The 72,089-nt window shown below is 39.6% G+C and overlaps 2 protein-coding genes across 2 annotated transcripts in view; both read left to right on the forward strand.

The window, feature by feature from the left end:
* The window catches only part of Tagap (T-cell activation RhoGTPase activating protein), a 9,363-nt gene extending 1,386 nt beyond the window's left edge, over positions 1-7,977 (forward strand). The window contains exons 5-10 of the mRNA XM_005390512.2: positions 1,145-1,311; positions 2,182-2,343; positions 2,830-2,939; positions 4,514-4,709; positions 5,226-5,346; positions 5,879-7,977. Of these exons, the coding sequence (XP_005390569.1) occupies positions 1,145-1,311; positions 2,182-2,343; positions 2,830-2,939; positions 4,514-4,709; positions 5,226-5,346; positions 5,879-7,155 (2,033 nt within the window). The 3' untranslated portion in view covers positions 7,156-7,977. The remainder of the gene's footprint in view (positions 1-1,144; positions 1,312-2,181; positions 2,344-2,829; positions 2,940-4,513; positions 4,710-5,225; positions 5,347-5,878) is intronic.
* Positions 7,978-29,649: 21,672 nt separating this feature from the next.
* Positions 29,650-53,498, forward strand: Rsph3 (radial spoke 3 homolog (Chlamydomonas)). The gene is given in 10 exon segments (XM_005415341.2): positions 29,650-30,124; positions 30,126-30,207; positions 30,210-30,318; positions 33,574-33,661; positions 43,575-43,716; positions 46,595-46,740; positions 48,265-48,468; positions 50,230-50,392; positions 52,551-52,637; positions 53,016-53,498. Coding segments are annotated over 10 exon segments (1,716 nt in total). The 5' UTR covers positions 29,650-29,755; the 3' UTR covers positions 53,342-53,498.
* Positions 53,499-72,089: the final 18,591 nt, after the last annotated feature.

Here is a 72,089-nt window from a genome sequence, read left to right on the forward strand (position 1 = left end):
CCAGCGAGCTAGCGCGGGGAGCGCCCTCAGAGGAAGGACCCTGTTACAGCCGCTCCCCGCACTGGGCAGGAGGTTTCCAGGGGGCTGGAAAATCTCCTGGACATCTATGCTTTGCTAACGAAAGCACGGGTGCATTTGAAAAACACGGTGCCTTCTCCACTTACTTTCTTTTCTAATGGAGAATGCATCTAAGAACCCACAAAGCAACTGTTGCTGATCTCAAAGAACCTATCATCTGCTCTCACATTTTTCATAATATATTCCACTGTAACATAACCGGGACGCAGGACTCCAGAAGTACCAGTTCAGGCCGTTTCACTCTCATTCTTCTTCCACTTGCTAGTATAAAATGTGTAGGAGCGTGTGCCAATCATTTAGAAAACATAGCTTTTATAACTGGGAAAAAAGAGGAAGGAGGGAGGGAGGCAGAGGAACTGTCGACATGCAGTGCGCATTACAGACATGCCTCCTGGATCTTAGAAGAGCAGACTACTAGGTAACAAGTTACTTATAATTTCAAACTGTCAAGCCCGGGGTGCAGCCTTCCCGCAACCACCTGACCCCTGTCTTGTGACAGCTGCAGGGGAAAGCCCGGGGACCGCAGGTGCATGAGTGATTTAGCTCCCTCTAGTGGCCGCCTACAGCTAGCGTGAGGAGAAGGGCTGCGGGCCGGCTTTGCTGAGAGCCTGCAAAGGGATCTTGAGCAAGTCACTTCCTCTCTGTAACCTTTCGTTTTTGTCACCAAAGGAAGAAATTGAAATAATCTATTCAATCAGAGAAACGCCCCCAGTAGTCGCTAAGGCTAGTGTGTTAAGCTGGCTGGTTTTTCACCTGTACAGTTGGGTTTTTTTATTTTCTGTAGTAAATTGCTAGAAAAGATAAAAACAGGAAAGGTGGGGCCTTTGAGGAACCCCAGTGTTGATGCTTAGGGGCCGGTTGCCCTGATAACAGTGTGGTTGCTGGGAGTTGGTTTTTCTAGATCAAGAGTCACGCCTTTGCTCTCCGGGTTTTTCAAAATTACTTCTCCCCACATGGCATACTACAGGTGACAGGCTGTAACCGGTGTGAGCATTTTCTTACGTGGGTTTTTACGTTGTGCCATGATGGTCTGACTTTTCTCCTTCTCTCATTTTCTTGGCTGTAGAAATTAGGAAGAGAAAGACAGGGCGGCCCTGGCCCTTTCTCACGAGAAAGCTCTCCCCTTCGTCCGATTTCTCTGGGGTATTGGAGCCGGAGTTGAAAGTGCCTCTGTTTGATCAGCCTTTGTCAACGATCTGCAGCGAGAGTGGCACACTCCCCAGACCCATTCAAGTAAGTGTGTGTTTGCTTGTGAGCCTACTTCACTTTCCTATTGGAAGTGAAAGAAAAAAATCCTTGGGAAATCTGAGTGTAATTCTCATACTAAACTCACTGGGGATGATCTTGCTAGTCTTCGAAATGATGCTCCCACATCCAAGTGCAGTCAGGAGAATATCTGCCTGCTGAAGTACTAGACATTAGGTCTATTAGTCAGTCAGCTCAGAGTGATGGTCTCACCCTCATCCCTCTGACTCCACAGAGATAAGATAGCTGAAAATGTGTAGCTTCTAAAGGTCAACACGTAGAGGTAGAGTATAGCAAACATCAGAAAGCCAGTGTTTACATGGAAGTATTTGAAAGGCGGGAGGCCTCATAGTAATTTTAGAATGTACAGAATTAGAACTTCAAGTCCTAGAGAGATGGCAGTGAAGGGAGACAGTTGATAACAATTGAATCGGAGACCAATACAGTCTCAATACTCTTCTTAAGACCTTTTTAATATGCTGGGCCTGGTGATGCACACCTGTAATCCCACCATTGTGGGAAGCTGTGGCAGAAGGGTTGCAAGGTTGAGCCCAGCCTGGGCAATTTAAACAACTTAGCAGGACTCTGTCTCAAAATTTTAAAAACATTTTCAAGGCTGAGGATGTAGCTCAGTGTGCCAGGAGCAAAAGAAAGAAGACTTTCAATAAAAGAAGGAGAACCAGATTTTATGGGGAAGATATTTGATGGTAGATGAAATTAGGGACTGTTCATGTACATTATTTTAATTCTCTTTCTCCACCCTACAGAAAGATTTTCATGTTTTTGTTTCCAAAAAGGATATGTGTGTGTCTCCAAGCCATGGAGTGATCATTCCTGTTCCTATACCTGTTCCCACAGGACATCCTCACTATCCTCTGCCTTAAAGGCCCGTCTACAGAAGGAATATTCAGGAAAGCAGCCAGCGAGAAAGCCCGCAAGGAGCTGAAGGAGGAGCTGAACTGCGGGGGCGCAGTGGACCTGGAAGGGCTCCCCGTGCACCTGCTGGCTGTGGTCCTGAAGGTGAGTCTGCCATGTGTGAAAAGAAGCTGCCAGGAGGTTCTCACACACGCCTCCTCGGGAACAAGGAGTGGGATCCCCTCCCTGCAGGCAACATCAGCTCATCTTGGAGTTTAATTTTTTTAGTTAAACCTTTTAGTTATTTATAGAGACGCCTCTGTTTTCAGTGATCCCAGATTTCAACAAAGTTCTTAAAATTTGATGAGAAAATGCAATTTGATAGTCTTGAGATCAGGTCTATACCCTAAATCTGGTTCCTCCAGACTTCACCCACCTGGAAATGGTGCTTCTTACTCTGCCCATTGCCAGGAAGGTCCTGAGGCACACTGGGAGTCTGAAAGAGGCTCCCTGAGTCTGACCACAGGAGGCCTGGTGGGGCAGTCTGGGACAGGGGAGGTGTGAGGACACAGAGGGAGCGAAAGCAAGGGGAAGCCCTGCACTGGCACCCGAGGAGATGAAGCAGCTGACACTCCCTCTTCTCTCCCTCAGGACTTCCTCCGGAGCATCCCCCTCAAGCTGCTCTCCTGTGACCTCTTTGAAGAGTGGATGGGTGCCCTGGAGAAGCAAGATGAAGAGGACAGAATTGAAGCCCTGAAGCAGTAAGTCCTCAAAGTCATGCTGAGGCCAGGCCTGCGTCTCCATCTTTTCCTCCTTTGCAGAGCTGTCAAAGTGATTCTTGATTCATGTGTCATAGAAATGATGACACTGAGAGCATCTATGTGGAATTGCTCATCCACTCCCAGAATAAACACTAGGAGATGCCCGGATGATTAAAAGTAGTTTTAGGTGCCCCATTAGCACAGTAGGTAGTGTGTCAGTCTCATAAAAGTAGTTTTAGCCATGAGAAAGGTACTTCGTCAAGAACTAGAAAGTGACTTTTAACACTGGCAAATCCCAAGAGGTGGTGGGAGGTTCTAGGGAAAGATAAAAATACAAGGAATTCTAAAAGGCTTGAGAAAAGCAATCACACCTGAGCACTTTAACGCAGGCTAACCAGCAGAGTGTAGAAATTTTGATTATCCTTAACTTTTACTGATTAGGGCCATGCAAGGTAATAATTCTCCCATAAAACATTTCCTAGTGCAATTTGGAAGGAATTATGTTGTTCATAAAATTCCATAACATATCTTGTATTCTTATATTTAAACAAATGAAAACTATGTAAGAACAAATTCCAGTGAATAACAGTAATTATATGTGTAAATGAAAGCGTGACCCATCAGGGATTAGCAAATCCTAAATTCATAACCTTAAAATGGCAGTGCTTTTGCCACATACTAAGAAAATCTGTCCATATAATTATCCCCTGTGGCTAAATATTTTAAGTGAAACATGTGTGGAAGTGAAAACAACAGTATCCTCTCCAAAAAAATTCCTAAAATTATTACAAGTTTCCACCTGCATTCTTCTATAGCAATAATTCTGAGAAATTAAAAATGATCCATTACTACATTGGAGTACCATTAAAGTTTTTGAGAAAGTGGGACTTTTAAAAACTCAAATTAGTCACGTGTGGTGGCCCACACCTGTAATCCCAGCACTCAGGAGGCAGAGGCGGGAGGATCACTGAGGCCAGCCTGGACTACTTTGCTAGATTCTGTTTCAAATAAATAAATAAATATATACATACATAAGCTCAAATTTATTATTGTTAGTAACAATATTGGTATTTACATACTACCTTGACCGTACTTGTGAACATGCCTTTATACACTGATTTATTCTCTGTAGAAATTGCTCAGAGTGGCAGAAAAAAAATGGTTCATGATTATTTGGTGATCACAGTTCAAAAAAAAGGCGAGAAAACCAGTCTTGTAGTCTTCAAAGCCGAATTTCTGCATAGTTAAATGACTATCCAATGAAATGATTTTCAAACTGTAAAGGCAAACTCTGTTGTTTGATGCAAGCTCTGATTTATAATTTAAGATTCACATAAAAAATAAAAGGTGGTGCTCCTGGTGTCCCAGGCACAAAGACCTGGTGGCTACCCAGTCTTCTTCTGTGTCAGTGGCTGCTGGAAGTGTCTGAACCATATTTCACACTGTTGGTTGTGAAAATGCTCCTTCCTCATTTTAAAGGAAGTCTGGTTTTGGCAGAAACTTCCAACAGGCTATGTGCAAGCTAGATAAGCTATTGGCCACTTTGAAACTGAAACCCCTTCCCTCTATTCCAGGGTTGTAGGTCAGCTCCCCCAGCCCAACCTCCTGCTGCTGAAACACTTGGTGCCCGTGCTGCATCTGATCAGCAAGAACTCCGAGGTCAACAAGATGGACTCCAGCAACCTCGCCATCTGCATTGGACCCAACATGCTCACCCTAGAGAATGACCAGAACTTGTCATTTGAGGCACAGAAAGACTTGAATAATAAGGTAGGTTCTGTTTTTTTTTTTTAATGCGAAACTCAATTTATGATCTCAACTTCTCTTTGCAAAAGCCCAAGCAATGAAATACTTCTGAATTTCTCAAAATGACTCAGAGTAGCAGTGAAAATCTAAAAGGCAGACTGTTTTTGTCATAGTTCCACTTTCTTAGAGAATGCATGTGATGAAGCAGAATAAATCTGCCTCTTCTGTCATCCTAGAAAGCATTACTTCCTGCCAATCCAGCAATCAGTGTGGGAAACAGCTTGCATAAATGAAAAATTCAGTTACTTTAAAGTACAATTTTTTAACTCTCTAATTTAAAATGCCTGTCTCAAAATAAGCAAATAATATCTAACTTTAATATATTTGTGTATCAAATTTCTATCTGCTGTTTTCAGACACATAAAAATATCCAGTTCTCTTGGAACTTCCCTAAGAGTTGACCACCAATATGGCCTCATCCCTTGCCCTTCCCTAAAAAAAATGTCCTTAAGCTGACAACCTGCTTATTTTTCCTCATAGGTGAAGACATTGGTGGAATTTCTCATTGACAACTGCTTTGAAATATTTGGGGAGAATATTTCAGCTCATTCCAGCACCCGTATTGCTTCTGATGACTCTCTCGAGCACACTGACAGTTCAGGTACATAATGTGCTGTCATTTGATTACATGATTCTGGACAGAAGTTCCTGCCAATCAGCTAGTTCATGCTAGTAATGTAACGTATCCCTGGTATTTGAAATAGAAACCACCTTCACCATCACCAAGCCAGACTAGACTTTAGTAAGGAATTTGCTGAACATGAAAACTTGGCCCTTCATTTTCCCAAAACACCTCCTCAGACTGTGGATACTCTTTCAATGTCAGTCTAGAACTTTCTCCTTCTTATTCTAAACCTCTTTCTCTTCCTTCTTCTCTTCCTTCTTCTTTCTCTATCTCTCCCTCCCCTTTTTACCTCCTCCATCCCTCATTCATTTCCTTTTCCTACTTTCTTCTCATCTCAAGATAAATTTGCAAAGAAACAAAATTTAATATGGAAAATTTCTCATTGTATCAAGCCCCACGCCATCCTGCTAAAACACCTGGTGTCATACGTGGTACCAATAGGATGGCCTGTAATGTTGTCTCTAAAGAAACTGAACAAAGAATTCAACTGTTTCTTACTTTTTCTCAGATGTGTCAACCCTGCTGAATGACTCAGCCTATGACAGCAATGATCCAGATGTTGAACCCACCAGTGCCCACAGCCCCTCCAGCATGCAGCCTCAGGTACCCACTGCCATGGCTGCTGGTTTGGACAACAAGGGGGGACAAGTCACCTGTAAGTTAAGCCAGGAACCCATTGTTAGCACAGTAGCCAGGCTGAAAAGCTCCCTCAGCCAGCGGGCAGACAGGAGATTCTCAGAACCCAGCAGGCCACCCTCACAGGAGTGCCTTGAGGGCTGGATGACAAACCAAAAACTGACCAAAAGTGAGGACAACTTCACCCTGGCCAGGGCAGGCTCTTGTTTTGAAAGTGAGGAAGCTGAAGATCCATTTCCAGAGGAGGTGTTCTCTGCAGTAGAAGGCAAAACCAAGAGATCTGTAGACCTGAGGATCAAGAACCTGACCCAAGGTTTGGCATCACCTCAGGGAGTGGTACCCAAAGCCCTTTCCAGTGGCTCCCTTGATGGGTCCTCTGACTGCTCACCTGTGGGTTCTCCTTCCTGTCCCAAAAGAAGTATCTTCACCAGACATCAGTCTTTCACCTCAAAGAATGACAAAAGCAAGCCCAACAGAGAAATTAAAAAGCATTCCATGTCATTCTCTTTTGCCTCTCACAAAAATGTACTGCCCAAAGCACCCACCTTTGGATCTAGGAAATCAAAGGACCTTACCAGAGACCAGGTCAAGAAGAGTCTGAGGAAAGAAAGCCAGCTAGCTGGTCGAATTGTCCAGGAAAATGGGTCTGACCTTCACAGCCAAACAGCTCTAGGCTTTGGCTTTCCATTCTGGGCCCTCGCAGGTGACGATGTGTTCCAGAGAGTTGATGGCACAAGTCTTGGTAGCCCACCACCTTATGAGGAGGCCATTCAGTGCCAGGCATTGGAACTCGGGACCTACGGTGGCCAGACCGTTGGAAGTATGAGGGCAAGAATGCTCAGCCAGGACTCCACACAGTCATCTCTTCTGCCTTCTTACCATGGAAGGGACTCAAGGAGCAGCTGCAGTATGGAGACACATAGTGGACACAGAAGGTCAGCCACGGCTGAGTACTGCAGACAGAGCAGGACTGTCAGTGCATCTGTGGAAACTCAAGGACATGTGACTACACCAGGGAAACCTGAACATCGGCTGAGGACCATGTCCGAGTCTGTTCAGAAGGATAAATGGGACTATCTCAGACAACGATGTAGTCAGCCAATCTTTGAGGCTGACCAACTCCAATATATTAAAGAATCCTACATTTAGGAGGGGATACCACATACCATGATCAGTTGTGGTGTCATGGTGTGTCTCTGTATATACATGACTGTATAAAGATGTGTGTAGGTTATTATTTTCAAAAAAAGTCATGAATAAGCTCATTTAAATCATCATGCAGAATTCTATTCTGTAAGGCTAGCTACGTGGTGTGCATCAGATAGTGTCTGTGCATACCCGGGTTTGTGCAATACCTAACAAATGTAAAAAGTGTATTATACACAAGATGTTACATGCAAAAGGGTCTACATGAATTCCCACAAACCTTTGTTTGTGTAATTGTGCACTTGTAGTACATTGCTGTTCTTTGGTCCCTGGGGCGTTTGTCCCATTGGTTAGTGTTTAAAATATCTTTGATCTTTTTAATGTTGCTTCAAATGTCATGTCAATTCTCACATTTTCTACAAATTCCACTGAAGGGAAACTGTTTAAATTTCTGGTAGAAGTTTATCCTTGGGGTGTCCTTGGAGTAACTATATAATGTAGAAGAAGAAAGACTGCAAGCATTTAGCATTTGGGGTCATCAATGGTATTAGGAGAAGAAAAAATGTTAATAAAATTATGAAAAATATATGTGTCCTTTCAAACATCTGATTAAATTGGGAAATGCATTACATCGATATGATTTAATCAATGATAAATGATAATTCATGTGATAAATGAATTTAGTGTATTTTGAGTTTCTGTGTAGTTCAATGGTGTCTTATGCTATAGCATGGAGGTAAATGATTTTATGTACATTGGGGGTAATATATAAAACTTCAATGTAATTTCACTACAATAAATTGCCTTCCTTATTTAAAAGTAAAAGTGTTCATTCATTATTGGCATGCTACCATCTTTTCCTCAGTGAATAGAAATCCAGCAAGAAAATTAATCACACATGGGTTCATTAAACAAACATTCAATGACTATATATTCATCATTCTAGACTAATAGGCAAGCCTAGAAATCTGTGTTTAGGAAAACACAGTCCCTGTTCTCTGAAAGTTTGCAAAATCATAAAAATGTGCCCACTTTAAGTCACCTTTTCAGCAAGCAGTCACTTGGAGGCCAGAAAAATTTAGTACGCCAAAATAGGATAATATAGTAAATGTAGTATTTCCCATTTCTAGTGAATCAGGCTTTTCAGTACTGTTGTGCATACATATCTTTCTTCATTTTATGATTTTCAATTTGCTTAAGTATGCTGATCATAATAATAAACTGTTAATGATATATTAGAATTTTACTGACCACTGATTAATGTACTTTGCCAGTATCTTAGAACTGAAGGACTTAAGTTTTCTTTATTTTTAAATTTTTTCATAAAACACTCTGTATGCTTTGGATCTGTTACAGAAACATTTTTATATTAGCTAGATACTAGATAATGAAGACCTACTGTTTTCCAAGGTGATTTATTAATAATATTGTACAAACTTAGCCATGCTGTGAGCCAGATTACTCATGGAAGCATGCATAGACCTCATATTAAAAATATTCTGTTAAGCATCAATAACACATAAATTTTAAGGAGTAAACCCTCTCCTTCTGGCTGCTAAGTGAAGAAAAACAACTCCTTTTCAGGTTGAGCACTACTAGAGATACAATTTTAGCATCTACTATGTACCAGGCACTATACTAAGTTCTCACTGGACATTGTCTGCCCTCTATGTGTATGTGTTCCCAAAGTCCCCCTTCTTATAAGGACACTGACCACACTGAATTAGGGCTCACTGTAATGACTTCATTTTACCTCCTTAAAGACCCTATTTCCAAATATAGTAGCATCCTGAGGCACTGGTGGTTAGGACTTCAGTGCATGAATTTTGGTGGTGGTGCTGGTGATGGTGGTGGATCCAATTCATCCTATAACACCAAGTTTTACCTAATAGCATTTAATGATACTTTGATTACATCAAAATTTTTTAATATCTTACCATAAGCACAAAGCTAAGTCTTTTATTTTTTCTTTTTTGTCTTTTTTGAGACAGGGTCTCACTATGCAGTTCAGGCCGGCCTTGAACTCACTTTGTAGCTCTGGCTCATCTCAAACTCACTACAATCCTCTGGCCTCAGCCTCCCTGGGATTACAGGTGTGAGCCACCACAGCCAGCAAGGCTAAGTCTTACAATGAGATTTGGATGATATTACCGTGGTACTTTAGTCCAAGATCTAAGAAGACCAGAGCTCTGTCATCCGAGGACAGCCTAAGGGCCTATTCAATGACCAGTGGTGTAATCACAAGTGTGCCTCATGCACCAAAGCAAGGTGTCTAGTAATACCAGTTGAAAGTCAAGGCCCAACCAGGATTTAAACCCAAATCTAGTTTTGATCCCCTGAGAAATTTTCTCTCCTCCTTTAAAGAGAGGAAGGGCTGTGTTGACACAATGCCCTACGATTATTTACAGTGACTCACTCTGCCCCACCCCCAGCAGTATCCTGGACTGAAAGAAATCAAAGCTTGATCTAGAAATATTGACTTGGGGAAATTAACCAAGACTAGATTTATCTGCAACCACCTCACAGCTCAAACCCAACAAATACCGCAGTGGCTCTGCACTGGGTCCCACAGGAGTTAAGTAGCAGCTAGGGTCTGCAGCACCAGTAAGTCAAACAGTAATGGCCATAGTTCTTTCAGAGATGGCCAGAGATGAGACTGTCCAGAGAGCTGTTATAAATGTTGTTTACTCTAATGCATGATTAAAAGAATAAATAGATGAGTATCCCTGATTGTGATCTCCTAGAAAGAACCACCAGTACATACTTTTCTCCTAAAGGGCCAAGCACACAGAAACCCACATGAGATGAGACCTTGCATAGCTGGAATTCTTTTTTAATTGAATTATATAACCTTAACTTTTCATCCACAAAGAGAGAATTACTGAGGAGTGAGAAGTATACATATTTCTGCCAGAGGTAAGAGTGAATCACTTTCTAGCCATATTTCAAATGTGGATTGAGACCCTGCACTTTGTCCACTCTAGAATACAAATAAAATGTAAGTGAGAAAAAATTGATGGAGTGAAGCACTGCTTTCCTCCTATTGTGGGCCAAAAAGAGGTGGGCACTGTGAAACAAGCAAACCTACAGAGGCAAAATCTTGCCAGAAAAAGGAAATACAGAATGTTAACATCTCTGTGGGAAGAGAAAGACAACATGTTGACATAGAATCTGTGACCTGAATTCACAGAACCTGAGTCTTTGAACTCCCCAAAATCTGCCCCTATAAGCAAGGCACTGAACCTGTCAAGCAGCAGTTTCTCCACCTCTGAAATGAAGAGATAATAACATGCATCCATTGTGGAATGCGTAGAACAGACAACCCAGACAAGGGACTTACATAAGAAGGAGGAGTGTGCTCCTCTTGAAAGAAAAGCAAGCAGCCAGACATGGTGGCACATGCCTGTAATCCCAGCATCTGAGAGTTGAGGCAGGAAGACCAGGAGTTTGAGGCCATAGGGAGCTCAAGGCCACCTGAGCTACATAGTGAGACCCTCTCTCAAAAAATCAAAGGAAGAAAAAAAGAAAGAAAGGCAGACTGGGAGTCCAGGGCCTGAATGGAGACTCCATAACAACCTCCAGGTCCAGGTCCCTGTGTGTTCAGAGACAGCTTCATACAGCTGAGACAGTGGGCCCCAGCTGGGATAATGTCCTGCCACTGGCATTTTTAAATTTTAATAATTGTTGAACAAAGGGCCCTGCAATTCCACCATACTCTGTGCCTTGCAGATTATTTAGCAAGTCTTGTTTATATCTTCCAGCTTTCTATTCCACCATCCTTTCTTTGAGTATGATTCTCTCTCCAAATTTAAAAAACTTTAATTTTATTATTCCTTTTCCCTGTGATTGGGATCTTAAATGTCCCCCAAAGGCCCACAAGCTAAAAGTTTGGTTGCCAGCCTATGGCACTATGGGGAGGTACTAGAACCTAGGAGATGGGGCCTAGGGGGAGGAACTAAGGCCATTGTGGGTACCCTTCCTTGAAGGTTCCAAGGTTCTTCCTGTCTCTTTCTTTGCTTCCTAGGCATCAGTGAGGTGAGCAGATTTGATCCATCATGCACTCCAGTCATGGCATTCTGCCTCAATATATGCCCCAAAGACAGTGAAGTAAACTACCATAAACTGAGACCTCTGAAACTGAGAGCCAAAATAAGTCATTTCTCCTTTTAAGTTGATTATCTCAGGTATTTTGTCACAGCGACAGAGAGCTGACTAATATACTTTCTTAACTGCATTTTTACTTTTTTTTTTTTTTTTTTTTTTTTTTTTTTTTTGTCTTTTTGAGACAGGGTCTCTCTATGCAGTTCAGGCTGGACTTGAGCTCACTTTGTAGCCCAGCATGGCCTTGAACTTGAAGTGATCCTCCTGCCTCAGCCTCCCAAGTGCTGGGACTACAAGTGTGCACCATCATACCCAGAACTTTTCATTATTAATAATAACTACTTTAGCTATATCTCAGATCCTGAAAATAACACACATATTTTATATGTTATATATAGTTACACTATTATGTATGCATATATTACGTATGCATAATTAGCTGTTGTGATTGGGGGTTTTTTGACAGAAAGATACCAGAAAGTTAAGGAAAGAAATAAATTAATTTACTTAGAATGGGCCTGGATTAAAAAGATTCTTATATGGTAAGTATAGGGCTTTGAAATTCAATAAAATTAACACTGAAGATTTTTGGTTAGGAAAGTAACAAGACATATGTTATACAGGTGTGAACAGACCACACAGTAGCAGTTTTCTTACATAATGCTCTGCTTTTTTCATGAAAATTTTGAATGGGAAAAATCCTTTTCATTAAAGATAAAAAAAGAAAGTCTTAACTATTTCCTTCTCATGATATAGCCAAATCCTACAGCCAGCTAGAAACTCTTTAAAACATTCCTAGACAACAAAGCACAGTTGAATAAACAGAAACACTTTCTGTACTTTTGGAGAGTAAAATATAAAAATCACAAAATATGTCAAGTTTCTCTAGGTTAATTTATAAGTTGAAGGTGATCTTGATTAAAGAACAACAGGGATTATTTGCAGGAAGGAGTGTTGCTTAATGGAACTAGACAAACTGAGTCAAAGAACATGTTTTAAAAAAATAAGCACTGGGCCAGGGTTATAGCTCAGCGGCACAGAGCCTGCCTAGTAAGCGCAAGGTCATGAGTTCAGGTCCCAGTACCAAAAAAATAAAAAAAATAAAAAAGATAAGCACTAACAAGGAAGAGAACTTCACCTAGAAAAGAGGAGCAATGAGGAAAATGTAGCCTGGCTTCATTCTAAGCCACAGGTAACTCTTAAACAAGCGGGTGCTAGAGCTTGAGGAGATCCCAAATCGACAGAACGGAATAGAAGCAAGCATACAGAACTTCAGTGTATGAAGCTGGTTATTCAGACCAGTGAGGAATATAAACATAGTTCAATAATGGGTTTATATAATGAATGGTCATCTGAGAAAAAAATTAGAGCCATATCTCACAATATATGCAGATTAAATTTTAGATGGAGTGAAGATTTAAATGGGGACGTGAATCACAGTTCTAGGAGAAATAAGTGAAAAAATCCCATACAATCTCAGAGCAGGAAAAGCCCTTATAACATGACTCAAAATCCAAGACATTAAATATAACGACAAGTTAAAAACATAAAAATGGAAAACATCTTAATTACAAGAGTAAAACATCATACACAAAATTTTAAAACAATGATAAATCAGAAAAACATTTGCACCTCATCTAACAGTAAAAGAACTAATTTTCTTAATATATAGAAAGTTGTTGTTAAATGATAAGGAAAAGGAAAGATCTGCATTAAAAATGTGCCAGGAAAAGGCACAGTAGTACACACCTGTAATCCCAGCACTCTGGGCAGCTGAGGCAAGAGGATCACAAGTTCCAGCCCAGCTTGGGCAATTTAGCAACTTAGTGAGAGCCTACCTCAAAAAATAAAAAGGTCTGGGCATGTGGTTCAGTATGAAAGCTCTCAGTTCAATGCTTAGTTTTTTTAAAAAAAAAGTGTGCAAGGGATATGAACAATCAGGAAAAATAAATGCCCTTAAGCTTTTGAAAAGATACTCAAAACCATTCTTTTTAGCAAAGTTGAGTTATACCAAACTATTTCTCGTATCATAAGCAAAAATCTGCAAACTAAGTGATACACTATGCTGATGAGCATGTGAGGAAACTGACTTCATTCACATCTGTTGGAAATGGAAGTTGATGTGGAGGGGAGAAATGAGCATGATGTGAGCAGAAAACAGCAAAGACCAGTCTCTAGGAGTGTGGCCCTGGAATTAGGGTGCTGGTTCCAGAGACAGGCTGCCTGCATCCAAAACTTAAATCTTCCATTTGCCATTTGACCTTGGATGAATTGCTCATCTTCCTGTGTCTTCCTTTTCCCATCTGCTAAATGGGGATAACTCCAGGGTCTGACAGGAAGACTGAAGGAGATAATGTGCATAAAAGGCTTTACAGTATGCACCTGACCCATTCAGGGTTCCACAAATGCTACTTCTCTGGTAAGCGTACAGTTTAGATCATTTCCTGTAGCTTTTTTTTACTGTCTCATCTATTTTTTTTTTAATTTTAAAGAGAACAAAAAACAATAACAAAGTAACAACAGCAAAGATGGGTGTACCCATGTTTGTAGCAGCAAAATTTGTCATAGCTAAACCTTGGAAACAACCCAAATGCCCATTAATGGAGGAATGGATAAAAAAGATGTGGTATTTTTATACAGTGGAGTATTACTCAGCTCTGAAAAAAGATAAACCTGAGGCTTTTATAGGTAAATGGATACAACTAGAAACCATACTCGTAAGGGAAATAAATCAGATTAAGGTACAATAGATATTGTGAAAGGGAAAGAAATTTCCCATAGCTTTGTTTGTTATATTATTTATTCCCCTTTGTTTGTTATATTATTTATTATTTATATTTTTTATTGGGTATTGGGTTAAATACCCAATGCAGATTCAGACTGACAGAGAAAAATGTTTAATTTTTCAGTGTGACATTTCAGTACTCAAGGCTAAGTGCTTTTACAAATCGAACCTACATAATATAAGCCCTTAATGTACATATAAGTATTAAAAAGTGTGAAGATTGAATTACTTAACTTTATTTGGACAGAAAAGGCTGGTGAACTTATGACTGCACAGGAACTCATCTCTTGAATTATCTTTAATTTTTTTCTTATAATGAAATCTTGACACTAATATCAAACAAGGTTGCAATAATTTATTACATAATTTCTAAATGATAAAATACCCTTATGGAGAAAAATATAAAACTTCAATGACCTTAGTTTTTAAGCCCAAGAAGAATTATAGAAAATAAATGTAGAATATATATGAAATAAAAATATTAAAAATTGTAAGCTGAAATGTTGACATTCCTATGCTAATTCTAAAAGCATTAGCTCAACATACTCTGTACATTTTCTGATTCTCCCTAGTTCTCTACATCATTTTAGTCTATTTACATAATTTAGGTTTCTATAAATGTTTGCTGTGTTCCCGGGAAATGATAGGAACCTACATATCCAAAGATTTTGCTTAGATCCCTTAACAATATATGTTATCTGACCTTTCGACCCCAATATATGTTTTACTGTTTGTATTTGTTTTATAATGACTTTGTCTGCAACGAGAGTAAGGAAAGGAAAACAAGGAAGCTATTTTAAAAGATTATTGTTCACAGTTAAAAGTAAGATACCATATGTCTGAACATTTGTGGGGAAGTGCTTTGGCATTACTATTTAGCACAAGACTGAAGGTTTGACGTCCAAGAAGTCAATTCTCAGGATGTGCCTTTCCCTTCTCCTTTCTTCCTCTCCATCCCTGCATCTTATGCACAGTAGCATAATCTCACTGGAAGAGAAAATAGTGAGAGCTGAGAACTAAAATCTAACTCTCGCTCCATTTACTATGGGAAAGTTACCTTTTTTTTTTTTTTTTTTTTTTTTTTGGTTTTTTTTTGGTACCGGGAACCGAACTCACAACCTTGCGCTTGCCAGGCAGGTGCTTTTGCCGCTGAGCTAAATCCCCAGCCCCTGGGAAAGATACCTTTAACAAATACTTAAGCACCTTTACATCTTTGACCCACCCAGATAAAAACTACTTTATTCTTCCATTGGCTAATATTTTTGATCAACTTTATGAAGGTAAGTTTATATACAATAAACCACATCCATTCAAAATGCACACTTGGTTGAATTTCACCTGATATACATACCCATAAAAACACCACCACCGTCAAAAAATGGAACACAGTGTTAAAAATACTTGGTATGGTTAAACTGACTTGGTTTGGTTTGGTCTGGTTGACAAATTTATTCTAGTTATCTATTCTAGTGCATGTGTAATTTCTTGTTATGGTTTAATTTGTACTTTCCATCCAGTAGGGAGGTTGAGCATCTTTGCTCATTTGAGCAAAGGTTGAATCAATCTTATGCTCATTTTCTTTAACATTGCCAGTCTTGTACATGAATTTTAGGAACATTGTAGATACTATAGATACAAATCCTTTCATCTGAAAATATTTTCTCCCAATCTAAGGCTTATGTTTTTACTTAGGCCTCTTAACTGTGTCTTTTAGAGAGCAAATGATTTTATTTTGCTGAAATCCATTCTAAGACTTCTTTCCCTTGCGCTTTTTGTGTTCTCTTTAACAAACACTTGTCTTAAGCCAGTGTCACAAAGATTTTTTTCCTCTCTTTTCTACTAGAAGTTTTATAGTCTAAGATTTTACATTTTGGACTCTCTATGATCCATTACAAGTTAATTTTTTGTGTATGATGTGAGGTAAGAGTCAATGTAGTTTTTTTTTTTCTCTTCCATATGGAAAGACCACTTCATTCAAAGACTCTCCCATTCATCTCCTTGGTGCCTTTCTCTAAAATCAATTGACTATAGATGTGTAGGTCTGCTGGAGGGCTCTTTTCTGTCCCACTGAGTCATATGCTTATCCTTCTGTTTACATCACACTGTGCTGATTATTGAAAATTTGTAGGAAGTCTTTAAGCCATCTAAGTCCCATGAGTTCATTCTTTTTTAATTACATGGACTATTCCAAATCCTTTACATCCATATAAATTTTAACATCAGTTTGTGAACTTCTGGGAATTTTAATTGGAGTTGAATCGAATCTGTTTATCAGGTGGGGGAAAATGGATATCTTAAAATTGTTGAGACTAAATCCTTTACAGGACAGCAAATATCCACACAGGTCTCAGAGTAAACTGAAATACAAACCATTTAAATTCACTCTTGCCAGGATTTTTATTTAAAAAGAATGTTCAGTTAACTCTTTTCAAGATGGAGATTGTTTATCTATTCCACAAACATTACAGCAGATCCAAAACCAAAGCAATTGTAAAATTGGACATCTGGCCTCCAAAAAAAAATCCCCTCTAAAATTGCTGCACTGGTGTTGCTAAATCTAGCAGTTCTTGCCTAAGAATTTCCACAGGTGTTCATTTGCATGTATGAAATTCCTCCTGTCACATCAGTTTTTAAGCAAGTTGTGTCAGGTTTCAGGTCTAACTGGTGGACATTGGTTTCTGACTGTCCCCATAGAAGACATAGCAATTTTGCAAAATTTCCAACCATTCCCATAGATTAAAGGATTAGAAAATAAGCAAAGTACAGCCTACTGGTCCAAGCCCACATTATCCAATGCCCAGGCTTATAAAACACCTTCTTGAGCTTGGGGTGTCATTAAGTGGTAGAATACTTGCTTAAAATGTGCAGCATCCTGGGTTTGAGCCCCAGCACTGCAAAAAGAAAAAAAGAAAAGGAAAAAAAAGACAAGAAAAACATCTTATTTAATATCCTTGCTTCAGTTGTCTTCCCCAAGCAATATATATGATATATTAATTAGTCTGTTTTTCATTACTGGGACAAAATGACTAACATACAGAAGTTTAAGGGCCGATGAGCAGATGATAGCGAATAGGAGCCGTGCTAGCTGAGAGTAATGATACAGAGCCCCGAGTGAAGAGGCTGCATCTGACTCCCGCTCTCACAGCCATTGAGGTACATTGAGCTCCATAAAGACAGCACCAGGGCAAATGAGAGCGAAGTGGGCACTGGGCAACTCTGCCCCGCTGAGGAAAACAGAAAACATGAGCACAGGAGATCCTAAGAAGCCGAGAGGCAAAATGTCATCCTATGCATCGTTTGTGCAAACTTGCAGAGAGGCGCACAAGAAGAAGCACTCAGATGCTTCTGTCCACTGCTCAGAGTTAGAAAGACATGCTCAGAGAGGTGAAAGACCATGTCTGCTAAAGAGAAAGGACAATTTGAAGACATGGCAAGGTGGACAAGGCTCCTTAGGAAAGAGAAATGAAAACTTATATTCCTCCTGAAGGAGAAACAAAAAGGAAGTTGGAGGATTCTTGGTCTTTTCCGAGTACCACCCAAAATCAAAGGAGAACACGTTGGCCTCTCCTCTTGGTGATGTTGCAAAGAAAATGGGAGAAATGTGGAATAATACTGCAGCAGATGACAAGCAGCCATACAAGAAGAAGGCTGCCACGCTGAAGGAAATGTACGAAAAGGACATTTCCTACTGAGCTAAAGGAAAACCTGATGCAGCAAAAGAAGAGTGTTGTCAAGGCTGAAAAAAAGCAAGAAAAAGAAAGAAGATGAAGAAGAGGAGGAGGAAGAAGATGAAGAGGATAAAGATGAAGAAGTAGATGACGGTGATGAAATTGGTTCTAGCATAGTTTTTTCATCTTGTTTATAAAGCATTTAACCCCCCTATACACAACTCACTCCTTTTAAAGAAAAAAAATTGAGATGTAAGGTGTGTACAATTTGTATTTAAACTGTACAATGTCTTCCTTTTTGTACCATTAGCATACTACCTAATGTGTCTGTCAATAGCCCTGTCCTGGTGGTATTTTCAATAGCCCCTAACATTGCCTGACACAGTATGGAGGCTGTAAATTGTCATGGAAATTTAAAGCAGGTTCTTGTTGGTGCACAGCACAGATTAGCTATATATGAGGACAGTAGTTTTTCATCTTCAGTGGTCTCTGATGCAGCTTATATGAAATGATTGTTGTTCTGTTAACTGAATACCACTCTGCAGTTGCAAAATAAAAAAAGTTGCAGCTGTTTTGCTAACATTCAGAATGCTTCTAAGTAAATACGGTTTTTGTTATTTAAAAAACTATTAAGGGAGAAATGATTAATGTCTAGATCACAGTTGCAGAGGTTTCAGTCCATGGTTAGTTGGCTCCAAGGCAGAAACATCATGGCAGAAATGCTCAGTGGTGAAAACCTGCCTATTTCACAGCATCCAGGAAGCAGGGAGAGCAGGAAGAGCCCAAGAGGTAGGCACTAGGGCCCAGATGAAGTCCCAAGGTCATGCTCCCATGACCCACCTAGACACACCCAGAAGTGTGTTTTACTAATCTCCTACATGTCTCTCATGTCCATTAAAGTGACAAGATTAACCATCACAGTGTAATACTGATTGGAAACTCATCTTCTAAACCCTACTTGCATCATGTTTCCCTTTTCTCAAACCCAACCCTGGAACCTGGCTTTTTGGGTTCCACTACAGAACATCTATCTGTTCTTAGGGTCACAGTTCCAACCTGTTACTCTTTCCTGATGTGGCCATTCACAGGCTTGTACTAAATCATGGGGTCCACACTCTCCCTCACTTGACCTACCCACCTCTGAGCCTGCTGCTCCAGATGCCCCAGAACCACAGCTGTCACCCTACTGCAGCTCACATGCACATGCAAAGCTGGTGTACACCTGTGCCTTTGCTCAGTTCCCTACCTGGAATGTCTCCACCACCACACTCACCTCCACTTTCTCAGCAGGCAGACACCCCACCCCATTGCAAAAATAACTTCTGGTCCCTCAAGTATTCACTGGTTCCCCTCTCCTCTCCTTCTTTGTATCCCACATTTTAATCTCCTCATGCTTTCATGCTTATCTCCCCAGTAGACTCTTAACTTTAGGAATGTCTAAAGTGTCATTCCTCTTTATATTCTCCAGTACCAGAAAACTTCTTGGTACGTGTTAAATAGTCATTATGTGCTTGTTGAATTAATGAAAGAACAAATAAATTAACATGTGCTCTTTAATTCAACCAAGAAAATATGACACTACTTCCCTGAACATAATCCATCTACTTACACCTCAGCTTTATATAAAACTTTCTCCAAACTAGAATTTCTCCAAATGAGAATCATTCATCTGCTTTCCACTATTTCTTTCAAAATTTACCAAAAGTTCTATAATTTAACCCTTTCCATTGGGTCCTTTTCTGCCACAATCTTGATTTCACTTCACTCAGAAGCAGGTTTAAGGCTTTATTATTTTTACTTTAAGCATTTATTTAGTTACTTCTTTGTGTCACATACTAAACTAGATGGAGGGGTTCTGATTTGTTTAATTCTCACAACAATGCCCATGGATATTAATATCCATGTTTGGGCAGAAAAAAGTCAGTAACTTGCCAAGGTCACACCAGTAAGGAGAGGTGAAGTCAGCATTTGAACATGCTGCCACATTCTGAAGACTTGCTCTTTACTCCTTGCCAGGGAGGGACAGATGGGAATATTTTAGGCTGTACTCTCTGATTTTCTACTCATTCTGCAATGAATTGTCATGTTTCACAGAATGAAATATTTTTAATACCACACAATAGTTCCATCAAAATGAGTGAAACATGTTAAGAGCTAAAGGTAAAGAAATCTTGGCTCTAAATTTAAAATCTCATCTATGCAGAAGTAATTTTACCACCCAGGACCATGTTTCCTAAGGTGTAAACTGGGAAACACCAAGCATGTGAGTGCAGAGAGGAGTGAAGGCTGCACCAGGGAATGAAATCACAGAATCACGGGACTTACTGCAACCTGCCAAATTCACTTCAAAAACATATACTCAGGTCTCAGATCCTTTGACAAAAACAACTCTCATTTTCAAGAATAGGAAGAGCAAGGGGCGGTTTTACATCGTCTTACAAGAAATTTCCATCCACTGGCTTTAAATTTTACTTTTTATTCAAAAGCACATCATGTTTTTATGTTGAAAACTTCCTAGGAAAATGAGAGCCAGTCGTTCACACTCCAAATCAGGGTTTTGCTCTGACTGGGCAAACGGCGCCCTCCTCATCCTCTTGTTAGAGTCACTGAAACTCTTCAGATCAAAAGGAAATGATCGGTAAGCACCCTCACTCATTCTCAGTTCTTCTGCAGGAAGTGGAAAAACAGAGTGCTTACAATTCTGAGTATTAACACAAGATTCAAAGAACGACTTGGCACAAGAGGAAGGGCTGATCTGACAGCCAGACTCCTCCAGGTCAGAATGAGGTTTCTGAGGCCCTGATATTTATCATTTTAGAGTCTCTCTAAGAAAAAGAAAGTGAGCTTATAAACACAAATTTAATCATGATCACAAATATTTATCTTAAATGCGAAGCTGTCAGAATTATAAATTTAATATAAACTGACAAATACAAAAAAAACAAAATTCTCCCCCCAAAGTCACATATTTTTACTAATTGCCTGCACACTTTTCTAACTCTCCTTTTCCTACATTTTTTTGGGTTGCATATTCTTTTAAATCACTTTTTCCTTTAAAAATTAAATATTTTATATAGAGAGAAAAACAGTTGTTTTTATTTTACCTCAGTTTAAATTTAGGGTTCTTTTCAACAGCTAAAGCTTAAAATGATTTATTTTAGCTTCTTATGATAGTATTGGCAATGCCATGTAAATTTTAAGATTGTTGTCAAATTTGGAGAAATCTCTACCAAGTATTTTACATAAAGAGACTAAAAATTTGAGGGAGAAATGTCCACAACCTTCTGGCTCCATCTGTCTCAAAGCTGGCACTTCTACTACCCACATACTGCCAATGTGAGGCTGTTGGTAAGATGTTCTTATCACAGCGCATATCCGAGCCAAGTGGGCAAGCACAGCAGCCAGTTGGAATATCTCTGAAAGTCCCTCCCACTCCAGGGCAGCTACTAATAACTTACCAATTCAAGAGAATGCTTGCAAAGCACCTAAACATCCCAGCATCAGGGTCTAAACATTTGTGTTGCACCAAAGTTCACATGCTGAAATCCTGACCTCCAAGGTAAACATATTAAGAGGCAGGATCTTTAGAAGGTGATTTAGTTTCTTATGCAAGAGACTCAAGAATGACCTCTCACCCTTTCCACACTGTGGGAAAACAATGAGAAGGCATCATCTATGAACCAAAAAAGGGTCCTCCTCAGACAATGACTCTGCCATACTTTGTGATCTCGGACTTCCCAGCCTCCAGAACTATGAGAAATACGTTGCTGTTGTTTACAAGCCACCCAGTTTGTGGCATTCTGTTATAACTGCCTGAAGGGACTAAGATGCCTAATGATCTAAAACTCAATATATCTGTTTAGTCTCCAAATCTCCATGGCCCCAGGGCCATCCAATAGGAGGAGCAGTCAGTGTGGAAAGACAGTAGGGTTAACTGATCTTAGTTAAGATATTTTGCAGATCTTACAAAGCCACATGAACACAGGGATACATTCTGCCACTTTCCAAAGCCTTAGTTGAGGGCTGTGTACCCAAAGGGCCCTGAGCTCAAGCAGCCTTTGCATCACAGTTACAGCCAACTCAGGTTCCTTATGCCCTTGGTCTTCCACTAACCATCATGGAAAAGACATGGCCGAGCTCTTAAAGTACTGAACATCCCCATAGTCACAGTCACAGATTGTCAAACACTTGGTAAAGAAGGAAGACACCAGTGAAAGGCAGCAGATTAGGTGCTCCCCTGGGTATCCACATGATTGGTTCATTTATTTTTCACAACAGCACTGAGAAGAGTCCTTTGACACACATTAGGGAAGAGGTTCAGGGTAGATGAGCAGCACAGCAGGGCCAGGACAAGCTACAGGAGCCCTGGACTTCTCCACGCTCACCGGCAACTTGCCCCAACCTTAATCTCTTCCCCTTAATCAAAGTATCCCACAATCATTAAGAAGTAGAAAGATAGAACAAAATCCCTACAGTCACATTACCTGGATGCAACCATGGGAGATTTTGGTATGTTCCCATGCATTATGGAACACAGAAATTGAAGGCATTAAATTAAATCAACTGGGCCGGGGATATAGCTCAGCAGCACAAGCACCTGCCTGGTAAGTGCAAGGTCATAAGTTCGATTCCCAGTACCACAAATAAATAAATAAACAAACTAATAAAATCAATCCTTTTTCTCTCAATTATTAAAGAAGCATGTTCCCTGTCAAAGAAAAAAACATGACAATAATGAAACAAAAGCCACTTGTACTTGTTTCCTAAGGCTTTTGTAACAAAGCGCTATAGACTAAATGTCTTAATAGAAATTCACTGAGTCACAGTTCTGGAGGCCAGAAGTTCAAGAAAAAGTAGGGTTGGCTGGTTCTTTTAAGAACTGTGTAAAGGAAGATTCCATTCTATGCTTCTCCATTCCAGCTTCTGGAAGTTCACTGGCCATCTTTGACAGCCTTTGATTTGTACAAGAATGACCCTAATTTTTGTTGTTACATAGTGTTGTCCCAGGATGCAGGTCTTTGTCCAAATTTCTGCTTCTTATAAACACACCAGTCATATTAGATTCAAGGCCCCTTCCATTCCAGTATGACCTCATTCTAACTGAACTAATGACATCTACAAAGACCCTATTTCCAAATAAGGTCACATTCTAAGAGACTGGGGAATAGGCCTTCAAAATGTGAATTTGGAGAGAAGAAACAATTCAACACATAACTATCCCAAATCCTATGAGCCAAATAAAACCAATATTAGGAATTTATTATGTTGTTTAGAGAATGTGACCACCAATTACTTTGACATTCCTCCCACTGGAGGAGGGATCTATATCCCCTTTCTTTGAGTCTGGCAATTGCTATGCTCAGTGACCCTAATACACCAGTCTTCATGGCCCAGGCACCAGACAGGGAATGAAAGAATTCCAAATGCTTCCACTTCCCTGTCAAGTCATCCCCAGCTTGAGTTTTATTGAGTGGTGGTTCCAGACATCACTGAATGAAGACAAACCATTCCCACTGTGCCACACTGAAATGCCAGCCTCACGGAAGCTATAAACACACCAAAACAATTATTGGCTATGATGACTAACTTTCTGTCAACCTAACTAGGCTACAGGGTGCCCATTATTCCGGATGTGTTTGTGAGGGTGTTTCTACATGACTAACATTTGAATTAGTAGAATAGGTAAAACAGATTTCCTTCCTCAATGCGAGGGGACCTCACTGGAGATGGAACAGAACAAAAAGTAAAGTAAATGAGAAAATGTTCTCTGCCTAACTTCTTAAGCAGGAATATTGGTCTTCTCTGCCCTCTGACTAGATAGCTCTCAGCACGATATCTCGACTATGTAAATTGCTAAGCCGATATAAACTGATGTGAGGTCGCACATCTAGTGAATGCAAAAAGGAAGTTGGACTCTAGCCTTCTTACTCTAAAGGCAGAACCCCAGTCTTCTGAAGTTCAAGGCACTATTTACACCTATGCATGTTTGTCACAAAGTGAGACTCTGACTCTTGAAACAAAAGCCCTTCAAAATGTAAATAACTACCTTATGGCTGGCCTACTTTGTAACTGTGATTTTAAAAAAACAGTATTTGCTTACTGTAAAAATGTTTATCTATGCCGCAGTTACTTTACATAGTAAAGCCAGTAGAGAATTAGTGACACCTTGTGGCAAAAATTTAACTCATGTGCTACCCATTTTCAGTTGAGAAACTTGTCTGAAAGTTTTATCCTCTTCACTAAGGTCAAATAATAAGAAAACTTCTGGAAAGAATAATCTAGGATTACCAACTCTGCTTCTGTAATTAGATACTCTCTCCTGTTACTGTATTTAAGTTTCTGTTCCACCACCTCAGAGAAACTGCCAACCATGAAATTCTCCTGTGACTGTAAAGTTCAAAAATGACTTCCCTGTTAGCAAACCCAATGGTTACTTCTCAGTTCTCATCCTCCTTAACATTATAGTATATTTGACCATATTGACCACACTGTTCCTGAAATCTCTGGTTCAGCAAGACCACAATCCATTTCCTTCCTACCTTTTAGATCTTTGGAGCCCTCTAAGCACTCATGGGTATCAAGTTTCTCTCTCTCTTGACCTTTCCATGGGTCTGCAGACTCACACCCCTAAGCTGCCAGCATGATGTATGCATATGGGTGTCCAGTAGCACCTTAAGATTAACCTGTTCAAAACAAAGCTCTTGACTTCTTACGCCAATAACTGACTGCATCTCCGTGAATAGCATGATTATTGTGTCATTTTACTCAAGCCAAAAACTTAGGGGTCACCCTGTATTCCTCTAGTCTTCACCCCTACATCTAATCCATTCTTAGGTTATCTTAGTTCATGCTCCAGAATATCTCAAACACACCATTTCTCTTCATCTTCCCTACTAGCATCCCAACTTAAGCCACTGCCCCTCTCTAAGCTGCTGCAGTACCGTACTCTTCACCTCTCATAATCCATTCTTCATATAGCAATTGGTAACTTTGTAACCTGTAACTCAGGTCATATCACCTGCCCTTAAAAGCACTGAATGGTTCCCCTTAATCCCAACTCCCCAATCCCACTCCCATCCCGCAAGGTCCTACCGAGTTAACACCTACCCACCTTTACATACTCTGGAAATTCATTTCTAACAACTCTCTCCGTGTTCCACATCCGGGCCACGTGGACCTCCTTCTGCTCCTACACATGACAGGCTCGCTTAGTCTGGCTCTTTCCTCTGGAGTAGTACCCCAACTACCACTCTGCCTGGACTACTGTCCCCCGAACTTCATGTGGTTGATTTCTTTCTCTGATACTCAGGTTTCTGTTAAATATTACCTTCTCAGCCTCTCCTACCCATAATAACCTAATTTGTCTTCATCACCGCTTTCTTCATTCCCCCCAAATTTCTTCTTTTATTATTTTCTGGTTTATTTTCCTATTACCTTCTTCCCTACATTACGATGAAAGTTCCACCTGTCCCTGGCTCTTGCAATAGTGCTTGGTACAGAGAAAGTGCTTCATGTTTGTCGAATGGTAAACTGTCCTAAATTCTCTTTTGCATGTTTATTCATGCTTAAAACAGTCTGTAAACTGGGCGTGGTGGTACATGCCTATAATCCCAGTACTTGGAAGGCCGAGGCAGGAGGATCACCATGAGTTCAAGGCTAGCCTGGGCCTCACAATGAATTCAAAGCTACCCAGAACTACATAGCAAGACCCTGTCCCAGGGGGAAAAGAAACCACTCTGAAACACTGGCCTTATGTACACTTTTTTACATCAAAAATTAAGAAAAGCTCCCTCTTTTCTTCCTTAAACTGTGCATCTCTGCTTTTCACGCATGCAGTATACTGTCTCAGCCACACATGAAGCTGTATGGTAGGGCCACCAACATCAACAGGACGTGATCCACACCCTCCAGGAACTCAGAGACTTACTGACGTAGCAAACATGTTAACAGAAGCCTATAAAGTCACATGGTGAGTAAGAGATAGCAATATAGTAGAGGGATGTGTGAACCCAAGTTAGAGGCATCAGAAATGTCATCCTAGAGAAAATAATGAGATCTGAAACTTAAAGAGTGAGTATAAAATTATCTGGGAGAAGGGACAAAGAGAAAACAAAAGGCAGATACGGAGGTGGAAATATGCCGTAACAGTGGACCACAAGTTCTCAGCTCTGCTGAGGCACAAACAAGTAAGATTTGAGATTGGAAAACAGGTAGTAACCTGACAGTGACAGACTGTGGTGTAGTTTAAGAAGTTTGAACTTCTTAGGCAATGTGGTTATGGAAATCCTAGAGGCCACCAGCATGGCCAGTTACATTTTTCTGTATCATTCTGTGGCTCCATAGAAGATGCAATTTAGGATGTAAGGGATTGGAATGATCAGGAAAAAGCCTGGTAAGAAGAGTAAGGATTTTTTTCTAAAAAGAAAGAGAACTCAGGATTTGTTTAAAAAACACTTAGGAGATAATAGGACTTACGAGTACTAGGATATTGAGAAAGAGGAACAGGGAAGGGGAGCAAGAAAAGAAGGCAAGAAACAAGAGGTTTGGGAATGGAAGGATAAAGAGCACATGGTGATCCTTTGGGGCCTATGTTCTAGGGTCAAACAGACAAGGTATTCAGTTTTGTTTCTGCTACTTGTATGATTCTGAAAAGTTTCTTGAACTTTCTAAGCTTCAGGTCTCTTGTAAATTAAACAGAAATCATATCAAACAGGAATAATATCAGAATCTATTTCCTAGAGTCATTATAAAAACTAAATGAGCCCAGGTGTGTGGTACACAACTGTAATCCCAGCACTCAGGAGGGTTTCACCATAACCTTCATCTGCTTACTAGTCCCGGCCACCCTCTCAACCAGGTGTACTGGGTAATGCTTCATTTCTGGTCCTCCTGCTTATATCTTTGCTCCTCTTCAGCCTATTTTCGACCCAGAATTAGAGGGGAAAAGGGAAGTTAAAAATCAAATTATGTCAAGCTTCTACTCTCCCTTCCAGGAACTTTTAACCCAGGAGCAGAAACACTGAACTTATCTTCAATATGGCACAACGCTCTGGTCATTGACTTTATCTCCTGACCCTCTCCCCTTTGCTTATGCTGCTCCACCTACTCTCACCTCTTTATTGTCCTCCAACAGTCCTGGTGTGAACTTTGCATGTGCTGCTTCCTTAAAGTAGAATGATCTTGTGACCACTAATTATCATATGTCAACTTGATTGCATCATAAAACTCCCAGGGAATTAGTAAAGCACACTTCTGGACGTGTCTCAGTGGTCACGGAACATATTATGTACTATGTACGGTCCCTATCCACTTCCTCTCTGGCACTGTTTCTCTATTCTGCTTCCCTACCATCGTGAACTGAGCAGCTGTGATAGTTAACTGATTGTGTCAACTTGAATAAGAAATGCCCAACTAAATTGGATCAGCATAGTTCTGGTTATGGGAAACCCATCCTAGGGAGGATTGTCTTGTGTGGTATAAAAGGGAAATGAAGAAAGAAGGCTTGCTTCTGCTTCTTCAGATGAGCTCCAGTCTTCACCATCACCTTGGACATCATCTCCTGGCTTCCAGCAAAGACTCTTAAGACTCCAGCATAGACCCTTCAGCCTCCTGATACAGGACACTACAGGTCTTTGACTGGATCCTTCAGATCTCCAGTGCATACAGAGACCTTTTGCATTTTTCCACATCTGACTCTGTGGGTAGCCATTGTAAGCCAATCTTATAAATTCTTATATATGTGTATATCTTGCATTAAATGTTTCTCTAGCAAGCACTGACTGATACAGCAGCTTTGCCATGAGGTTCCTGCCTTAAAGCCACCCAACCTTGAACGGAATCCCCCGAAACCATGAACCAAATTAAGCCTCTCCTGCTTTAAATTGTGCATGTCCAGTATTAGGTCCCAGCAATGGGAAAGCTGACTGATACAGTTCTGCCAAACAGGCTCAAGTTTCATTCCTGTACTTCCTTCATGTTTTACTGGAATGCCCCTGTTTCAGTGACTCCTTCCCTGACAAGTCTAAAATCCCTGGGGTCCATTCTATTTCTGAGACATAGCCTTCTCCTTTGCTTTTTCTCCATAGCTCTTAACTCTCTAATATACACATTTTTGCACTTACCTTGTTTTCATTACTCCTCCACTAGCATATAAGTTCTCTGAAGTAGGAATTTTGATGTTTTTTTTTTTTCATTGCTATATCCACAGTAGCACTGAGGGGTTGGGATAGGGTACTTGGCACATAGTACTCAAAACTATTTGTTGACTAAATCATTCAGTTTTGGATAATGCTAGGCAAGCATCAAGGCATCAAGAAATGTCCACCTGCTGGAGAAGTCTAACCTAGAGATACATATTTTGCTATCCTGAGTACAAGGAGGGAGTACAATAAAAAGAGAAATAGGTTGCAGATAAAAACTTATACAAGAATCTTTAGTGGCTATGAAGTACTTCAGCAATCTCAGCCATGACTGGATAGCACTCCTGGTTGTCCAATCAACACCCATTCTTCTCTGTCCCAACATTCTCCCAGCAGAATTTATTCCTCTCTTCCGCTGACCAACCAAGTGCTTCTTGGAGCTCCTAAAGCCTGGGGGGCTCATCTAATCCTCATGTGGTCCTACATCGTTCCCAGTTTTATGATGTGATGTGACTCTGGTCACTCGGTAGTTTACAGGCAAGGTTTCCATGCTTTCAAAAGATGATTTTCTATTCTATTTTCTATTCTATATACTCCTATTGCTATCTTGTTGATGCCAGTGACCTAGACAACAGAGTGGAGAGGTGGGGGAAAATGTTACTGATAGTGTGCTGAGCCCCCAAGACACCAACAGAGGCACTTTATCTCTGAACAGGGGCAAAATAATGGATGTCTTGTTTCCACTGCTTGGGATTGGTATTCTGTTCCATAACGGTAGAAACACTTTGATAAACTCATGTTCTATGTTTCCATGATATGGTGCCAACTTTTCTTTCTATGGTATGTCTACAATTCATCTACCCACACCCTCCAACTACATCTTGGGCTTTTGCACCACTGAGCCATTCTAAATGTATTTTGGACAAGATCCTCGCTGGTCAAAGTATCATCACTCATCAGTTATTTAAATGCCATTTTCTCCTCCAGCCGTTTCAGAATTTCCTGAAAACTTACATGGCCAGCACTAAAACCTGGCAATGTGCTTACCTCTAGCATTTACCATATGCCTTTTTGCTAGTGTTACACAATGCTAACACCTGCTTTGGGCCATAAATCAGAGGAGTTTGGGAGATAGCAATATAAAGGTTGACATTTACCAGGTAAGGTTTTAAGTATTTAACGTTTGTTAACACTTTTAATCTTCACAACAAACGCTATGAGATAAATTCTATCATGTTTTGCAGATTAGGAAAATGAAGTGCCTACAATCACACACACACATGAACTCCGCTGAGTGTTACAGGGTGGGTACCCTGCAGAACCTGGATTCAAACCAAGACAGCACTTAGCTGAACTGAAGGTTGAACTGCAAATGCAAAGAATGATTACAAGGGATACATATGCTCCACTCCCCAACAAGCTGCGAGATCTCTAGTACTAACTCCAAAGCATCTCCGTTTCTAGACACATACCCAGCCCATGACATTCTTCGGAGCGTGGGGTCTGACGGATTAAGGCTTGGGGGACCTGCGTCTTTCTCTCCAGTCTCAACAAACTGCCCACTCCTTTCCCAAAATTACGCCTGTAGGGCGGCCCTTGAGGATCAGTGCGCTCCAGGGTTCTCTGATGCCCTGCCAGAGTGGCGAGCACAGAAGGCGGTGGAGGAATGCAGAAGAGACTGTGGAAGGGCGCGGCGGCCGCGCAGGGGGCAGGATGTGGAGACGCCGGGAGACACCAAGAAGAACGCGTTTTCCCGGCCCGCACGTAACAGAGCCGGGAGCCTGGCTCGCAGGGCTTCGTCACTGGGGCAGCCGGTAACGCGGAGCCCAGCTTTCCTCTGAAGCCAGGCGAGGACGTCCTCTGAAACGGCAGGGACACGCGGGCCTGTGAGAATAGCGCTGATACCAGCCATGCAAGGCTACAACCCAAAACCTGGGGAGGTACCGCCGAAATTCCGGAAGAGCACCCAACCATCAAAGCTGCTGGACCCGCCCCGCCAGCTAGAAAGCGCCCAACGCACAGGCGCTCCAGAGGGCGGGGAACAGACTGACGGAGCACAGAACCGGAAGTGTCTCACGCCGGAACTGCCTGGAGGTCCCGCCCCCAGAAGAAGCGTCGGTTGCTGGGCAACCGGTGCCGGCGCCGCCTGCTGGTTCTGGGCTCCTTGGAGCCAGCGGGCTGTGGCTCCCACCTACAGCTCTGACAGCCTCCATTCCTCTCGGTCTCTTTGCGTGCCGCTTCTCCTCGCGTCACTAAACCCTTGCCCTTGGCACTACTTAACATCTCTACGCCTCCCGCGTTTTCTTAGTGCCCACCTGCAGCAGAGTCAAGCTCCAGCACAGGCGAGGCAGTCTGACCCCGGACCCTGCCTGCCAAAGCATAGCTCTCGAGTCATGGCCACCTACACCTACACCAGCCGACCCCGGGCCCTGCCCTGCCAGCGCCGCCGTTATCGGGACAGCCTGTTGCAGCCGTGAGTGACCAAACCAGCCCGTCCTCTTGCACTCCATTCCGGGGCCAGGTCCTGGCAAAAGTTGCCCGGGCTTTCTCTTGCCTGCACTCTGCCGAAAGAAATTTTCTGCAGTCAATAACTGCTACGGTGCGGAGGGATGAAGCAAGAAGGAGCATGGGTGGCCTCTCTTAGTTCATTTTAGTAATACTGAGTTGCTGGCATGATCCATAACATGTACATAAACCGCCTTATTTCACAAAGTTTGAGTCAACTAATGCTTACTGAGGACTAGCCTCGTATCAGACACTTCACTGGAAGCATTCACAACATTTTCTTAATCCATAGAGCTGCCAACTTGGTTTCACAACTCCATTATGCATATGAGGAACTGAGGCACAAAGGCATCAGACCCAACAAGTACAAATGACAGCCTCATAAAGGTCTTTCCACACTGTGTTTGGGCAGGAATTAGGTTATTCTTCCAAGCATGACCCCAAATTGTGTTTTTACACTGATGAATATTTACAAATGTTCAAACATGTATAGTTAGAAAAGACTGTACACCTTATGGTTCTTTTAAAGTTATTTATGTAAGCCTCAAATTTTGGAATCAGCAGAATTTCACAAGAATGCAAGTTGCATGGAAGGAAGGACTTTGTATCTCATTCACCTAGGACTATGCCTGGTGTGTAGTAAGCACTTAATATCAATTGTCCACGCAGTGACTGAACATCAGAAAGTAATTCTTCATGTTCATTTTACACACTGAATCTAAATTCATAGTTATCCTGTTCTGACAAAGGTTTTTTTGTAAGAGATTTCTAACACTTAAGAGAAAACTGAAAATAGAACATTTAAATTTGAAAAGGGATTATTTATTTTATGAAGGTTCAATTTAAAGAACTCTTTCTAAAAACAATCTTGGTAAAATTAAGTGGTTGCTCACAAATCATTATTATTAAATCATTGTTATTAAATCATTATTATTCAACAAGTTAGAAATGAGAATGCATACTGATTCATTTGGAACAGTTCTTATAAGTAGCTGATTTGTATATTATGTAATTTATTGAGTAATTGATCAGTGCATCAAAGTAATGCAGAAGACAGTAAAATCTCAATTTTAAGAAAGTAGTTGCTTACAGATCTTAATCATAGATATCCTTATGCATAAGGATGATATCCTTCTACAGAATCCTTAGGAATAAAGTATTGAAAAAGTGTCCAGGAGAATATCATTAGCTAAACTTTCTGGTGAATGATTAGAAGACTGTGGCCAAGAAAGTGTGCCTTTGTGTCAATCTGTCTGTATCAGATAAGGTCCTTAGTCATATCCTGTTCAAAATTTTATGTTAAACTAGATCAATCTTTTTAGCCTCTTTTCTACATCCTTACCAGCAATTAGTGTTTAGAGTTGTTCTCTTTTTCTAAAGATTGTTTTTTGTTTGGTTTAAATCTAGCCTCTCCTCTAAATTCCTCATGTGTTCAAAGGTGGGACTTTCAGAAAGTGATTGGATCATGGGGATGCTGTACTCATCCATGGATTAATCCATAGATGAGATTAATCCATACCGCTGAGTATGCTGTAGAGGTAGGGCCTAGTCAGAAGAGGCAGTCATTGGGGACTTGACCTGGAAGAGTATGTATCTCCCTTCTTGGCTCCTCCCTTCATTCTCTGCTTCCTGGCTACCATGATGAGCAGCTTTTCTCTGAAGTAGGCCATTCTGCCGTGCTGTTCGTGCATTTGGGCCTGCTAACTATGGACTGAGCATCTGAAACCAGGAGCCCAAATAAGCGTCTTGGTCTTTCATCCTGTAATTGTGTCCCAGCAACAAGACAGTGTCTAAGACAACTTTGTTTTGTTTTTTGGTTTTGATAAGGTCAAATCAAATTTTCCACATTAAATGTTGCTCCAGCTATGAGGCCAAGAGATTTTTTTTTTTTCAAAGTCAGAAAAAGATAGTTGTAGCTGTAAGCAATAGATGGATGCAGAGACTGTGGATAGAGTCAACAGTTTTTGCTACAACTAGGTGCAGGGATAGGGAAAAAGAAGGAGTCATGGATGACTCCCAGGCTTCTACATTAAGACAACTGTATGATTAGTGGCACTGTTCAATGAAATAGGAAATGTGCCATAAGTTGAAATAGGGGCATGATAATTAAATTTCAGAGTTGCCTTCCAGACATCCTAGTGGGCAGTTGGATATACCTAGAGTTCATGGGAGGGTTCTGAGCTAGAAATAAAATAAAATTGGTGTATGGATCATAACTGAAGCTTTGCAAGCGAATGAGATCATCTTAGGAAAAGACCAGGTGGAGCCTTAAGGGCTCCGCTACTACAAAAGGAGCTACAAAGACTTGACAAAGAGCAGCCAGAGAAGTAGCAAAACACAATCAGAATAAACTGGTGAAGAAAGAAATTAAAATTTAAAAAAGAAAAGAAAAAAGAAGAATATATTTGTATGACAGGGAAATAGAAAAGAGCACTTACATGAAACAGTGCCCTGCGGAGCTGAATACTGCCAAAGGCCAAGTAAAACGAGCAGTGAAGTATATAAGGATGTGGCTTCAATATGTGATAAGCTAGCAACTTATGTACAGTCAGATCATTTCTGATAGAGTGCTGTTATTAGTCTAGGTTGAGGTCTGGCTTTATAGCTATTAATAGGTTATGTTACTAAGAACTTAAAATGAAAATGTCAACTATATATTTGTATTTTTTACCATTGATCATTCTGATCCCTGAAATTAGAATTTTATTAATAGTTTAAACAGTACCTTTTAAACATTTGGATTTAAAGAACAATGAGAAATTTGACTTATTTTATTTTTAAGCCTGATTTTTTTTTTTTGTTTGTAACTTTTCAATCCTCAAATTAAGCTTTCTTTTCAGTCCTTTAGGTTTGGTTCCTTTTCAGACGGCCCATTTTCACATTTCTTAAGTGAAATAAGATTTCAGATTTACAGCATAAGTCCAGCTCTGCCACTTACTAGCAAGATGACTTTGAGTCCCTTTCCTCTTGTGTCAAATAAGAATTATAGTTCCCAAATCAAAGCTTGTTGTGAGCAATAAATAAAGCAATATACATGAAAGAGCCGGACATACAGTAAGCATTGCACAAACGGTAGCTATTTGTCTCCTTGTTTTATGGACCGCACTAAAACAGAAATCTATTCTCTTATAAATAATTTATGTTAATCCAAATCATATTAGAAATGAGTTTTCTTCAGAGATACCATAGATAAAATATTTACTTAGCACTTGCTGTTTTCCAGAGAGGAAGAACCTGTGCGTTATGGAAACATAATGTATGACAGACGAGTGATCCGAGGCAACACATATGCGCTACAGACAGGGCTGCTGGTAAGCACATTTTGAGTAGTCTAACACGGAGCTCTCTCACTGTCCATGGGCAAGCATCAGTTTGTGTATTTGTGTCTATTTCGGAGCCACTGAAGACTAAAAAATCAATAAAATGAAATAAAACTGAATTACTAGGAAAACTGAATTTTCATGAAAGATATGCAGGAAGGGTAAATGTATCTCAGTGGTGTAGTGCTTACATAGCATCCACAAGGTCCTGGGTTTAATCCCCAGCACCATAGAGGGGAGGGAAATAAACAAATATGTGTGTGTGTGTGTGTGTGTGTGTGTGTGTGTGTGTGTGTTCTCCAGTGTGCTTGCCAAAAGCTCAAGAGAGGGAGGTATTATTTAATAAGCATACAGTTTCAGCTCTGGAGTGGATGGTGATGACGTTTATAGAACAATGTCAATGCCACTGAATTGTATATTTAAAAGTAATTAAAGTAATAAGCTTTACATTATGTATATTTTATCATACTTGAAAATAATAACTTTAAAAGCCCTAATTCTTTATTAAACTCAAGAGAACTCTAGCAAATTGCTCTAAAAATTTCTAGACTTTTACTGTCAATTTCTGTAGTTGTTATAGACCGATTTAAATATTCTATAAACATAGGTAGTCTGAGGACCATACTTTGGGTAGAACTGTCTACTGCATTTAGGTTTGTTTAGCTGTGTCACACTCTAATACTATTATCATTTCATCAAAAAGTCTGAGTTATGCTTAATTCAATCAGTACATATTTACTGGGATTTTGGTCCTGTACTGGGTACCTAGGATACAGCAATGACTAAGACATGGTATCAGATTACAGTAGTAATTTCTTGGCACGGAAATGAGATATAGTTAACCTATAAGCAGTATGTGACATGTATAAGTACCTAGCACATAATTGTTTTATGTGGAGTGTTAGTCTAAAGCCGTAACTCTCATAGCTGTCTCTGCATCAGAATCGCTGGGAAAAGTTATTAAAAACATATAGGCTTCAGCCCTTCTCTGCATCTCCTGCATTAGAACCTATAGGGGTAGGACACAGGAATATGAACTTTTAATAAACATCTCTAGACAATTCTGCTACAACCAGATCAGGGTCAGCATAAATATGTGATCTGGATATATATTTCAGCAATTTCTTTTATCTGTACTGACACACATAAACCAAAAGTGGAAAAAGGGATCATCTTTGGTTTTTTCAGTGGATTAATCAGCACTTTACCTTAAAAGTCTGCCCTGAGATTCCACTTTCATACAAGTAGGAATTCACACATTCCTTTTCCCTTACAGCTTAAAAAAAGGGAGGTACAATAACAGAACAAACATAAGACTTGTAAAGTACAGAGAAGAAAGCAGACTAGCTAGGAACTTTGGAACTTGAGGAATGGCACATTCCTCACTTGAGGAATGAGTCCCTGGGTTTTGTTTTTGCCTCCTTCCTAGAGCCTGCTTCCTCTCACCAAGGACTAGGAAAGGGGCAATCTTACAGACCAGAAAAATACTTTTGATAACACAACCCCCAGCCAAACAATAATAGAAAAACGAGCCACTCCTCCCTATGGTACCAATGAGGCTAAGAGGAAGTGCACTTCCGTCCCCACATGGCAACAAGACAGTGCAAATCAGCACTTTGCCCCTTGAGGTGGCATCAACAAGGGTGGAGCAGGAAGCTGACCTATGCTCACCCAAAGGCAATGAAGTAGTGAGAAATGGCATGAGCCCTTTGTGTGGTGGTGTCAGCAGAAGCCAAAGATGAATTTTCTGTTCTGTCTGATAGGGACAAGGAGAATCAAGGTTAGATGAGATAGTGCTTGGTCAGTGCCTTGATCCTCTCAGAGAAAAAACAGATGAGAGAGAGAGAAAGAGGGTAGGGGAGACACAGCCAATCTTAGGGAGTTAAAGAGTAATAAAGGATCTGCATTCACATTATTGGAATCCCAGAAGGACAAGAGAAACAGTATGGGATGGAAAAAATATTTGAAGAAATACTGCCTGAAAACTTCACAAATGTAGTGAAAGATCTACATGTTCAAGAAGCTAAGTGAACCCAAAGATAAATCCAAAAAAAGGCGTTATAAAGCCACATCAGAGTTAAACTTCAAAAAACTAAAATCAAAAAACCTTGAAAGGAACTGGATAGAAATTGTAAGAAATGGTGTGAGGCAGAGACCAGCCAAGACCACCAGGCTTATGTAAAGGCAACTTGGTGTGGAATCTGTTGTGCCTGGTTGCAGGTAGACAGAGGGTAAAAAGGTCGTCTATAGGGAACAAAGAGGAGTGGGCCTTTTTATAGGGCTTGAAAGAAGGCAAGGATAGCAGGTGGGAAGATCTTATTAAACATTAGGGGTCCAAAGTTCTGTAAATTCCCAGTGCCTCGGTGGGCAAAGTCCTCGGAGCATCTGATGCAAGTGTTTGGGTGTCTTCAGATGGCCCAGTGCTTGGAAGATTCCATGATCCATCTTATCTCTTTTTACAACACCCTCTATTTATCTAGGGCAGCCCCATTGCTGAGCTGAGTCTCCACTGAGAACAATGCCTCTGCTGGCAAACAGGTTGGGTGCTGGGAGTGTCATGCCCAAATTGAGCCTGACAGAAATAACATGTTAACTGAGGAAAACCAATGATTTGAGTGACAGTGGATTTCTTGCCTGAAACATGAGGCCAGTCCTAAAAGCAAAAGACTATCAAACTGTAATTCTAACCCAGTGGAATGCGGCATTGGAAACTATGTCCAGGGTGACTGAGCCTGGCTTCCAGTATAAGGAAGTTAAACTTATATTTAGAGCTGCATAAGGGAACATAAAGTCATAGGCACTCACTATACCCACAGAAAGGTAGGAAAAAGGAAACAAATGAAAAAGAAAAAACAGAAAACAAAAAATGGCAGACTAAGCCCTAACATATCAGTAATTAAATGCAAATAGGTTCTAGCAAGACTGACAAAAAGAAAGAAGACGTAAATTAAAATAACAGGAATGAAGGGCCAGGCCTGGTGGTGCCTGTAATCCCAGCACTCGGGAGGCTGAGGCAAGAGGATCGTTGCAAGTTCAAGACCAGCCTGGGCTACAAAGTGAGCACAAGGCCCGCCTCAACTGCATAGCAAGACCCTGTCTCAAAAAGGAAAAAAAAAAGGAATGAATATCGGGATATAACTATAGATTCTGTCACCAGTCAAATGTGAAAAGGATAATGCAGTACTGCTAAAGAGACAGATGAAACCAAAAGTTCTTTTTTACTGCTGTCCACTGTCACACCAAACACAAATATTTCCCCTCTGTGACCCCAGAGGGTTTTCCCCTACACATCAACCAAGTAATTCTCCAGCTTATTTAGTGGACTTCCACTAAATATCCTCTAATTCCATTCAATTCTTAAACTATCTATCTGGAGATAACAGCAGATCCCACAGGTTAGGGTCTCAGTCCCACAAAACTACCTCCTCCACTTAAAATGCCAGTCGCAAGCACGGGTTGTGATCAATACTTCTGACCAAGTAGTATGTTAGGGTTCCCATGATGCCCTGCTTGGTGTCATTTAATTTGTTAGAGTCACTCAGAACTCAAGGGAACACTTTCTCACATTTTCCAGGACATTATAAAGTATATTACAGAGGCTATGGATGGAAGAGATACACAGATCAAGGTGTATGGCAAGGGGTGCTGAGCTCTATGTGCCACCCTCCAGGTACCTCCACCCATTCAGCTATCAATAAACCCATCTGAACCTGACCTTTTGTTTTGTATGGAGGCATCATTAGGTAGGCATGACTGACTGATTCAACTTAATCTTCAGCCCCTCTCTCTATCTCAAGAGGTTGAAGGGTAACACTGAAGGAATCCACCCTCTAATCATGCCTTGGTCCTTTGGGTAACCAGTCCCCACCCTGAAGTTGGACCCATAGCCACCAGTCATCTCATTAGCATCCAAAAGACAGTCATGTACGTCTGGAAATTCCAAGGGTTTTAGAAGTTATGTGCCAAGAAATGAAGATAAAGACCACCTATGTTTTATAATAAATCTCAATATCATAAATGTAAACAAATAAATCTACAATGTAAATTCAACAACATAAATTAAAAGGGCCAATTCTTCAAACTACGAACTTATCAGATTTACCTAATATAAAACAGAAGTTCTAAATAGTCCTATAACTATTAAAGAATCTGAATTTCTAATTTAAAAGCTTCTAAAAACCTTCAGACTGAGATCATTTCACAGGAGAATTCTACCAAGCACTTAAGGAAGAATTAGCACCAGTTCTATACAATCTCTTTCAAAAAATAATAGCAGCACTTCCAAATTGATTTTTAAAGCCAGCATTATTACTGTGATACCCTAATCAAACAAAGACAATACAATACAAAGAAAAAAACTTGGACCAAAATCTCTCCTGAACTTACATGCAAAAATCCACAATAAAATTTTAGCAAACAGAATCCAGCAATAAATAAAAAGTTATATACCATGACCAAGTGGAATTTTTTACAGGAATGCAATAATATTCCAATATTTGTAAGTCAGTGTAATCAACCTGTAGTTAAAGAAAAAGAATCCCGTAATCACATTTATTGATCCAGAAAAAGATTGAATTGAATTCAACACTCATTTATGATAAACATAGCAAATTTACAATTGAGTGAACTTCCCTCAACTTGATGAATACTTCCCTACAACTAATATCGTAGTGAGGTGAAGCTGACTGCTTTTTTCCTAATACTGGGAACAAGGGAAGGATAACTGCTTTCACACTCTTGTTCAACACAGTGCTAGAAGTTCTAGTTAGTGCTAGAACCAAACTTAGAAAGGAAGAAGTAAAACTGTTGCTAATTCCAAGTGATGATTATCTACATAGAAAATCCCAAGGAATCCACAAAAAAAGATCCACAACTAAAGTTCCAACAACATCACAAGATACAAGATCAACACACAAAAATCAGTAACACTTTATATACTGGAGAGGAGCATAATGAAAAATAAAATTAAAAACATGATACCATTTGCAATCACTGCCAAAAAAACAGAAGTACCTAGGTATAGATCTCACAAAACATGTGTGGAATCAGTAAGATAAAAATTACAAGATTCTGATGAAGAAATCAAAGAAGATGGAGGCTAGTGGATATACCATGTGCACAGGTTAGAAGAGTCACCATATCAAAGAGGCCAATTCCCAAGCTAGGGATACAGCTCAGGGGTAGAGCGCTTGCCTGTCAAGCAAGGGACTGTAGGTTCGTTCCATCTCCAGCACTTTTTCTAGAAAATGTTAATTTTCCCAAAATTTATGTGTAAGTTTGACAAAATTTCTAACAGACTTCCAGAAGATTTATTTAGATCTAGACAGCCTTATTCTTTCTTTCTTTTTGTTTGCACATGCGCATGTGTGTTGCCGGGAATCAAACTCAGGACCTCATGTACACCATTGAACTATACCCTCAGCCCCAGACAGACTTATTCTAAAACTTATATAGAAAATCAAAAGAACTAGAAGAGTTAAAACTGTCTTTAAAAAGAAGAATAAAGTGGGAAGAATCACTCTATCCAATGTTAACACTTTCTATATAGATCTACTTATCAAAACAGGGTGGTTTTGGTAAAGGATGGTCAAAAGGATCAGTGGAACATGGAAATACGCCCAACTAATTATTTTCAAGGGAGTAAAGACAGTCTTGTTGTTCTTTGCACAGTACTCAGGCCTGAACCCAGGACCTTTGCACTGAACCACATCCCCAGCACCTTTCTGTTTTCTATTTTAAGACAGTCTCAGTAAGTTGCCAAGTTGCCCTGTTGGGTTTGAACTTTCAGTCCTTCTGCCACAGCCTCCCACAGTGCTGAGATTGCAGTCATATGTTACCACACCTTGCTAAGGCTGTCTTTCCAACAAAATTAATTGCTGGAACAACTAGACGCATAGGCAGGAAAATTAAACTTTGATCTTAACCTCACACTATATACAAAAATTAATGCCAATGGATCATGGGTTTAAAGATGAAACTATAGAACTTTTAAAATAAAATATAGGAGAAGACGTTCAGAACTCAGGGCCAGGTGAATGTTCTTAGACATGACATTAAAAGTATGATTTATTTTCAAAAAATAATAAATTGCATTTCATCAAAAATAAAACCCTGTGATGCATGAAAAACCTTATAAGATGAAATGACAAGTCCAAATAAATCTGCAAACTGCTTAGCAGCAAAAGCTTATGTCTTTAATATATAAAGAACCCTCAAAACTCAAAAGTAAACAACAAAAAACAAGCCAACTAAAAAATGATCAAATGATGTAAGCAGACATTTCACCCAAATGAGGAGATATTGATTGCAAATATGCACATAAAAAGATGTCCAAAATTAGCCACTGTGAAAGTACAAATTTAAAAATCACAATGATATACTTGCACCTTTTGGCAGAGGGGAGACAAAGGCTCACTATGTAGTCCAGGCTGGCCTCAAACTCATGGCAATCCTCCTTCCTCAGGATTGCTATGATTACAGGCAATGCTTCACCATGGCTAGTTTACACAACTTAAATTTTAAAATAATGGTAGTAGCAAGTACTTAAAAGGATGTAGAGCAACTAGAACTCTCACATATTGCTGATGAGAATGTAAAATAACACATCCGCTCTGGTAATTGTTCAGCAGTTATTTATAAAACTATACATGCACATAACTATTCAGTCTTATACTTGCATTCTTATTTATCCCAGAGAAATGGGAACTTATGTTTATACATAAACCTGCATATATACACTCATAGCATTACAGTAGCCCACAACTAAGAATACATTGTTAGTCAGCTTTTCATAGCTATGACAAAATACTGGAGAAAAAACAGCTAAAAGGAGAAAAGGTTTATTTTGGCTTACAATTTCAAAGGTTTTAGCCCATATTTGGCCGGCTCTGTGGTTGTAGGGTGAAGACAGAACGTCATGGTGGCAGGAGTGTGTAGCAGAGGACCTACTCATCTCACAACAGTCAGGAAGCAAAGGGAGAAAGCACCAGAGAGTAAGGGGCAGGGGACAGGATAATAGTCCACAAGGGAATGTCCCTGAGACACATTCCCTTCAACTGGGGCCCACCTCCTAAACTTCTGTCAACTCCCAATAATGCAACCAGATTACAGACTCATCAGTGAATTAATCCACTGATAAAGTTAGAGTCCTCTTGAGGACACTAACACTTTCCCAAATTCCACCTCTGAACACATGAGCTTTTGAGCGACAGTTTAGATCCAAACCATAACACACACCCTCATCATTCTTCAAAGGATAAATGATGAACAAACTGGTGTGCCCAGACAATCAACTACCACTTAGTACATATGAAAAAAAAAAAAAACCCACAACTGAACAACTCAGATTGAGAAAGCCAATCTCACCAGGCATGGTGCCAACATGCTTATAATCCTAGCATTCAGAAGGTTGAGGCAGCAGAGTTGCCACAAAGTCAAGGCCAGCCTGGGCTGCACAGTGAGTTCAAGGCCAGCCTGACTTATGTAGCAAAACCTTGCCTCAAAAAAAAAAATTGTTTTAATAAAAAGCCTATCTAAAAAGATTACATGCTTCATGATTCCTTGTCTATAATGTCCCTGCCCAAAGAAAGCTATTATTTCAAAATAGCTGGTAGAAGGATTTGACTGTTCCCAACACAAAAAGGTAGATACACCAATTACTCTGATCTGATGATTACAAGTTATATAAATGTATTGCTACGTCACACTGTCCTCCGCAAATATGTCCAATTACTATGTGTCAACTGAAAATAAAAATATATTTTTAATAACTGTAAAGATGGAGAACATAATACTGGCTGCCAAGGGGGCACAGGTGGGAGTGGGACTTGGAAGCAAAAACAGGAGATCTGAGGGAGCATCTCTGCGGTGATGGGCCAGGTCTATCTCATGACTGTGGGCATAATTTCATGAGTCAGCATCAAGGTAAAATCACATAAGCCACAAACAGAGACACCGACACTAATCGATAAAGGTTATGGTTGTGAAAATCAAATGAGCTCTGTTAACAGTATTTTTCCCCTGTTTACTGCCTTACTTTGGTATTGTGCTATATTAGATAACATGTCAGCATTAGGGGAGGTGTATGAAAGGCACACAAGACTAACTCTACTATTTTTTTGATCTCTTATGAGTTATTCCAAAAGAGAACTTTTTTAAAAAGTATTGTGACTAGACCATGAAACAGTTTGGTTGGGCAATATATTTCTAAAATGAACTTCTTGCTTTTAACACCCTACTCTTCTGAGAGCTGAGATTTGTAATTCTATGAAGAAATAGATGTGGAAATAAAGACAGTATTAATAAAAGTATAGAATAAATACACAAAGGAAAAAGTCTTCACTGAATGATCTCAAATTGATAATAATAATTGTATTAGACTAATTGAATTACAGGCAGTTCTTTTTCTTTTTTGTCATGTGGTTTTACTATTTTAAAATGAAAGGATATGATAATGAGGTAGCAAAAGAATTGCTTTATATCAAATATTGTGTTAAGCTCCTTACCTTGTCTTCTGATTTGTTTCTTATAACCAAAACCTTAGGTAGATTTAGTATTCTCATAGTGCAGATGAGAAAACTATCTAAAATAACTTTGGTTGTTACTTGAAGTTTTACTGATTGTTATGTTTTGTGTCTGGATGTCCCCCCAAAGCCTCATGCAGTCATGGACGCAGGCTTCTAGATTTTATGATTCATTGATGGTACAGTATTGGAATTATGGATGTGAGTGCTACACCTACCCTGAGGTAGTTAGTTTGCATACAGTGTAAGGAAGGAAAAAATCCTGCTTGCTCCCCACTCCTCCCTTGTGCTCTTGTTGCTTTTGCTGTCTTTCACCGCCATGAACAGTTGCCCTCTGCCATGTGCCACCCTACCTTGGAGCCAGCCAAGTATGGACTGAAGCCTCCACAGACTGTGAGCTAAATAAACCTTTACTTTCTTAATTCTGGGTGTCAGGTATTTTGTCTCAGTAACAAGAGAAAAGTAACCAAGACACTAATCCTAGTAATTAATAAGTTGAGAAGTTGGAATTTGAACTTCAGACATAGGTGCTCTCATTTACTCTGTATACTGTAAACATGCAGAAAAGTTTATGGTAGATAATATTAGAGTGATAATATAAAGCATGTATGGTATCACACAGCTTCAGAAAACACTGCATTTAAGTGGTATGGGATCATAGGTAATTTTCTGATTTTAAAAAATGTTAATGTTACTACATTGTCATTTCAATTAAAATGAGTTTAAAATTCTAATTTTAAATGTTTATCCATGTGAAATATTTTCACATATCCCTTCTTAATTTACCTTGAGATAAGATAAACAAACTGTAGAGAATGATTACAAAATAAGATACAGGTATAAAAGAAGAACCTCCAAGTGCTGCAAAACTGCTGTGAACAATTAAGTTTACAACCACTTTGTCAGCTTATTTTTTACACTTGGAGAGGCTTCTTTTTGAAGACATTTTCTTTGTGAGCTAACACATTTTTAAGAAAATTCTGTTAAAATTAAATTCAAATTTTAAAAATCCTACTTTTCAATTTCTTAAGTATTCATTAGAGTCTATTGTTACAGAGTAGTCATATCAGTTTTACTAGGAACTGAAGGATTTAGTGGTAATGCTTGAGTGAGGAAAACATGTATTAATTAGATAGGATTCTGTAATTAGATAGGATTACTCCTGTTACAGGCATACTTGAAGTAACTTCTATGCTTTGTCAGACACCTGCATATTACCTGACAAAGTTCCAATAAAATTTTAACCATCAAGTCACTGACAATCAAGAAGCATTCTTATAACATACGCTTTACTGTTGTCCAGCCCTCACTGTGGAATGGCAGTTCTTACATATTTTGAGAAATATGCTCTGACTGTTAGAAGCCTTTTCTGTCCCTCTCAGCCTGGGCAGCCTGATCCTGTAGAGGTGCAGAGACAGCAGCAGGTTAAGAAGAGGACTCTTGCCAAAAAACGAGCTCAAGAGCAGCTCAGATCGTGGACACCAGAACCCGTAGAAGGCAGGAAGCATGTGGACGTGCAGACAGGTGATTTTGCTGTTGCCGTGTGCCTCCTTGACTTACATAGTTGTCTGTGCCTGTTCCTTTGTAATAAGCATTTATGTTACTTAGTATCTGTAGTGTTCTCCAGTCCTTCTCAGTCACACAACAGGGAAGTCCATTCCTTAAACAAACACACAAGATGTATATTATTATTATTATATTGCATATGGCTAGAAGTATGGGCTGGGATTAAAATAAGAGTTTTATGACCAAATTAATTCTTTCTTTACCTTTTTCACATATACTATTTCAAACCAGGATTGTTTGTTACAGCCCAGTATGAATCAGTGTTCTTTTCTTTTTTCAATTTTTATTACCACATGTTGGTGGTATGTAAGTTTACAGTCATTTTAGGGACTAGGTATATGTACTTAAGGTGTCATAATTCTTTTTATTCCCCTCCCTCTCCATCCCTCCCCCACCATCTCTAGATTCCTTTCCCATTTGCAAAAGATCAATCTCCCTGTTTCCTGTTGTTTTTTTATTTTTTTAATTATTTATGCTTTAGGCTTATCATATAAGAGAAGTTATCTGCTATTTAAGCTTGTATGTCTGATTTATTTCACTTAACATTACAGTCTCAAGGTACATCCATTTTCCTACAAATTACTCAAATTCACCCTTCTTTGTGGCAGAGTATTACTCCATTATATATAAATACCACATTTCCTTTGTCCATTCATTTGTTAATGGAAAGATAGGCTGCTTACAAGGTTTACCTATTATGAATTATGCTGCTGTAAACATGGATGTTATGACTTATCTAGATGTCCCCCCAAAGCCTCAGGAAGTCATAGGTGGGGCTTTTTGGAGGTGGCTGGATCTAGGGTATGTGATGCTGGTATCACGGATGTGATGTTGGGATTGATTCACCAGTGCTAGGATTAAGAGTGTGAGTGCTACCTGCCCTAACAGTAGCCTGGATATGATATAGGGGACAAAAAGATCTGCTGTGTTCATTGCTGGTCATTTGTTGCTTGCTGCTTGGTGCCTGCTGCCTGCCTGCTTCGCAGTGCCCCTTTGCAGTGCCCCTCTCCATGCCACCCTGCCCTGGAGCCAGTCAATTATGAACTGAAACATCTATAAACTGTGCACTAAATAAGCCTTTCCCCTTTAACTTTGGGTGTTGAGTATTTTGTTTCTGCAACAAGAAAAGTAACTAAGACAACGGGTATGCATGTATCACTGCAGTATGATGACTTTAACTCTTTTGAGGAGATACATAACTAAGTCAAGTGAAATTTCTAGTTTTAATGTTTTGAGGAATCTCCATACTGAGTTCCCTGGTGTTGTACAAATTTAGATTCCCATCGACAGTGTAGAAGGATGGTGCCTTTTTGTTTTCCTTTTTCTTTTTCTTTTTCTTTTTTCTTTCTTTTTCAAGACTAGGAAGAAGCTATTGGAAGGAAGAAAAGCTTGTCTAAGAGAACAAAGGGGGCCTGGAAAGTGGGCTGTGCAGGTCCTTTTTCCCTGTTTCCTCAAATCAGTCTTCTTTTCATTGAGACTTCTAGGAGAGAAGAGCAGTGTATTTCTGTTTTGGCATTTTATTTGTCTTTTGAAAGGAGTAAGCTCTCTCATATCCAAGTCGTCTGCCTTTCACACAAGCCTTTTTTGTGCTCTTCACTTTGTGTGGTCTCCAGGGCCACACAGGTCCTCCTGAGGCAGGTGCCAGGACTTTCTCCTTGTCTCACTGTTATCAGTTGTTGAGACTTACCTGGACCTATAGGTTCCAGCTGTGTTGTTGACAGAATTCTTGGTAATCTGACAATTCTTGGTGTTTCCCTTTGACTAATGTAACTTCTTAAGATTCACCTTGTACACTGCCAAGATCATGAGCCAATTCATCAGGGTTATTTTTGTAGTAAAATGAAGAGAATCATTCTTTGGTTTATACTATCAGAATATTAAGTGATACAAGAGTCACTTTTTGCTTGGGCATCTCCTCAGAGATTATACCAGGTCCTTTGCTTCTGTAGCTTCTCTATTCTGGCAAAGATTCCATACCACAAGTAATTGTAATCCTTTTTATACGTGGAGAGACTGAGGCCCAGAGAGGATGTATCTTGGCTAAGTCCTGCACTTGACATCCGACTCCGGAATGCCTGTGCATCATAGGATACCACATCAGCCCCGCTTCTGATAAGTCATTCTTAACATGAGATTTGTTTCACATCACTGTTTATAATCTGTAGAATAATATTGTCATGTGCTGCATGAATTTTTTAAATAATCCAGGAGTTTTCAAATCTTTATACATTTACTCTCTTATTACTCAGTCACATATAGGTATCATTAATTTGTCATTCCCTATTACACTTTGAATCTTATGTACACACTGATGGTCTCATGTTCTTCTTTGAAAACTTGTTTGAAGTTCTACCAGGGGAGCACATCTACGCTATACCCTTGACTGAAGAAATGGTCCTCCTCTATCAGGGGTGGTCACCCTCTTCCACTGAGCTCACAGCTTCACACTTCAGCAGGGACACACATGGACTGGTGAGGGAGGAGTGCAATACTCGCCTAGCCAGTCAGATCAGCCAGATCAACCCTGGCCGTCAATGGGATGACAGATGTCACAGCCAGACCACCCTCACATCATCATGTTATTCTTTATTCCAGTTTCCTACTGTGAATTTCAGTAATTTCTAGACATTTAGTAAATTTTCTACCCTGACTGACTCTACAATCTTCCAAATCTCTTAAGTCATCACTCAGTATATGAAGTGCACCTTATTCAAACACTGTTATTGGGTTTATCTTCTGATTCATTTAATTCTCTTAGAAAGAGCTGAAATTTCAATACAAGTATGTTTGAAGTAGACCAGAATGTCAAACTAAGTGTCTGTGTTATTATTCTTAGAATTATATCTTGAAGAAATTTCTGACCGTGTAATAGAAGTTGATATGGAATGCCAAACAGATGCGTTTCTGGACAGACCACCAACACCACTTTTTATTCCTGCCAAAACTAGCAAAGATATGGCCACTGAAATACTAGAAGGAGAGGTAAGTACACTCCTGTGATTTCCTTCTATCTTTATAAATGAGGTAAAATTGGGTTTAGGTAAAGCTTACTATAGGCATGAAGCACTTCACAATCAGAAAGATTCTAGTTTTGGGCTTTTTTGCTAAATGTTACTTTAATAGTTTTATCCTCTAGTATCTAAAAATGTTTTTAAATAACCTGTTCTGATATTTCCTCTTTGCTTGCCAAAAATAAATTATTAGAAATAGTTGTAGAATATTTCTAAATTTTATATATTTGGTTAATATATGTACATAAAATAGATTCGTACAGTATAAGGGAGGATAATATATCTGGCATAAGAGACTCCAGTCTTGGTTGTTTACAGGTTACATAACTTTTATGAAGACACTACTTCTATTTTTAAAATCTGAATTATATTTTCCTATCAATGTGGAATGCATCACAAGTTCACTAAATTAAAAAAATGCATTGATTACATGCATAATGACCTAAGTGAGATTTATAATTTGAAGGAACTTAGAAGAATGGTCATTTAAATTAGGGAATAAAATAAGTCTTCAGAAGCTACATAGAAGGACATATTTATCTCTAAATCCTAGACATGAGTCACTTAAAATATCTATTATATATATGTGGTACTGGGGCTTGAACTGAAGTACAATCTACCACTGAGCTACATCCCCAGCCTTTTATTCTTCCTTTTTTTCTTTCTGTTTTGTTTTGTTTTGTCTTGTTTTTGTTTTTGTTTCGTTTTGGTTTTGTGAGGCAGGGTCTCACTGAGTTGCCCAGGCTGGCCCTAAGCTTGAGATTCTCTTTCCTCAGCCTTGTAAGTAGCTGGGGTTACAAGTGTACTCTACCATACCCAGCTAAAATATTCATTATTCTTCCTTAGTTCATCACACTATTATTTTTAAAACAGCCTGTAAAAAATCAAGCAGGAAAGGCGAGAATAAGACAAGAATATTTTCCTTTCGTTTTAAAGTTTCATCTTAAAACTGTTGCATATCAAAGTTCATGTTAATGAATACGTGGGGTTTTTTCATAGCTTTGACTTAATAGATTTTGCTTATCAATAAAATGCTGTTTTGGTACCTTGTTTTGAGAATTAGAAACCACACAAGGTGCCAGCTCAGTGTTTGTTACATAGACAGCAATATTTTGATACCGTTATTGCTATTCCCCTCCCACTTCCCTCCTCTTCAGACTCCCCCTCCCCTTCTCCTTCTGCTTCTCCTCCTCCTCCTTCTCCTTCTCTTTCTTCCCCCACCTCCTCCTCCACCTTACCTTCTCTTTCTTTTTTTTCTTCTTTTTTGTAATACCAACGATTAAACTCAGAGCCTTGCCCTGAGTCACAGCCCCATCCTTTTTCCTTTTCATTCTTTATTTTGACACAGTGTCTCACTATGTTCCCCAGACTAACCATGAATTTGTAATCCTCTTGCCTCAGCCTCCTCAGTAACTAGAATTACGATGTTATTTCTATTCTTTATAGTTTCGCATCTAGTTCATTATTAAAATGCTACTTTCTCTTGTGTGTTTAGCTCTTTGATTTTGATCTCGAAGTTAAACCAATGCTAGAAGTTTTGGTGGGCAAGACAATTGAGCAGTCCTTACTAGAAGTGATGGAAGAAGAAGAGCTGGCCAACCTGCAGGCCAGTCAGTATGCCTATGAAGAAATGCGCAATGTTGAGTTGGCTGAAGTCCAGCGACTGGAAGAGCAAAAGAGACGACACCAAGAAGAAAAAGTACTGATTCTGTGAATTCTATTTTTCTTTCTTAGGCAGTCTTGTGTTGTTGTTGTGTTGTTGTTGTCCTTGGGATTGAACCCCAATGACTCTCACATGCTAGTTACTTCCTCTACCACTAAGCCACATCCTTTACCCTCTTAGTCTTTTGGATACTTTATATATACTGTGTTCAGAGTTACATATGGTGTGTGATAAAACTAAAGCTCTTTGAAAATCTGCTAGAAAAAAACCTTTAGTATTTGTTGCTCAGATCTCTCATTTAGATTATAGATATTTCATGGATTGACTGACATTTTTTAAATTTCAGTTTACATAGAATGTATCTAGGTTGAGTTTCTACATGACCTGTGTCCCAATTGAAAGATACTCTTAAATATGGGGCATCATAGAGAAAGAACTCTACTGATGAGCCATAATTGAGTGGCAGAAAGATGAAAGGAAGGAAAAAGTGGAATGTACTGGGGCTTTCTGGGCATTAAGAAGCTGAGGATTGGGATGGAACTCTGTCTGTTTTTCAGTGGTCAGACCCTTCTCTCTACCCTTAAAAGCACTTCAGAACTACTTGAGTCCTTACCCAGTATTTTTCAGATTATAGGTTTTACAAACCTTCAAAAACAAAGTTTTATGACTCAGGTTTTTAAAAAAATATTCCAATAGCTTGCAGTTAGGAAACTCCAGACTCAATAATCTTCATGGGCTTTCTGGTTCTAACAATGACTGTCATCCTCTGTTGTTCACCAAATGAATAAATTAGAAAGTAGTACCTGCTTGCCTAAAACCCAGCTAAAATTATCTCCCAAAGGCCCAACTTACTAATGAAGCATAGCTTGTTTGTTAGGAAAACCTATTTAATCAACTGCACTTCAAGTTTTATTCCAGAATGAGCAATCGTGTAAAGAGCATAGGGCTTATGGTAAGGACTGTGCAAATCTAAGACTTCATTTACAAGTATAAAATAAAGACTTACCAAAAAAGCTTTACTGAAATAATCAGTGAAATCTTTATCAGAAAGTGTTTATTTACCACTAGAAAATACATTACGGGAAAAAAGAAAAATATAAATGTCCTAGATTTATATTTGCTTTAAACTTTGAAAATAGATACAATTAGAATATATAGTAATGCTTCTGTTTCTACATGGGAGTAAAGAAGATTGTTCTTTAGCTTTAGTTAGTCAAAAGGAACCAGCAACAAAAAATAAGCTTAATATTCAGATAAGCTTCATTTCAGCTTTATGAATTCAAAAAGTTATAACTGAATTAGTTCATTGCCTTAAATTCTTTAATTGAAGATGTCTAAACAGGTATAATTTTCATATCAGTATTAAGTTATGATAATACTAATGAAAAATACACATATCATTATGCTTTTGATAGCACTCAGTCAAGCATATATATTTTGAAATTACTTTCCTTGAAAATGGGTCAGAAATGAGTTTTAATTAAGCACCATTGTTTTGTTTTGCTTTGTTTTGTTTCTTTTTGCAGGGCTGCAATCCAACCCAGGACCTCATACATGCCAGACAAGCACTCTAATCCCCAGCTCAAGCTCCATCTTTTATATCTTTCTGAGTTCAGTACCCAGTAGCTGTTACTCATCAAAATCTTGACAAAAAGCATGCATCCTTAATAGACACCTTGCTGTCCATTTTTTTTTGATAAGTCCAAATATTTTGACTTATGTACTTCCCTAGAGTCAGTACCTGAGGAGAGTGTGCTACCTGAGTAACCATCCACGATAATGCTTTTCTCTTGGCAGGAGCGCCGTAAGCGGCAGCAGTGGGAAATAGTACACAAGCAAACGGAGACAGCACATAAGATAGCTGCCTGTGCCTTTGCGCAGCGTTACCTGGCTGACCTTCTGCCATCCGTCTTTAGCAGTCTCAGAGATAGTGGCTACTTTTATGATCCCATTAAAAGAGGTTCGTGGCAATTTTGTTAGATTTACTCTGTTATCGTAAGTGTCCTCTTTTTTTTTTTTTTTTTTTTTTTTTTTTTTTTTTGTTTTTTTGTTTTTTCTCCGGTACCGGGAACCGAACTCACGACCTTGCGCTTGCCAGGTAGGCGCTTTTGCCGCTGAGCTAAATCCCCAGCCCCGTAAGTGTCCTCTTAATGGTTCAAATTTCTTTCATGCTCATCCTGATTTTGAATTAGAAACTTCCTATTTCTGAAACGAAAGTTAATTATATTTAAATAGCTGCTGTTACTAAGAAGAGGTGTATTACAGTATCCTATAAATATGTGCCGTTAAAAAACTAAAATTAAAAATTTCTAAAGAGGTGTGTCATAAAGATCTTGATTTAAAAATGTTAGCATTTCTTCTTTGAGACATACAACGTTGGGTAGGAGAAAGAAATATAGACATTATGTCAAAAACGTAAGATTTGACCCCACCCTCATCATTACCTCCAGTTTCATCATGTGTGAAATGAAATCTTAGAGTATATGGAACTTTGTATAAACAAAGTGCTCTATGTGTAAAAAGCAGGGTGCTTGTGTAATCGTTGTTATAACTCTTTTCTCAGCTGACTTTCTGTTCCAATCTAAAACCCTTTGAGGACAGATGCTGAGATCATTGATCCATTTAATTAGATACTTACACTGTCCCAGGCACTGAGGTAGGCACCCTGGCCTCTGCCTTGATGGAGCACACAACCTGGTAGCCACTTGTTAGCCTCCCCTCAGCCAATCGAGCCATGTGACGGAAAAGAGGTGACGTGTTCTCTCTGCCACCATCCTTACATTAGAAAGCACTTACATCTCCAGGGCTTTGTATCCAAGCTCTGCCTCATTGGCTAATAGTATTTTGGGCCAGGTGTTAGTTATGTAACTCTTGACTGCTTACATACTCAATTCCACACATAGAGGTGAGATTTTAAACAAATGTCATTACTTTACATTTATTTCATACTTTTCAATTTATGTAGTGCTTTTTGTAAGTGATATCATTCGATCCTCCCAGTATCCCTGTGGGGTAGACAGGGCAGGTATAATTCCCATTTTTCAGAAGTAAAAAGTGAAGCACCAAGAATTTAAACCCTTGCTCCCAAATAGTAGAAGTGTTAGTCCAAGCCCACTGTTTTTTTCCTGTGCTACCACCCTGTCTTCTTAGAGTCTAGTTAGGCCTCTTACTGCCAGTCACAGAGATCAGTAACTTTTTTCTGTTGTGGATCATTTAAAATTTTGCAAGTGAAATTCATGCCTGAGACTAAAATATTTATAATAGCAAAAGTAATATTCTATCATACTCTCCCATGTTACCATATTTAAAAATAACAACTACGTACTTTCCCCCAAAAAAAACCTATTTTGGAACTTACCATGTTATACTATAATAGACCATATATTTTTAATCCTTCCACAATAGATTTCTGTTTCCGATGGAGCAGATTTTTCACTAATGGAGATACCTGGTTTCTAACCCTTTTCTAGAAAGCCACTTTCTCACACGCCCTTGGCCTGCATCCAGTCTGCATCGTCTGAACCTCATTGGTTTCCTTTAGTCCCTGGGCCTCTGATGAGGGCATTCTTTGTGCTGGGAATGCTCCGTTTCAGATTTGTATCTTCGTTCTGCTTCCACAGTCTGTTTCAGATTATACTCAGAAGCCAACTCTGACATCCTTGACTCCAAGAAGGGCCTCATAATTTTAAGACTATTTCTACTGCAGTAAAAGAAATTTGACCAGAACATATAGAATATAGCAAACGTTATACTACGTGAGTCTACTTAACATTTTGTATTGGAAAAACAATATAGATGAATCTCTTACATTATGGGCAAAGCACATTCTTCTGGTTTAAAATGATTAATAAAAATGTCTTAGCTGGGCATGGTAGTGCAATCCTATAATCTGATCACTCAAGAGGCTGAGGCAAGAAGACCACTGTGAGTTCAAGGCCAGTCTGAACTATGTAGTGAAGCCATTTCAAAAAAAAAAAAAAAAAAAAGCCCACTTTATTCAGTGTTAGACATGAACAGTTAAAACCCCTTGAACCTATAAGTATATGAAGCAAAATTTAGAAACCCATTTAAAAAAAAAAAAAAAAAAAAAAATGACAGTGAAATTCTTTTTATTACAGATATTGAGATAGGATTTCTTCCATGGCTAATGAATGAAGTTGAAAAAACCATAGAATGCAGCATGATAGGAAGAACAGTGCTTGACAGTAAGTTCTTTCATTTTAAAGTCATCTCTAAACTCTTCACTGGAAGGAATACATTAAAGAAAGATGTTAACTATAAAGTTTTTAACACTTAAGCTTTCAGTACATTAGTTATATTAACAAAGGTATAAATTTTTACCCTCATTTTTATGTTCTATAATTTTATCAATACTAATATCGTCTGTCATTACTTTATAAATGGTATTCCGTTAAAACAGGCCAAGACTATGTCCCATATTCAACTCATCACTATGGAAGTTAAATACGATGACTTTATAAAAGGTTATGGTGTGAGGAAGGGAAGAGGCCTACTGAATGTTTTGTACTCGTCTATAACTTATCTAAAAAATGAAAACTCATAATGATTTTTGCACTTTACAGTGTTGATTCGTGAGGTGGTTGAAAAGAGACTGAATAGTTATGAGCGTAAGGACAGACCTGCACCTTTCAAATGGGAGGATGGGCTTGATATTCCTGCAGCAATGAGAGATCCCACTGCAAACTATGAATTCCAAGAGCCAAGCACATCGCAGGCACAGAGGCCGTTATCAGACACAGACTACCTGCAAACTACGTCTGGTGACAAGGGGCCACCAACCCAACAAAGGAAGCTGATAGAAGACGAAGAGCTCTTGGGGCAGGGTGAAGACTCAGAGATGAGGAGGTCCTTTGAGATGGAAGAACCCGGAGGAGATTCAGACCTGTGAAACCGATCCACAGCCAAGTCAACAACTCACAGTCAGGCACTGGTGCAGGAGGCCCCACAGGCTATAGAAATTGCTCTGTATTTAGTCATCTGACTACGGACTGAGCAAATCAAATGTGATAAAATAATAAAATTAATAAAAAGGACACTTTAATTCATTTATTTAATACTTAAAGACTATAATTTTAATTCTGATGAGAATTATCTTTCATTTCTAGCTTCCCACTCCCCTGTATATAACTAACAAATACTAGCAAATACATTTTTCCATAATTCCCCTAATTTTGATGGCACTCAGCTGCAGCATTCACCAGATTTTTGAGAATACATACCTTAGAAAGATACTCATCAAGGAAGACCTCCAGAACTACTTCATAAAGTGGTGAAAACAATGGGATAAGTGTGTTCAAAACGAGGGGGATTAATGGCAATGTGTCTTTCACAGTAATAATTTTTGATTTAAATATTCACCGTATATTTTTAACATTCCTTTAGATTTGCTTACAAATAAAGTCAGTTCTTCAAAGAAGATTTTTAAATTCAGGATAAAATATTTGAAAGATTAAAATAACATTTAATCAGTGTAATTCCCTTTTTAAAAATAGAGTTCATACTTTAAAATACATTTTATCTCTGTGTTCATTCACAATTTTTATAAAATGAAGTTTGTGTGAATTGTAGTCTAGTTTAGATTATATCCACCACTAGGTGTCGGTAAAACCTCATGACAGAGTTAACTCACCAACAACGCATTTATTAATTTAGTGATCTTAAGAGAGCTTGATAAGAAAAGTTCAAAAACATCTTGTATCCCTTGGAGACTCCAGACTCCCACTGAATATTTTATCTTGCCCAAGTGTTATCTGCTAGCTCTGTGGTGGCGCCAGACCAGACCCTTCAAATGCTGGTTCTAGAATGGACTTCAACTATCACAGACCCCAGTGTTCTGTCCAATTTAGGTTCCTTAACAGATGGTCATTTAGTCTTTCTCTAAGCACTCTGAGGATGAGACTTTCACTTCGAGAGCTGCAGTAGGTGATAATTCTGTTTTATTTAGTTATGGCTTCTCAGTCTGGGGCAATGTAAAAGCTTAGTCAGTTGTCATTAAGAATTTCTTCTATATTGAATCAAAAACAGTCCCATTTATATCGTATGGTTACTAGTCACCATCACAGAGGTATGATTCTGTTGGGGGTAGACAATCATTCTTTATCGTCTCAGCCTAATTATAGACCCCAGTAAGTTGCGCTTTTTTCCCCATTTTTCTTTCTCCCAATGAATTATCACCACACTTTCAATTTTCCTCATGTAACACAGTTGTAAAGCTTCCCACTCTCCATCTTAGTAACTGTAAACTTCAAATTCCTGTTTGGTCAAAGTTCTCTGAAAACATGTTTCCCAGAATTTGGTATACTGCTGTAGATATAATCTAATTTAGCAGGGATTGTTATCAGACTAATATCTCCTCTACTCTGGATATCACTAGCTCATTACTCCAAATTCAGACATCTAGAAACCACATTCTCCAGCGCATAGGGGAGAAAAGCTCAAAATAATTTTTGAGCAGTCACCAGTCACAAAGTCCACGCACTTCAACAGTGGACCCTTATAGCCTATTCTAAGATATTGCTGACCAATTTAGCTATTTCATTTTTAACCCTATAACATGTTAGAAGCAACACACTGGGAGGGGAGAAGGACTGCTAACAGAAGACTCAGACAGCTAACATTTATAAAAGAAGAGGCAAGAAGATGCAAGGAAAGATAGAAACCCAAAAATTATGGCAATCTGGACAAAAATTAAGTATTTTTCAACAGATTCTAAATATGCCATTACACGAAATATATCAGTACAGAAATTAATATGTTTGGAGGAAATACTTCTGTAATAGTGAAATAAAGATCTCTATCTTCCCATGAAAGCAATGGGAAAACAGGCAAAAATTGGCCAGATCGGTACTTTATAAACTGGAAAAGACTTGCAACAGTGAAGCGCGATTATTAATGGAAAATGGTCAAATCTCAGTAAGAACAGTAACCTCCGTGGCATTTAACTTCCCCTCTTTCTTAGCTCCACAACAGACTCAAAAACTGAGACCACAGCCCAGTGGCTACCAAAGGAGGATAATGGGCTTGTGCTCCCTAAAACGCTACACTCCAAGACAGTGATCACTCTTTGACTATGGGACAGCTCCCTGGAAGAGCAGTTTATAGGAATTGACTTTATTTGGCTTGACTCCAAGCTTGCTCATTGACAAAAGTCTAAACACTAGAGCATTTGTTATTAAATGAATAAAAAAAAAGTAACTAAAATTACTGTAGAAAATAAACAAACAAGAGCAATTGGTGAGTTTAACTCTACAGCAGCCCGAAATGTAGATATCAATTGGAGCAAATAAGAGACTGACAAAAAAAAATTTTTTTTAAATCTTCCACCAAGATGTTTGCGGGGGGTGGGGGTGCTTTAAAAAATTTCAGTGTATTCCTGGGAGCCTATACCTCAGGTGCTTGAGCAGCACTTTGTGCCTGCCTAGGAAAAACTTGAAAAGGCTAAATTTCTCATCATAACTAACCTCAAGGATCTGCACAAACGGAACTGAAGGCTAAGGCAGAGTTGTAAATTGCCAAAATATTAAGAGGCATTCCAAACCTTGTAGAACTCCTCAGCCAAGGGTGGAAGACAAGGATTTGAGTGAGCTATTTAAAAAAATCTCCAGCTGGGCATGGCGGTACATGCCTATAATCCTAGCACTCAGGAGGATGAGGCAGGAGGATCACTGCAAGTTCAAGGCCAGCCTGGGCTACATAACAAGTCAACCCCCTCCCCAGTCTCTATCTTATCATTTACTGACCACTCACCTGAGCAAAGACTTCAGTGGCTGAACACAACAAATCTCAAATAATTTTTTCCAGGAAAGTCATTGAACAAAAAACAACAATAAAAAGCAGTAACAAAAACCCATGTTTGGGGTAGGACAAGAATCTAATGTTACAAATATTCAAAATGTCTTATCTTCAAAAAATTACAAAACATTCAAAAATAGTAAAATATGAAAAAGGAAAAAGTTACACAGAAATGTTCTGAAGCTCAGCTTGTGAACTTATCAGAAAAAAGACTTTAATCAAATATTATATGTCCAAAGACCTAAGCAATTTTTAAAGTATAGGAATTATGTCCTACCAAATAACAACTTGGGTCTGCCAAGTGGGAAAGAGGGTGGGCTAGGGGAATAATCTAGTTTCCTTTAGTAGTTTTTTTATTTGTGTAGTGCTTTTTCTATGTTCAGCACTAAGGCTTTCTTTGCTTTGACTTAGAATAAGTTCTTTAACAGCATATTACTTGGTTAAGTAACCTGAAATATGCATTCGAATTGTGATGTCTCGTGAATTTGCCAGTCCCTAGAGTGGAACCAAACAGCCTTTGATGTAAAGGGCAGTGGATGCTGCAGGCTCTATTTCAGGTGCTACTACAACCTCCTCTAATCAGGTCTAAATTGTATAGTAAACTGCTGTGGAAAGAGTATGGTTTCTGCTCAGGCTAAGGCAGTGGTGGGGAACCCATGGCACACATGCCGCAGCAGGCTGTTTGTTATCATTGAAAGCTCTAAAAGGTTTGCCATCACTGGGCTAAGGGATTCACTTATGTGTCCTACAGATTCAAAGCCACAAAGCTAAACTTCACCTAGCACCCGCTCCAGTTTCATGGATCTTGCATGATCTTTGACGAGACTTCCTTACACACTTGTGCCCAGATTTCTAAGGTAGTGGCCATTTTGTAGATGCAGTTATTGTCCCAGCTAGCTCTGTTATCAGCCTTTTGGTGTGTTTCCATACTGTTCATTTGGAAAGGCAGGGCTAAATATACTGATGTAGCACTTTTGCTTTTAATAATTGCAGACTACAGACAACCCAGTAGTATATACTAGTCCTTACAAGGGATTTGAGGAAGCTCCCAGGGATTACTGAATGTTTTTCCACCTAATAGGGTAGTCTAGCAGTTTTTCCTTAGTCTGGTATCTTTGGTTCAGTAGAAATATTTCATAGTGGTAGTGACCACTTGATGCAAAGTCTGGTTTTCTCTACAATGAATTCCTTTGCCAAATGCAGGAGTTGCAGACTTGCTGCTGGTATGAGTAAAGCAAGCGGGCAAGTAACCCTGTCCTGGTGTTGGGGTATTTTCCTGTAGGAATTCAGTCTCTTGAACATGTAGGTGCAGGAATCGGACTCCCAGGAGGGCTGTAGACAGTGTCTCCTGGCGGGCCCTACTGGCCTCTTGTGGGCAGTAACGCTGACATCGTTTGAGGTGGCAGGTATGATGCCTGCCTTCTGGGCTATTTGAGTGAGTAGCTGAGCCAGCCAACGGAGTTTGGATAATTACAGGAAAAGTAAGAGATTCTTGGTTAAGCTGAAAACTTCATTTGGGAACCAAAACCAAGTAATCCCTTGGATCTTGAGCCACATATTTTCCTTGCAATGTGTGCATTTTCCTACATAATGTTATCAAGAGGCGAAGTGAGATAAATATGAAGTTTTATTTAATAGCACACTGTACTGGAAATCCGAAGACCTGCAGTACATTTAAATTCCAGCTCTTGTTATAATTTTTTAAAAGATTGTGAAATTACAAAAATGCACATGAATCAAGTTTTAATATACTGTATGATGGGTGGACGAGGCAGTCCACTGTACCATTTCTTTCTTTGGATTCTCAGGCGCGGTTGGGCAGTGCAAGAACTCTGCAACATTAACAAATTCAATAAAAAATAAATACTAAAAAAATAAATATTATATAGCCAGGCCTGCTCAGGGTATCTATGGGGACATCATAAACAACCATCTTCTCCTTGAATTTGGGAAGCTGATTTTCCTCCTAAGTACTACCTCCTTGGTAGTGTTGGTCAATATTCAACATGATATGTTGGCCAAGAGCACATCCAACAGAGCCAGGTGACCCTGTTGTCTGGAGCTGCCTGGCCAAGGAAACAGACCAGTCCACTAGATCTTAATGGCTTGGGATGGCTCCTTGGCTCTTTGTCAAACATGCTGAGAGACTGGTGTCACTATAGTCAGCTCAGTTACCCTCACTCAAGAATGAAACACTTCGGAGACTGTGGGATCTTCTGTATGCAACCAGAATATTCCACCATTCCACAGGAGATTTGCACATTCACACTGGGGCAAGAGGGTGGCTGTCAGGACAGTCCCATGAAAAGCCCCAGGGATCAGTCCATGAGTAGCTGCTCTCCCTATTAGAGGGCACAGTGTTGTAAGGACCGAACACAGCTGGCACCTCAGAGGCCAGGAGTGCCAGCTCACTGTGGCATTGTCTGATGGCATCCTGACAGCCTGCCCATGGTCTGCTCAGTCAGAGTCTATCTCACTCAGCTTGAGCTCTGGTACCTGCTGTTATCACCATTTACGCCAGTTTCTCCCACTCATCTATGAACTCCTTGAGGACCAGGATATGCTTTGTGTTTGAATTCACAGTTATCTACACAGCAAGGATCAACAAATATTTGTTGAATGGAAAACTAAGGAGGGATTAACCAGATAATGTTGACGTTAGTTTGGTTTGGACTTTAACAGAGCTATTACATCAAGTATAATTCATTTAATTGTTTTCTGTATTTTCTTAATTCCTTGATTTGCAGATACCCCAGCTTATGATTCACCTCATTTCGTAAGTCATATTTTAGCTTCCCAATGATATTTTCCCAAAGGAACAATATTCAGTTTACTTTTTGCATATAGCTTGCGGTATCTTTCTGTCAACCTGGTTTTTGGGTTTTTCCCGGGACTTTGGTTTTTCCTGAATTTGTTCTCCACTTGTCTTTCTGAATGAGATGAGTTAATAAGATATATTATTTTAGATGTTGTTATTAATAACATCTAAAACTTTTCTTTCAAAAGTAATTTTATCAATTAAATCAGGCAATGCTCCATTTTTGTTAGTCATCTTGTTGGAATACTGAGTTGTTTGGTGCTGTAAAGTTCCTTTTGAGCTGCTATTGGGTTTCATTGTTTGTTCTCTGTGAACTCGCTGTGTTGCAGGATGTTTAAATGGGACCCCTTTCTCAGAGGTCAGGCCAAGGCCCCAGAGCTGAGAACGTGCCGCCCTGCAGGAAGGCACTGTCTGGAGGCCTGAGGCAGTAGAAAAGGAGAAAACTAAGCTGGGCCCCATTGTGGAGTTGCTGGAGCAGAGTCCAGGCACAAAAGAGGCTTCAGAAACAGCACTCCAGAGTTTAACCTGTGTTGCCTGGAGCGGAGTTAATTGCCTTTAAAGGGTTTATTGCAAAGTGTAAAGTGCCATCACTCAATAGTGGATTCCTATATCAGGTAATAAACAAGTCACTGTAGCAAGACCATTCAAGCTCCCCACCCCCCGCCCCAACATTCCACAGCAGAACTGCCCTGCTTCTACTTCTCAGGCAGCTAACCTACCATTTCCTAGTTTCCCACTGACTCCACAGACCAACAGCCTCGTGATTTGGGGCTTCTCCCAGGCAACAGTGCCAGCCCTGAGAGCTGACTAATGTCAGAACATGCTTCTTTAATCTGTGTGTAGCTTCAAAATAACCATAGGCAGCTCTGTCTCAGGGTCCTATACCTACCTCCCAGAGAGTCCGGGGGCAGATTACAGGGATACTATCTGGACACATTCCAGCCTGTCCCTGGCCTGTCTTCTGACAGGATCAGAAGCAACAGGTACCCACAACAAGTTAGCAGAGATGGAGAGAAAAGAGGAAAAACCAGGCATATCCCAGCTGAAACTGACTGGATGGGGAAGGGAAGTGTTTCCAACTGGATAAGACTACAGAGCTTCAACTATCGCCTGTATTAGAATCACTGATTTACTTATGTGAAATACCTGAAGTAGGCAGATTCATAAGGACAAAGTAGTTGTGAGGGGCTGGAAGGGAGGGGAGACTGTTTAATGAATACACAGCTTCAGATTTGCAAAATGCACAAGGAGATTGTAAATATACTTAACATTATTGAGCTGTACACTCAGAAATGGTTAAGATGGTAACATTCATGGTGTGCACTTTTACCACAGTTTTTTTAAGTATCCATAAAATATCTGCCAAAGACTTCATCTAAAAACAAGGAGAAACAAGTCCACAGGCTGGGCTTAAAGTGTTTACAGAAGACAGGCTGAAACATGAGATTCCTGAATTTGAGGCAACCCTGGGTTACACAGCAGGTGTCAGGGCTGGCCCAGACTACATAGTGAGATCCCGTCTGAAAGAAAGAGGGAGGGAGGAGGGGAGGAAGAGAGGCAGGAAGGCAGGAAGGAAGAGAAGGAAGACGGCAAGAAGGAAAGGAGGGAGGGAGGAAGGAGGTAGACAGAAGGGAAAGAGAAGAACGGGAGAGGAGGAAGGGTCCATGGAAGAAAGAACAAAGCTGCATTCTGCTCACCCTTTGCAAGTCCAGCTGCTCAACACTCTGGTCATACCATGTGGAGTAAGTTGTGTTCATTAAATGCTATAAAGGTAGCTGGGTGTGGTGGTGCATGCCTGTGCTTCTAGCACTCCAAAGGCTGAGACATGAGGATCGCCATGAGTTCAAGGCCAGCCTGGGCTACATAAGCAAGTTCAAGGTCAGCCTGCACTACATAGTGAATCTTGTCTCAAAAAAAAAAAAATGCTATAAAAGTGAAATTCATGCGCCTACTGTCTTATTTCATTTCTTTTGTTCTTTGTTTCACAGTCATTTTTCTTTCTCTAAACGTAATGGGAAGGGAGGGCAAATAAACATTTACAGAGCATGAGATTGTAAACAGCACTGCCAGGCTGCCGCCCTGCCGTAAATTTTAATACTTGGCAGCCAGCAGCATCTCAGTGGGTCCCCAAATTACAACCTAAGCCTCTGTAATCAATAGAAAGTACAAAGTGGTGACTTCACATCTTTCATAATGATTCCTTTTAAGAAGGATATTTAGAAGTTGAAAAGCTTCCCTAGCAACAGGAATCCAAGGAATTTTGCAGAATGCCAAATTGAATTAATTAGTTGAGAGGGTTCTCATAATTTGTCTTTGTAGAGCTATATCTGAGTGTCTTGTTTTTTAAAATCTAATGAAAAGTAACCATAGATTTTTATCAATACAAAGTTGTAGCAACTAAAAGGCTTGCCTGGAAAGTATGATATAAAATTTAAGTTCTTACCAGGAGAACATAAGATTATTATGTTAAATGTGTTCAGGAGAACATAAGATTATTATGTTAAATGAGTTCAGGTGAAATTCAGGACAGGCCACTACTATACTGAGTTTGGCAGTAGAGTCACAAGAATTCAGCATCAGTGTGTTGACACCACACCAATGTATGTCATGACACTGGCTGGCATTACCCTGAGACTAGGACTTGTTTAACTTCAAAAAATGAAGTAGTGAAATATTAGGATTTTATTTCCACAGAATCTAGGAATAAGGCAATATTATCTGTAGACTGTCTCAGCCTGATTGGTTATCTAAGACCATTCTAGTATCTTGCATGCATTTGGCAAAGGTTAGGCAAGTGTTGACTTTAAGTATGAGAACAATGCCTAATAAGAATTGCTGGACACACCAGACCTAAGCAAACACATCTTATGGACAGATGTATTTGCTATTGCTGTTAATAAGTCTACCCACATAAAATGAATGCCACCTGAGATTTTGCATCCTTCAAATAATTATGCAGAGAAATAACATGGTGCTTTCAAAAGATGCTGAAACTATACTACCTACTCCATGAAGGCTAATTGAAAATAGTGTATACTGGTATTTGTCTTTATTCTTTAATCTGAATTGTAGAAATTATTTTATTCTTGCTTCTGCATTATCATCACTAGGCAAGGATGAAATATTCTGGGATTCAGGGAACAACCATATTAGTTTCTGAGAAGAAAATAATATCAAACTTGTATTTTTTGAAGATAATTTTAGCCAGGCATGGTAACATATAATCACAAAACTTGGGAGGCTAAGGCAGGATTGTTGCAAGCTTGAGGCCAGCCTGGGCTACATAGCAAGTTTAATTAATAGAATAATTGAAGTTTAATTAATAGAATAAGGAGGGTAGAGCTGAGACTCAGGATTCTCTTAATAAGCAAACCTAAGGTGAAAGTATAGATGAAGCAAAGTCTCTAAGAAGTTAGGAGAAGATGAAATTAAATTCAGGAAGAAACTGGACTGAATACTGAGTCTAAATTTTCACATTTCTAAAGTGGAAATGTAACAATATACTTCCTCTGCCTCACTACAAACTCTTGCAATAAATAAATAAATAAAGGTACCAAATGTACTTGCAAAAATGACCCACAACTGTTGGTCATTATTTTCTACTTTTGTTTTGTTTTTGTTTTTCTTCCGGTACCAGGAATCGAACTCTCGACCTTGCACTTGCCAGGTAGGTGCTTTGCCACTGAGCTAAATCCCCAGCCCCCATTATTTTCTACTTCAATGGATTTGTTAAAATCTGTGTGTCAAAGTAAAGATATGCCACAAACAAACAGAGCTGACAGTCTTTTGTGTGGTAAATACACCCTGCATGTTTGACCCATGATAGCTGCCTCCCTTGTGGTCCCTGGGGTGACAGCAGTGACCAGAACAGACCTGCCCTTGTGAAGCCCATACTGTAGAATCCAAGGTAGGGGCACAGCACTTGGGAAGCTGGCTGCTGAGAGTAGAAATTGTAGAAGAATAAAGAATGGGGTGCTTGTGACAGAAATGGCACCAAGACAGCGGCCACTGGTTTGCCAGGAAATTAACACAGCGGGTATGATCTAGAACCTAATCAGTCTGAGTTGTGGAAAACTGCTCCATAGGTATGGCTGACAAAGTAGAGTTTCAGCTAGGAAAAAAAATTGATTGGTTCAGGGGTGTCACCTGATAAAGGTGAGCGCTAACAATGTGAAAATGAATGAGATCTCAGAGATCGAAAGCACAGAGAACTTCCCAGGGGGACAGTTGCGAAGGCAGTTAGAGGACAAGGGGAGGGAAGAGGAGAGTATGAAGGGAAGAATGGCATGATTGGGAAGGTGGAGGAAAATTGAAGAAATAGGATGGGAGACTAGAAGGCAGGCTTTATCTTTAATAAATCACTGTAAGGCTGGGCATGGCGGCCCATGCCTGTAATCTCATCACTTGGGAGGCTGAGGCAGGAGGATCACTGTGAGTTTGAAGCCAGCCTGGACTACATAGCAAGACCCTGTCTCAAAAGAAAAAAGGAAGACAAAAAGAGACAGAGAGAGAAGGAAAAGAAAGAAAAGAAAAAGAAGGAAGGAAGGAAAGAAATCATTGTAAGGATTCCTTTGGACAATCTTTCATAAATTTAAAATTGAACACATAAGGTCAAGGTTTATGCAGAAGCTTGACATACATAACCTTTGCATAAGAAAGTCGTGTGTCACATTTTTTAGCCCAAAATAATATTCAATCATAGTAGAATATAAAAAGAAAATCATATTCTCTTAAATGAGTATTGAAACTTGACTGATTTCTAAAAGAATGTATAAGTAGCTGTTTTGTGACTTATTTAGCACAAAATGCTTACATTTCAGAGCATAGTTTCCATTTACTTATTCTGCCACACATACACCTGAAAAGGAATAGTAAGCTGAATAGTAAGTTTAATAATGCCCCCCAAAAGATGTCCATGTTCTGATTCCCAGAACCTATGACTGCCACCTTTCATAGCAAAAAGGATTTGCAAAGTGGTGAAGTTAAGAATCCTGATGGAAAGACCCTAGATTATCCAGGGGGCCATTGTACTCAGAAAGGGTTTTCTAAAAATGCATTTATTTATTTATTAGTGCATGTTTACAGTATGTGCAGTGTACAGTCATCTTGGGGAATGGGCACATGTACATAATCTAACTTCGTTCTGTTTTTGATCTCCTGCCTCTCTCCTGTCTTCTCTAAACTCTCTTCTTCTATTTTCATTCTTATTGATATTATTAATCTTATCTCACGCTTATGACATACAATGTTTCCATTCATTGAAGTTATTGGGTTCCTGTACATGGCGTATATTTATTCTACTTATTTTATCTTCCCCACCTCCTCTTCTCTCTCCCATGTTCTCTTGAACACCTTCCCATCGGCAAGAAATTGGCCTCCTTGCTCAGAAGGCTCTTTAAAAAGGGGAACAGATGGACAGAGGCAGAGAGGGCAATGTAACAACAGAAGCAGAGGTTGTAATGCTTCAGGGCCACAAGCCAAGGAGTGCAAGCGGCCTCTAGATGCTGGGAAAAGCAAAGAATATTGAAAGCCCTCTGGACCTTGTCATGGTTTAGAAAAGTCCACATTCTTAATTCCATGGAAAAGTTATTTGAATCCTATTAAATTAATTCCAATCTACAATTTCCAGTGCAATTCATGGTGAGAATAGACACTAAGGCATATTTTAGTTATAGGAAGCCAAGGGGGTCCTGAGTCCAGCTAGAATGATGGATAATCAAAACAAAGGCTTTGATCCAGGACCTAACTCAGGTTTTATTAATTCATGAAAAGGGGAGTGGCTCATGAATGAGTGACGGTGAAAGTGGTGGGAAGTACTTGAGTGCTGTGAGCTGGGCTAAGTAGGAGGCCTGAAATCACCTCTGCAATATGCAGAGAGAGCAATGCAGAAAGAGTAATCTGCACACCTCACACTGGGGCAGTATCTAGTGTTTTGGGGTTGATACTTCAGTTTTGATGTTATCCATGCCCTGAGAAGTCAGAGCCTCTTTTCTCAAGGCTCATTCTCAACCAGCAGTGTAGTGTCTCTCAGCCTAGCTCACACATACTACTTGGGAGTTACAGGAGGGGCATCACTGACCTGTCACATTGCTTTAAAGACTACACATCACTACCTCAGCTAGGCCCATTTGCATTGCTTAAAGCCAATTGAGGAGGTAAAGAAAAAAACTTACCCAGCTCTGCACATATCAACACACAGAAGTAGAGCCAAGTTTAGCCAAAAATGAGGAGAGCTGTCCAGGTGGTCCTCCACAGGAGCAGATTCTCCCCTGAGCCTCCAGGGGCAACACCTACAGCTTAGCTAAGTAGACTGATTTGGGGGTTCTGACCCCCAACACAGTAGGACAATGAATTTATATTGTTCCAAAGCCACTGCATATATGGAAATTTGTTACAACAGCAATAGAAAACTCATACACATGACATTTTTATGAGATCTATAAAGTAGGATGAGCTGGGGATATAGCTCAGTGGCACAGTGCCTGCCTGGCAAGTGCAAGGTCCTGAGTTCAATTCCTGGTACTAAATAAATAAACAAAGTAAGTAAGCTGAATAAATTATCAAAATTCCTGAATGTCAAGGATTATTTGCAGAAACTTTTGAGGGGGAAAAAAGAAAAGAAACTGTGCTCTGTAGTACAAGTATAAATGATTGACATGCCTACTGTCAAGTCCCCTCCAGAGGTCTGGACAGGGCCCTTAGATGTTGGCCTTTGTTTTATTTTTCACATTTGTACAGACTCTTGCTATGCTTTTCCTTTATTGTTCCAGTATTACACAAGATTTTGAAAACGTTGGCTGTAACCCCCCTGTCAGTCATGGCTCACTGAAGTATCCTAAGTTCACAGTCTCAGTGGGCCCTCAGTAAATGTCTGTTGAAGCCAGGCACAGGGGTGCATTCCTATAATCTCAACTACGCAGGAGGCTGAGGCAGAAGGACCAAAAGTTCAGAGTGAGCCTGACAATGTATCCAGGTCCTGGATTCTGTTAAATTAATGAGTGTTACAAGCCCTGTCCAGGAGCACTGGGTTATTGTCCTAGTCCTGGGCTATTGTCCTAGTCCCGTCAGGTAGCTAACTAATGGTAAAATAGCAAGGTTCTCCCACTTCATTTCCTTCATTTGTTAAGTGAGGGCCTCATTCAAGTCTATTCCAAGTTTTTTACTACTCTAAAAGATAATATTTTCACTGTTGTTTACTTCTTGCAGTCAGTGATAGGTAAGCAAATTATATAAAGAACTCATCAATACACAAATTTGTTGTTTCTAAAACTTTTCACTTCTTAGATAGTACCTGCTAAAGTTCCTCCTAATGAAATCACAGATAAGTGACAAATATTTCTATAACATAACTATTATAAATTATAAAATAGCTTTAGTAGAGCTACAGGTTAGTGTTAGAATTGCTTCACATGCTGGGTGTGGTGACACATGCTTGTAATCCCAGAACTCAGAAGGCTAAGGCAGGAGCATTGCCATGAGTTGGAGGCCAGCCTGGACTACATAGTGAGTTTGCCAACCTGAACTACATGGTGAGGCCCTGTCTCAAACAAAATTTGATTTAATGGTACTCATTATAAAGCATTAGTCATTATTTTAATAGTGCTCACATAAATTATGTGAGAAAGTATGTGTTTCACTCTGCTGGAGTAATCCACAAGACCTTCCCACTAAACTTCCTTGGGTGGGTATTTCTGTTTCTGAAATGTGGGACTCATGGAAAGTCACATTACTAGATCAGTGTTTTCAGTTTCTTCAGTGAGACAACTGCCTGTATTGAGATTTTCAAGTATTGCCTATATGTCTTCATAGGAGACCAACTTTATCCATCATCATTTTTCATCCCTTGCTTCAAAAAGATTTTGACCACAACATTTTGATGCAGTTGTTCATTTTTTAGTAGGGGAAAGAGATAAAGGAAAATGTGAAGATTTCTATTTTGTGGTTAGTATATCTACTCAAGTTATAGATTATTCATTAAAACCCCTTTTGTAAGCATTACCATTTTCGTTTGTTACAAAAAACATAAAGCACCATATAGTCTTTACAAAATGAAAAACATCAACACAAAAATATAGCATTTAATAAAAAAATATAAGATATGCCTGTCAGACAGATGACAAATTACTGGTGGAAAGCTTAGTGAGAAATCTGCTATGTATTTGAGGAAAACACTCAGAGCATGCACCCATACTTTTTTTGTTTTGTTTTGTTTTTTGTTTTATTGGTTTTTTGGTTTTTTTCCAGTACTGGGAATGCATGCACCCATACCAATGGGAGAAAACAGTGTGATCTTTACACTTTGTTTTTAGTTATTCAACAAATATTGATTAACTATGTACTGTGTACCAGGACCCGTTTTTATGACTGGGGACATGACAATGAACAAATAGGTAAGGTGGTTGCCCTGACTTTGGCTTGTCCTTGGAATTAGTAGTCTTGCCGCCCTTCCTGGGCAAACTCCTTCAGCCCCATTTTGACAACTGTGAGAGACACCTAAAAGTAATGAGTGTGCAGTAGATTTAACCCCTGGCCATATGCATGCTAAACACTCTACCACTGAGCCAAATCCCCAGCCCCTAAAAATATATGTGTGATCCAAACATACAGAAAATGTTCAAATAAAAATTTAAAAGTTTATCACAGTAAAAGATGCAGTGCCATTAATCCCCCTCAAAATATTCCCTCTCACTTGAAACACACTTGTCCTATTATTTTTCCCACTTTCTGAAGCAGTTCTGAAAGCTCTATTTTATGGGTGACTTTTTATGGCTGCCTCAATGTCTTGAATTAATTTGGAACATTTACAGAAATTTCTGTCAAATAAAAATATTATGGTGTGTCCTCATTCCCTTTATTCACCAGACTTGGCCCCATATAATGTCTGGATCTTCCCCAAAGTCCAAATGACCATGAAAGGTAAACATTCCAGATCAGTCCAGGACATTAAGGCAGTCACAGCAGCTCAACTAAAGTCACACACAAAAGAGGACTTACAGAACTGCTTCACACAGTGGCAAGAATGGTGGGATATGTGTGTTCGAAGCAAGGAACAAAATTTTGAGGGGAACTAACAACAATGTGTCTTTTACTGTAATAAGTTTTGTATTTAAACATTGGTGAATAAATATTCACCATATGTTTTGGTCACACCACATAATTTTTAAGCAATACTTTTTTGATGAATACTGTGTTGGATTGACAACTGGTGATCAGTTTGTAACACCCAGCTGAACTGAACCAGCATGGTGCTGGGTGTGGAAGGCCCACCTGAAGATTGTTACTGGCAGCATAAGAGGCAGAACTGGAGAAGAAGAAGTTAAGAGGCATAGGGAACTGTTGGGAGCTGTTGGTTCTCTTGGAGGAGCTTGTCGTGCTGGCTTTCCTGATGAACTTGGCTGTTCTCATCCTTGAAGGAGCTTTGGACCTTGCTGTCACTGAGAATGGTTACAGCTCACTTTCTTTCTGTGGGGAGCTGTGATCCTCACTTTGAGCATTGCTTTCTGGCACCAGAGGGGATGATGGTACACTGCTCGGTTTCCCAGAGAAGCTTGTCACATTGGCTTTCCTGATGGGAATTCAGCTGTTCTCCCTGTTGAAGGAGCTCAGGACCTCACTGTTGCTGAGGATGGCTGTGGTACTTTTGGGGGGAGTTCTGGTTCTTACTTTGAGGATTGCTTCCTGGCTCCAGTGCAGATCCCTCAGCCTGCTGGCACAGATCCTTCATCCCCCTGGCACAGAACTCTCTAGCTCCCACCACTGACCTCTGGGCCTTCCCAGCACAGATCTGTGAAATAATCCTACATGAGACAATGTCATGGGCTCTTGACCTCCAGCTGGACTCCTGGGGGGCATTGTTATGGGCTGTAGGTCTTCAGCTGGACTCATGCAGAACATTACTGTGGGATCCAGGCCCTCAGCTGAATTCTTTGGTCTTTAGTGTGTAGACAGATTTCCTGCACTCTTTTTTGTATATGACTCTTTGGGTGACTATTATAAAATAATATCATAATTAAGTGTTCTGTATTGTACTGCTTCCTATTGTAAACCCCAGACTACATATGATTCATCAGGTATGCAGCAGGGTCTGGACAGCATTTGTTTTAAATCTCCCCAACTTAGTGAGATGTGCACCTAGAATTAAAAAGTTGAGAAATCAGTTTCTTTTCTGGGCTCTTCCATGAACATTATTTCTTATTTTCATTTGACCCAGACTATAGTTCCTGATTTTACAGAGAATTGGAAACTGGACCCAATGTGTTGAAAAATGTGAACAGACCCTAGCAATCCCTGCCAGTCTTCCAGCCCCCAAGAGTCAGAGACTGGAAGTAGCAGGCCATGTGCATGACACTCAGGGGAAATGGTTTAGCTAACTCCATTGGCCTCCCCTGGCCATCTGCTACATTAAATGTTCAGCCGGAAGAGTGGATAAGAGTCCAAGTCCTTTGGAGGGAAAATGCACTAAATGTCCTAGTTATAGTTAAAATAACTATAATCAAGTTGTACTTTATTTTGAATTTTTAAATAAAAAAATTCTATAAAACAATAGCATATCCCTTTTTATTCAGAAATTTAGCATATAATCTGGATTTTAAGAATATGACTATTCAGGTAATATTGACAAAAGCAAAACTGTAGCGTTAGAATATTACTATACACTAAAAATAACTGAAGTATTAAAGATTCAAGTTTAAATAACTTCTATCTGTTTTATTTGATCAGTTGTGATAAAAATAAATGTATTTTTATTACATGTGTTTTATGTTCAATAACTAGGCTTGGTTGAAAATGTAATTTTAATAACAGGTAGTTAATGAGTTTCTAAGTTGATATTGCATGGCAAATTGCAATGAATCTCACAGGATGGAAAGTCTCACAGCATGTATAGTATAGTGTTGTGATTTGTATTTAGATGTCCCCCCAAAGTCACATGCAGTCATATACCCTAAGGGTGGATAACCTGGACAAAATATGAGACACAGAAAGTTGCTTGTTGTTTGTTGCTTATTGCTTATTGCTTGCTGCTTGCTGCTTGGATGCTTTGGCTGACTTCTGCCTATCATGAACTGTTTCTCCTTTACAGTGCCCCTCTGCCATGCCACCCTGCCTTGGAGCCAGCTGATTATGGGCTCAAACCTCCACAAGCTATGAGCCAAATAAACCTTTCTTCCTTTAACTCTGGATGTCAGGCATTTTGTCTCAGCAATGAGAAAAAGCAACTAAGACATATGTCTGAGCAATCCTGACATTAAACTTATTGACTGAAAACTTCATGTCTTAGTTACTTTTCTCTTTCCTGAGACAAAATGCCCAACACCCAAAGTTAAAGAAGAAAAGGTTTATTTAGCTCACAGTTCATGGAGGTTTCAGTCCATAATTGGCTGATTCCAAGGCAGGGTGGCATGGTGAGGGGCAATAGTTCAAGGCATCAGAAGACAGCAAAAGCAACAAGAGCAAAAAAGGAAGGTGAGAAAGCCTCTTTTCCTCCCTTATATTGTAAACAGGCTACCCACCCTAGGGTGGGTGTAGCACTCCCACCATCTCCATTCCCTCCTCTTGCACAGACAGGATATTTACAAAGTGAGGACCCTGGCCCCCTGCTGAGTCACTTAGTTAAGCTTCTACACTTCTCAAATTGACACAATGAATCAACCGTTACAACGTCCTAGGAATGAACAGCTGTCCTAGGGCATGTCCTCCACACCCTAGGATGTAGAACTGCTGAGTCACTTAGTTAAACATCTAAACTTCTCAAACTGACACAATGTATCAACCATTACACCTCATATCATGTGCTTTTTAAATAATTTCATAAGTACTAAGACATACTCAATGCAGAATACAGTACTTTTAAAGACAGACTATCCTCTTAAGAGCTTCCAACTTAAAAAAAAAAAAAAAGATTTTAAATTATTGTCCAGAAAGAAAAGCGAGGGTATAAGTCTTAGTAAAAAAATCATTTTCCCTCTATATTCTATTTAGAATTTGTCACAGATACTAATAAATTCCTTTTCTCACTCACTCTATCTTATTTATTGGGCTCCTAGGCTTTAGAGATACACAAATGAATAAGGCAGATAGGGACCCTGTCTTTATAGAGCTTAGACCATTGGTACCTAATGTTGGACCTTAAAATATGTCCAGAGTGTGCCTACAATAACCTGACACACATATGGGCCTTTAACCAACATCCAGCACCAAGAATAGAATTAACATTTGTAATAAGTTTTAACTTGGTTGTAGTCTTAAAGTATATCCATCTGGAGGCAAAAAGGATGGGAAGTTTTTTTGTAAAGTTTAAATTATATTGTTTGAATATACATAACTACACTTAGGAATGAAAATAAAGTCTTTGAGACATAATACCATACATAGTATGTAAGTAGATCTAGGAGCATACTCCTCTGCCCCACTCCCACTTGTGACACTGACTTATATCCCCTGTCCTTTTTAAATACTTTTTCTTCTTAGACAAAGTATCAGTTACTCAGTAACTAAATTATCTAAGCTGTTCTCGAATTTATAATCCTCCTCTGTCAGCCTCCTAGAGTGCTAAGATTACAGGCATGTGCCACCATGCCTGACTAGAAGCACATTCTTCGTGATGTTTAAAATACTGTGAATGTTGATTGCATTACCCACAAACTCGACTCACTCCCAGAGGCCATGAGGTAGAATTAAGGTTCTTTTGTCAGTTTATTTAGTTTACTGATTGCAGAATCAATGTTAAGAAACAGTGTTAACCACCCACTAAAATAGTCTGCTTCTTGCTTCAAACTGCACCAAATGCTCCCTTGGAACAGGGCACTTAACCCAGCATGTGAACCCCTTCAGATCCAAGAGCCTCTGATCAGGTCCAGGCAGGCAGCACAGCAGGCAGCAAAGCGAAGTGACCCTGGAAGCAACTCCACCTCGAGCTCTCTCAGGACCTCTGAGATTCTGGGAAAGAAGCCACAGACAGCTTATTCAATTAAATTCAATGTCATCTATAGAGCACAGTTAACAAAAGAACAGAAAGTGTAAGCTACCT

Source organism: Chinchilla lanigera, unplaced genomic scaffold (assembly GCF_000276665.1).
Source record: "Chinchilla lanigera isolate Chin_1 unplaced genomic scaffold, ChiLan1.0 scaffold00038, whole genome shotgun sequence".
NCBI classification, from domain to species: Eukaryota; Metazoa; Chordata; class Mammalia; order Rodentia; family Chinchillidae; genus Chinchilla; species Chinchilla lanigera.